This window comes from Cherax quadricarinatus, chromosome 31, assembly GCF_038502225.1.
Source record: "Cherax quadricarinatus isolate ZL_2023a chromosome 31, ASM3850222v1, whole genome shotgun sequence".
In the NCBI taxonomy this organism is placed as follows: Eukaryota; Metazoa; Arthropoda; class Malacostraca; order Decapoda; family Parastacidae; genus Cherax; species Cherax quadricarinatus.
In genome coordinates, this window is record NC_091322.1 from 21,096,289 (window position 1) to 21,166,630 (window position 70,342).

The following is a 70,342-nucleotide window of genomic DNA, read 5'->3' on the forward strand; positions in this document are numbered from 1 at the left end:
TGGCCTTTAGGAAGGTCTGTACAGCCTGGCCTTTAGGAAGGCCTGTACAGCCTGGCCTTTAGGAAGGTCTGTACAGCCTGGCTTGCAGGAAGGTCTGTACAGCCTGGCCTGCAGGAAGGTCTGTACAGCCTGGCCTTTAGGAAGGTCTGTACAGCCTGGCTTGCAGGAAGGTCTGTACAGCCTGGCCTGCAGGAAGGTCTGTACAGCCTGGCCTGCAGGAAGGTCTGCACAGCCTGGCCTGCAGAAAAGCTCATTTTTTTCTATAAAATGCATTAAATTTCAGGTTGAAAATTAGAAATTAAAACAGATATATTTAAATTTTTTAACATTAATTTATTAGCTGAGTAATAATTATACAAAAAAGTTTTCAAACCGAATACAAATTTTGTTAAATTTTGTCAACAAAGTTCAGTCTTAAATTTCCAGTACCTTGTTTCCATGAGTTTGGCCGCTTAATCATTCGTATTTACTAAATTATTTTTGTTAGGCTTTGATATTAGAAGAGTTAACCTGTGAGATATTAGCTAATGGGGTGATTAGTTTTGATTCTACCTGTTATGTACTATCTGCAGTGCCAATTAAGAGGTTAGTTACTGTGCCAGTTACGAGAGATTATTTATGGCACCATCTATGAGGGATTAGTTAAGGCGCCGTCTTCCTAACGTTCTAGTACCACTTATGAAAATATATTCCAATATATATGAGGCCACTTAGTGAAAATCACACATATAGTGACACAGAAAGGAGATTACACTGTAGCTGTAGCAGTCAGATCACTGGTCTGATCACCGACTAGGCAGGATGAGACATGTTAGGGAGGAGGGAAGGGAGTCGATTAGTAGACCCTTGTTCGAGTCAGCAGGTTAACGGTTTTGGCGATAAGCCGGTTGCTGAACTCAGTTGAGGGTGTGGACCATACCCTCAAGGGTGTGGACGTCTGGGTCTGCGGGGGCTGGGTAAGGAGAGTCCATCTGGTCTGTTTGGGAATTCCTAGTTTCTGTGTTTATTTATAAAGGGCCCCCTGTTCCCTTAATGGTAATCATTTAAATTTGGGCAATTTATCTCCGTACATCGGTACGATGGATCGATACGGCGATAACTAACAGTGGCCTCTACAAACCCAAAAAGGAGAAGAAAGCAGGTGCGACCCGGGGGGCAGTAGGGCAAATTTCCGCGCACGCTCACCGAAAAATCGAAAAAATATGGAAATTGAGTTATATATATACTGAAAAATAGCTCAACTCTTTGGCAACACAATGGTACCAGAATGAATGTTCTACGACGTTTCTACAAGAAATTATAGCCATTTATATCAGGTATGGTGACGGCGATGTTGGTAGCGAGTCTGCTCACGGCCCATATATATTTTGGAAATTTTTCCTTGTTTTTTATCGCTTTTTCTCGGTGGCCCGGTGGTCTGGTGGCTAAAGCTCCCGCTTCACACACGGAGGGCCCGGGTTCGATTCCCGGCGGGTGGAAATTCTGACACGTTTCCTTACACCTGTTGTCCTGTTCACCTAGCAGCAAATAGGTACCTGGGTGTTAGTCGACTGTAAGTAAGTTTATTCAGTTATACACAAATACAGTTACATAGAATTATCATACATAGCAGCATATGTGTAGAGAACCTAGGATAACCCAAAAAAGTCAGACAGAGTGACTTATTTCCATTGGGGTCCATTGGTGTGGGTCGCATCCTGGGGGACAAGATTAAGGACCCCAATGGAAATAAGTTAGACAGTCCTCGATGACGCACTGACTTTCTTGGGTTATCCTGGGTGGCTAACCCTCCGGGGTTAAAAATCCGAACAAAATCCTATCTTATCTTATCTTAATATAATAACTGACAACTTGGCATCATAAAACTGAAGGCGGAGCTTATCTCTAGATTTAGCAACAGTCATTAATCATATCATGACGCGCGGAAGGGTTGCCGCGCCAGGAGAAATCACTCATTATTACGCTTATATCAGCTTATATATCAACTCTACAGCTTATTTTTCTATCAGAATTGATCTAATATGATATAATAAACACTATAAATAACATACAAACATGTTATATACTGTAGACTGAATAAAATAGGCCATAATATGACGGAAGATTATCGGGAATATTTCGATAAATATTGAGCTACTCCTCTCCAGGTCGTATTCTTTAGTCTCCGAGTAAGAGAAAACGGTGTTTTGAAGAGGCTAACTGCACTAGAACATCAGTTTACTAAGAAATACACCCAAACAAACGCGATTTTCGCGATTTTTTTTTTTTTTTTTTTTTTTGAGACAGGGGCCGGCCGGCGCTCCCGGCCGATATCTCGGAAGTAACTTATTCACCTAATGGCCAAGCTTCTCGCTTTATTACTGAATTAAATGGAATATAATACTCACAAAAGTTGTAGAATAATGATTTCTCCATTTTTCGGTGACCAAATTTTGGAAATATTCCAAATACTTTGGGAGTTATGTGGGAGTAAAGGGCAGATTTTTTTTGCAATATTCCAGGAACTAACAAACTTTATTTTTTGTGAAATAAAGATAAGTTTATTTAGAGAAAAGGACTCAACGATAATTAGTATAAGCATTGTTCTCTCGGCACCAAGTGTCCAAACAACCTTATGTAGTCCCATATAAGAGAAAGTTTGGCCACAAGGGCATTTTCAATAAATCAGTCATTTCTCAGTTGTTGTTTGAGGTATATTTTTGATAAATATTTTCAAGAATGAGTGAAACTACTTTGTCTTGTGTACCAAAACTGGAGAAAATCGGACGGTAAACAACAGAGTTACAGATTTTGCCCTACTGCCCCCTTCATTGGGTCAGCTAGTGATCAAAAACTTTCATGTGGAAGGTAGCAGTGGTGGTTAGGGACTGGAGAACCCCTCAGGTCGAGTGTGCTTTGATCAGGGGTTCAGGGTTGGTTCACGCTCGGGCTGGTTATCCTCCACTTCGACCTCCAACATACAAAGAGGACTCTTTGCCTCCTGACAGTTCTCGTCACTGATATAGTAGAAATGTTCATAAGTCAGGGCGGAGCACCTGTTGACAAGGTTACATAAGGTCACTGAAACTGTGAAGGCAAGATTGTGTTGATGCAAACTAAATTATATTAATTAGACTGTGCATAAATTTAAACCACAAAACAGTTTGTCTGTAAATTCAAAATGAAAGAAACCAGTCAGTGTATCAGGCTAAACCCAGTTAGTGCATCAGGCTAAACCCAGTTAGTGCATCAGGCTAAACCCAGTTAGTGCATCAGGCTAAACCCAGTTAGTGCATCAGGCTAAACCCAGTTAGTGCATCAGGCTAAAACCAGTCAGTGCATCAGCTTAAATCAGCCAGTGCATCAGGCTAAAACGTAAAACTGTACAATTATATCACATATAAGAGTCACGTGAAGCTGGAATAATGCCCTAGAAAAAGATGTCAGAGTTGATGTCAAAACAGAAAAGGACACTAGTAAAGATAAACATGCTTTACTATATTGGCGAACTGAAAAAAAAAGAAATAGAGAAGGCGCAGCTCAAGAACTGCTAAAATACAAGTAACATACACCACTGAAGATTATAGTAATATATATACAGGATTTTATGAAAGAATAACACTGTTAAGAGGGTAAATATTACATAAAGACATAACAAAAATGTACAAGTAAGAGAGCGGCTCCATCCTGTCACAGCGGTGATGTAAAACTGATAAAAATTTTGTTTTTAATTTACAAATATCATGAAAAAAATTAAATAATGCAATTAAATGAATATTTTAAACTAGAAAACAGACATAGTTTGTCTGACAAGCTAAACTGTAAAAATACATTTTAATTTACTCATTTTTTTAAATATTTATCCAGGTTAAAGAAAAGAGAGTGAGGGAGAAACGTTTAATAGTAAGTTTTAAACTATTGTTACTATTGTACAACTTAAAGAAATTAAATACTTTTTTTGTAAATCTTAGTTCAGAGGGAAAACTTAGAATCATATATGCATACAATCCTCAACTTAAACACATCAAAGGAAGAATAATTCGATAATATAAATGAGTGACCAACTGAGTACATAATTCACTGACAGACTGTGCCAATTTACTGGTATCAGAGAATATCGGCTAATTTTAATGGTATCGGTTACGGTAAGTTGAATGTTGTGTTAGTAAAAATTTTGGTATCTTCCCATCACTAAGTGAGATTCATGGCCCCGAGGCAACATCTTCCACCTCGGTGCAAGTGCAAACACTGAACCTTAGTCCATGTTGTTGTGTTCAACTAGTGGAAAATGTGTACTTATGTGGTAGCCCACTGTTGTGGGTTCCATGCTGGTGAAAACCAACAAAACATCCCACTTAAATAAGACACACTGATGATTTTCTTGGAATATATTTCTTAAACTGTCATCCATCATCTTCCCAGATTCTAGAACACTCATTCACCATCTACAACTCACTCTCACCATCTACAACTCACTCTCACCATCTACAACTCACTCTCACCATCTACAACTCACTCTCACTCTCTACAACTCACTCTCACACTCTATAACTCGCTCTCTACAACTCTCACCGTCTACAACTCTCACACTCTACAACTCACTCTCACACTCAACAGCTCGCTCACCCTCTGTACAACTCACTCTCACTCTCTACCACTCACTCTCCTCACACTCTACAACTCACTCTCGCTCTCTACAACTCATTCTTACACTCTACAACTCACTCTCAGTCTCTACAACTGACTTTCCTCACACTCTACAACTCACTCTCACCCTCTACAACTCTCACTCTCTACAACTTACTCTCACTCTCTACAACTCACTCTCACTCTCTACAACTCACTCTCTCTCTACAACTCTCACCCTCTACAACTCACTCTCACTCTCGACAACCCACTCTCAGTCTCTACAACCCACTCTCACTCTCTACAACCCACTCTCACTCTCTACAATAACTCACTCTCACTCTATACAACTCACTTTCGCTCTTTACAAATAACTCTCACACTCTACAACTCATTCTCACTCTCTATAACCCACTCTCACTCTCTACAACTCACTCTCGCACTCTTCAACTCAATCTCACTCTCTACAACTCATTCTCACACTCTACAACTCACTCTCGTAATCTTCAACTCACTCTCTACAACTCACTCTCGCACTCTTCAACTCACTCTCACTCTCTACAACTCACTCTCCCTCTCTACAACCCACTCTGACTCTCTACAACTCACTCTCAATTTCTACAACCCACTCTCACTCTCTACAACCCACTCTCAGTCTCTACAACCCACTCTCAGTATCTATAACTCACTCTCACTCTCTACAACCCACTCTCACTCTCTACAACTCATTCTCGCACTCTTCAACTCAATCTCACTCTCTACAACTCAGTCTCACACTCTACAACTCACTCTCGTAATCTTCAACTCACTCTCACTCTCTACAACTCACTCTCGCACTCTTCAACTCACTCTCACTCTCTACAACTCACTCTCCCTCTCTACAACCCACTCTGACTCCCTACAACTCACTCTCAATCTCTACAACCCACTCTCACTCTCTACAATCCACTCTCAGTCTCTACAACCCACTCTCAGTATCTATAACTCACTCTCACTCTCTACAACCCACTCTCACTCTCTACAACTCACTCTCGCACTCTTCAACTCAATCTCACTCTCTACAACTCACTCTAGCACTCTTCAACTCACTCTCACTCTCTACAACTCACTCTCCCTCTCTACAACCCACTCTCACTCTCTACAACTCACTCTCAATCTCTACAACCCACTCTCACTCTCTACAACTCATTCTCACTCTCTACAACCCACTCTTGCTCTTACAACTCACTCTCTACAACTCGCTCTCACTCTCTACAACTCACTCTCAATCTTTACAACCCACTATCACTCTCTACAACTCATTCTCACTCTCTACAGCCCATTCTCACTCTCTACAACTCACTCTCACTCTCTACAACCCACTCTCACTCTCGACAACCCACTCTCACTCTCTACAACTCACTCTCAATCTCTACAACCCACTCTCACTCTCTACAACTCACTCTCAATCTCCACAACCCATTCTCACTCTCTGCAACCCACTCTCACTCTCTAAAACTCATTCTCACTCTCTACAACCCATTCTCACTCTCTGCAACCCACTCTCACTCTCTGCAACTCACTCTCACTCTCTACAACCCACTCTCACTCTCTACAATTCACTCTCACCCTCTACAAACCATTCTCAATCTCTACAACTCACTCTCACTCTCTACAACTCTCACTATCTACAACTCACTCTCTACAACTCACTCTCACGCTCTACAACTCACTTTCACTCTCTACAACTCACTTTCCCTCTCTACAACTCACTCTCACTCTCACTCTTTACAACTCACTCTCTACAACTCACTCTCACTCTCTACAACCCACTCTCACTCTCTACAACCCACTCTCACTCTCTACAACTCACTCTCTCTCTGGAACTCTCACTCTCACTCTCTACAACTCACTCTCAATCTCCACAACCCACTCTCACTCTCTAAAACTCATTCTCACTCTCTACAACCCATTCTCACTCTCTACAACCCACTCTTACTCTCTGCAACTCACTCTCACTCTCTACAACCCACTCTCAATCTCTACAATTCACTCTCACTCTCTGCAAACCATTCTCAATCTCTACAACTCACTCTCACTTTCTTCAGCCCACTCTCACTCTCTACAACTCTCACTCTCTTCAACTCACTCTCACTCTCTACAACTCTCACTATCTACAACTCACTCTCTAAAACTCCCTCTCACGCTCTACAACTCACTTTCACTTTCTACAACTCACTTTCCCTCTCTACAACTCACTCTCACTCTCACTCTTTACAACTCACTCTCTACAACTCACTCTCACTCTCTACAACTCACTCTCCCTCTAGAACTCTCACTCTCACCCTCTACGGCTCACTCTCACTCTCTGCAACCCACTCTCACTCTCTACAACTCACTCTCACTCTCTACAACTCACTCTCACTCTCTAAAATTCTCACTCTCTACAACTCACTTCCCCTCTCTACAACTCACTCTCTCTCTGGAACTCTCACTCTCACTCTCTACAACTCACTCTCACTCTCTACAACTCACTTTCCCTCTCTAGAACTCACTCTCACGCTCTACAACTCACTCTCTCTCTTACTCTCTACAACTCACTCTCTCTCTAGAACTCTCACTCTGACTCTCTACAACTCACTCTCAATCTCTACAACCCACTCTCACTCTCTGCAACCCACTCTCACACTCTACAACTCACTCTCACTCTCTACAACTCACTCTCACGCTATACAACTCACTCGCATTCTCACTCTCTACAACTCACTATCACTCTCTACAACCCACTCTCACTCTCTACAACTCACTCTCACTCTCTAAAACTCACTCTCACTCTCACTCTTTACAACTCACTCTCTACAACTCACTCTCACTCTCTACAACTCACTCTCTCTCTAGAACTCTCACTCTCACCCTCTACAACTCACTCTCACTCTCTACAACTCACTCTCACTCTCTACAACTCACTCTCACTCTCTACAACTCACTCTCACTCTCTACAACTCACTCTCACTCTCTACAACTCACTCTCACTCTCTACAACTCTCACTCTCTACAACTCACTTTCCCTCTCTACAACCCACTCTCACGCTCTACAACTCACTCTCACTCTCTAGAACTCACTCTCACGCTCTACAACTCACTCTCTCTCTCACTCTCTACTACTCACTCTTTCTCTAGAACTCTCACTCTGACTCTCTACAACTCACTCTCAATCTCTACAACCCACTCTCACTCTCTGCAACCCACTCTCACTCTCTACAACTCACTCTCACTCTCTACAACTCACTCTCACGCTATACAACTCACTCGCACTCTCACTCTCTACAACCCACTCTCACTCTCTACAACCCACTCTCACTCTCTAAAACTCACTCTCACTATCTACAAGTCAATCTCACGCTCTATAACTCACTCTCACTCTCTACAGCTCACTCTCTGCAACTCACTCTCACGCTCTACAACTCACTCTCGCGCTCTACAACTCACTCTCACTCTCTACAACTCACTCTCTCTCTAAAACTTTCACTGTCACTCTCTACAACCCACTATCACTCTCTAGAACTTACTCTCACTCTCTACAACTCACTCCTACTTTCTACAACTCACTCTCACTCTTTACAACTCACTCTCACACTCTACAACTCTCACTCTCTACAACTCACTCTCACTCTCTACAACTCACTCTCACACTCTACAACTCACTCTCACTCTCTACAACTCACTCTCACACTCTACAACTCACTCTCACACTCTACAACTCACTCTCACACTCTACAATTCACTCTCACACTCTACAACTCTCACCCTCTACAACTTACTCTTACTCTCTACAAGTCACTCTCACTCTCTACAAGTCACTGTCACACTCTACAGCTCTCACTCTCAACAACTCACTCTCACCTTTTACAACTCACTTTCACTCTTTACACCTCACTTTCGCTGTCTACAACTCACTCTCACTCACACACTACAACTCACTCTCACTCACACACTACAACTCACTTTCACTCTTTAGGGTAGTTGATGAGTGGAACAGTCTACCTAGTTGGGTTATTGAGGCTGGGACTTTGGGTAGTTTCAAATTTAGGTTGGATAAGTACATGAGTGGGAGGGGTTGTTGTGTGAACAAAGTGTCTCACAAAAACACAATAAACACTTACAGAGAAGTGTGCTCAGCTTCGTCAGGGGCCCGAGACTGTTCAACTGCCTCCCAGCACACATAAGGGGGATTACCAACAGACCCCTGGCAGTCTTCAAGCTGGCACTGGACAAGCACCTAAAGTCAGTTCCGGATCAGCCGGGCTGTGGCTCGTATGTTGGTTTGCGTGCAGCCAGCAGCAACAGCCTGGTTGATCAGGCTCTGATCCACCAGGAGGCCTGGTCTCAGACCGGGCCGCGGGGGCGTTGACCCCCGGAACTCTCTCCAGGTAAACTCCAGGTAAACAATTATTGATGAACAGTGTGACAATGAGTGTTGCGATCCAACAGAGTGTAGTGCAATATTTTTCAAATAACACTATTCTTCAATCAACTCAACAGATATCCAGGCATAATTACGGGTCAGATACATATACCCAGGTAAGTGTTCTAACTCGTGATGTGCTACTATTGACTGCGCAGTTGAGTATAAAATCGTGAGTTAGTCACTTATCATAAACCCCGGTGATATGCGGACCTTTGAGTCCACACAGGTAAGTTTCTCAACAATCAGTGAATGAAATATGCTGACATAACACCCCCTAGGGGTAATTTATAATCTTACAAATTATAACTCATTTCAGCCCGTTGAGGAATGACTTCGACAGCTTCTCAAGACCTAGTCTGCAGGGGCGGCTGTGCAGGTGATGAGTTGTCTTTCTAAGTTAAGTTTTCCCTATATTTAAACTTAGCTGGTAATCCCATTTCTCAACAGTCCATTTCTTACCTTAGCAGGACAATTAAGGAAAATCCTGCTCCCACATTATTACTATGATAAAGGTAGTGGACATTGTTGCCTATGCTTAAGACAGGAAGAATCAAACATTCTGCTTTGTTTCATGGAGTGAGTTGTAGACAGGTGCTAAATATGACCTAAGGCAATGTGATTGGTTTATCGGTGGTATTGTACAAGATAAGTTGTCACCACAAACCATTGAACGATTAAATATTATGTTCAATAAACGCTATTTCACTTGTGAAGAAATTAGCAATGGTTTACAAACAATAGTTTCATGCATGCAAGCAACGAGACAAGATGAAGAATCCACAAATCCAGTGGATAATAAACCTTCAGATCAGTATAAAAAGAGTATACCTACTCCCACTAAACCACAGAATGGGAAATCCCATATAGGCATTTATCAAGCTGTGAATACAACAGACAGTAAACAAACTGTCACACATAAACGTACTCCAAAATGTGTACTTTGTGATGGAACACGTTGGACACAGTATTGTAGTCAATACATATCAATGGAGACGCGTAAACAACGTGTTCATCAGCTGAAAAGGTGCATCAAGTGTTTAGGTGAACACAAGGGAGGAAAATGCTCACTGAAGAAGTGTTTTAAATGCAAGGGTATGCATCATACAGCATTATGCCCAAATACTTTTGCTGAACAGCAGAAGATTTCCACAGAATCAGGAAGTCAACAAGCAATAGCATTAAATGTGAGAGTTAAGTTTAAAGCAACTGCTCTCCCGATATCTCGAGTTGAGTTATCTAATAAATTACACAAAACCAATGTGCTAACACTATTTGATCAAGGCTCACAAAGGTCCTTCATAAGAAGAATAGTGTTGCAGAAACTGAATAAACAACCCTATGCCAAAATGCAGTTAGATACAGCTGGTTTTTTCCACAATTCTGGTAAACAGACATATGACATAGCCAGAATCACTGTTGGTCTAGGAAACAGGAAAAAGACAGTAGAAGCTGTGGTAGTAGATGATTTGCCTAAATCTGTGCAGATCCAGGGATTAAAAGAAACAGTTGCAGCACTGAAAGCAGCTATGATCAAGTTAGCCTGTCCTGACATACAGACGGACACTATTAGTCCAATTGATTTAATCATTGGAAGTGATTATTATCACTGTTTTGTGCAAAATACAGTAAGTAAACATGGTGTTCACTTGCTGAAAACAGCAGGAGGCCACATGATATGTTGTTCTATTCCCTCTCAAAGTGGGAAAGAAACTGATATTGATTCAGTGGAAAATGTACTAGTTACGAGAATAACCGCTGATCATGTGCCACAGCAAAAATTATCATTACTGGAAGAAATGAATGAACCAGTTGATAAGTTGTGGGATTTAGATGCGATAGGTATTGATGTAAATAAACCAAGCCCACAAGAGTCTCAGACTTATAACCAATATTTGGTCAGTGTCAAATATAAAGATGGACAGTATTGGGATAGGTTACCATGGAAATTAAATTCACCACATCTGCCTAGCAATTATCGCATGGCTTTCGGACAAATGAAAGCACAAATACATGAGCTCAGGAAGAATCCAGAGCTACTGACTGTCTATGATAATATCATACAAGAACAGTTGGACAATAAATTCATTGAGGAAATAGTCGAAGATAAGTTAAAGACAGAAGCTCATTATCTCCCGCACCATGGAGTCAGAAAATATTCTGAAACCACTCCACTACGTGTTGTATATAATTGCAGCGCTCGCGCAAGTGAAGACGTAGCAAGTCTTAATGAGTGTCTGATTACTGGACCCTCACTAACTGAGAAGCTTGGAGACGTGCTTATGAAATTTCGCACAAACCCATATGCCTACACGGCTGATATTTCCAAGGCTTTCTTAAGACTAGGACTACAAGAAATAGATAGAGATTATACTCGATTCTTGTGGCCTGAAAATCCACTTGATCCTCAAAGTCCTGTGAAAACTTATCGTTTCAAATCAGTATTGTTTGGTGAAACATCCTCTCCATTCTTACTAGAAGCTACTCTAAATACACATTTGAAGAAATCTTAAAATCCCTTCAAAGAAATCTTAAAGAAAAGTTTCTATGTGGACAATCTTCAAGGTACTGTGAATAAAGAGGAGGATTTGAAATCCTTATACAGAGAAGCTAACAAGGAGATGAAAGAAGCAAATATGCCTCTAAGGATGTGGAATACAAATTCAATGCAATTAAGGGAACTTATCAAAGAAGATTTCCCTGAAGCTGAAATTCCTGATTGCAACAATATGCTGGGACTTAATTGGAACACACAGGAAGATACTTTGAGTCTCAAAAAGATAAACAATAAATCATGCAGTATACTCACTAAACGTAGTTTACTGTCAGAGGTATCACAATGTTTTGATCCTCTAGGACTCGTCTCACCAATTACCATAAAGGGTAAAATGCTTATACAAGATGCATGGAAGCTCAAAATTGGATGGGATGAGAACTTGCCTCTAGAAATGAGTCAAGCATGGGATGAAATATCCAAGGAGTTTAAACAACTTCATCAAATTAAATTTCCCAGACAAATAGGTCAAGAGGGAAACAATTACACATTACATGTGTTCTGTGATGCGTCAACCAGAGGTTATGGCGCTGTAGCTTACATGAGTAATGCTGAAGGAAGTACACTAATTACTTCAAAGGCCAGGGTAGCACCCTTGAAGGTCAGAACAGTACCACAATTGGAACTGACAGCACTCTATGTAGGTACAAAATTAGCTGTCTATCTCAACAAAGTACTTGATCATCTCACTATTGAAAAAACCGTGATCTGGAGTGATAATGAAGCAGTTCTCCAGTGGTTAAGAAATAATAAGAGTAAGTTGGTCTATGTACAGAACAGAGTAGCGGAAATAAATGAGATGCAGAGAGATTATCTCTTTCTCCACGTCTCTACCCAAGAGAATCCAGCTGACATGTTGTCACGTGGTGTCCCACTCAAGAAATTTGTGGATAATAAATTATGGCTCCACGGACCGAACTGGCTCTCTAATGAAAATAACTGGCCTCAGCAAAAAGCTCACATTATGCCAGAAGAAACAGTCTGCTTGAACACAGCAGAAATAAGTTGTGTAAATACTGCAGACACAACAGAAATAGTCATTGATGGATCTAAATACTCATCTTTGGGTAAACTCTTAAGAGTTACAGCTCTTGTCTTTAAATTCATTAAAGGAATAAAATCTGATTATGAATGTCTTGAACCCATTAAATACTGGGTGAAACTAATACAGAAAGATGTTTTCTCTACAGAATATAGATTTCTGGAAGCACAAGATAAATCCCCAAAGAAACCTGTTATGATTAATTCTTTAGGACTTTATCTCGACTCAGAAAAGATTATAAGATGTCGAGGAAGAATTCATAATTCTTCACTACCTAAGGAAGCCATACATCCAGTATTGATCCCCAAAAATCATTGGCTAACAAAACTGATTGTGCAAAACGCCTACAGTAACGTGTTACATGGTGGGGTAGCTGACACACTTTGTCATATACGACAATCCTACTGGATACCTCAAGGTCGACAAAGTGTGAAAAAACAAATAAAGGACTGTATTACTTGTCGTCACTATGATATGCGAGTATGTCAGTATCCAGGTCCACCTCCATATCCCGCTGAAAGAGTTTGTCATGTCACTCCATTTGAGGTGACAGGTGTAGATTACACTGGACCAATAATTTTAACCAAAACTTTGTTGCTGGTGCTGCTTATATAAGCAAGGTCTTTGATCAACCAAAAGTACAACAGATGCTGAATCAACGCAGTTGTCGTTGGAGATACATTCCTCCTAATTCTCCATGGCACGGCGGATTTTATGAAAGAATGATCGGCATTGTAAAACGTTGTTTAAGGAAGACTCTTCATCGTCAGAGAATAGACTTGGAAGAATTCTGTACAGTTGTAACTGAAATAGAAAATAGAGTCAACAACAGACCTCTAACTTATGTTACCGATGATCTGGACAATTTAGAAGTGTTAAGTCCATCTCATTTACTCCATGGCAGAAGGCTCGAACCTGTTCCTCCCATGAATGATAAAGAAATCATAGAGGATCCTACTTATTTCGAACCTGAGCAACTCAGACGTAAATTCAAACACCTTAATAAAGTGATTGAACGTTGGGAGAAAATTTGGCGAGAAGACTATCTCACCTCATTTAGAGAACACTTCTATGGAGCTGGTGTTCCTAAAAATCATAAGTCCTTAAGACCTGGTGACATAGTGATATCGACAATGATGGTCCGAGGTCCCAATGGCCACTTGGAAAAATTGTGACCATATATCCTGATGCAAATGGAATCATCAGGACAGTTGATGTTTTGAGCAAAGGTTTAGTGAATAAGCGGACAATAAATAAACTAGTGCCGTTAGAATTACACAGTGTTGAAAATAAAATTAGTGATTCTCCAGAAACCACACAGACTAAAGCTGTTCAGAAAAGACAAGCAGCAGTGGTGGCGAGTGAGAAAATCAAATTAATGTTAAGTTAAGTGATGAATAATTCACCTGCAGCGAACCTCCGCCACCCCCCAGTGTGGAGAAATTTTCTCCAGTAGGGGGTATCAGTCCCCTTCAGCCCCTTACAGCCCCTTTCAGCTCTGAGGGGCCCAGCCCTCTCAGAAGTGGCAAGCATCTTGTTTACTGCTACAACGAGAAATTGATCGCAGTTGCAGTATGAGTATGGGACGTGGTCGCTTCGACCGACGCTCCCTGCAAGACTCCAGTGTTGCAAAGTATAATTTAATAAAAGACAGTCCATTTCTTACCTTAGCAGGACAATTAAGGAAGCTACTGCTCCCACTTTATTACCATAGTAAAGATAGTGGACATTGTTGCTTATGCTTAAGACAGCAAGAATCAAACATTCTGCTTTGTTTCATGGAGGAAGTGGCAAGGAAGCAAAAGGTACTAGGTCAGCTTTTCCTTTATGTGAGGGTCAGTGACGGCGTGGGGCGTTGTGATGTCTTCAGATTACTTTTGACTCTACTGAGAGTGACATTGATGCCAGGATAACCAACAAAGAATGATCTGTGCGTTAGTGTGAACAAAGTGTCTCACAAAACACGATAAACACTTACAGAGAAGTGTGATCAACTTCTTAGTGATATTGTGTGAACAATTATTGATGAACAGTGTAACAACGAGTGTTGCGATCCAACAGAGTGTAGTGCGACATTCTTCCAAGAACACTATTCTTCAATCAACTCAACGGATATCCGGGCGTAATTACGGGTCAGATACATATACCCAGGTAAGTGTTCTAACTCGTGATGTACTACTATTGACTGCACAGTTGAGTATAAAGTCGTGAGTTAGTCACTTGTCATAAACCCCGGTGATATGCGGACCTTTGAGTCCACACACGTTAGTTTGTCAGCAATCAGTGAATGAAATATGCTGACATAACACCCCCTAGGGGTAATTTATTGTTTACATAATATGATCTATTCCAGCCCGTTGAGAGATGATCATGACAACAATTCAAGACCTCCTCTGCAGGGGCGGCTGTGTAGACGAGTTGCTGTCTTTTATCAGCTAAGTGTTCCCTATATTTAAAATTATAAATTATATCTTATTTGGTAATACCATTTCTCAACAGGTGGGACTGTGTTGCAGCAGGAGGGTGGGACTGTGTTGCACCAGGAGGGTGGGACTGTGTTGCATCAGGAGGGTGAGACTGTGTTGCATCAAGAGGGTGAGACTGTGTTGCATCAGGAGGGTGGGACTGTGTTGCAGCAGGAGGGTGGGACTGTGTTGCAGCAGGAGGGTGGGACTGTGTTGCAGCAGGAGGGTAGGACTGTGTTGCAGCAGGAGGGTGGGACTGTGTTGCAGCAGGAGGGTGGGAATGTGTTGCAGCAGGAGGGTGGGACTGTGTTGCAGCAGGAGGGTGGGACTGTGTTGCAGCAGGAGGGTGGGAATGTGTTGCAGCAGGAGGGTGGGACTGTGTTGCAGCAGGAGGGTAGGACTATGTTGCAGCAGGAGGGTAGGACTGTGTTGCAGCAGGAGGGTGAGACTGTGTTGCAGCAGGAGGGTGGGACTGTGTTGCAGCAGGAGGGTGAGACTGTGTTGCAGCAGGAAGGTAGGACTGTGTTGCAGCAGGAGGGTGGGAATGTGTGCAGGAGACTGGATAATTGTCGCAGGAGGGTGGGAAAGTGTTGCAGGAGGGTGGGAAAGTGTTGCTGGATGGTGGGAAAGTGTTGCTGGATGGTGGGAAAGTGTTTCAAGACGGTGGGAAAGTCGTGCAGGAGGTGGGAAAGTCGTGCAAGATGTGGGAAATTGTTGCAGGAATTAGGAAAGTGTTGCATGAAGTGGGAAAGTACTCCAGGAAATACAAAAGTGCAGCAGGAGGTGGGAAAGCATTGCAGGTGGGAAGGTGTTGCAAGGCGGTGGGAAAGTGTTGCAGGAGGGTGGGAAAGTGTTCCAGGAGGGTGTGAAAGTATTTCAGGAGGTGGAAAAGTGTTGCAGGACGGTGGTAATGTAATACAGGATCATGTTTCAGTGGTCTGGTAAAGTGTTGCAGTGAGCCTAAAGAGCAATGAAATGTATTGTAGCAGAGTGGAAGAGATAGCTGTGAAAGTGTGTTGCAGAGAGTGAGAGCGAGTTGCAGAGAGTGATAGTGAGAGTGAGTTGTAGAAAGAGAGAGTCGTAGAGAGTGGTAGTGAGTTGTAGAGTGTGAGAGTTAGTTGTAGAGAGTGAAAGTGAGCTGTAGAGAGGGAGAGTGAGTTGTAGAGAGTGAATTGTAGAAAGTGAGAGCGAGCCGTAGAGAGTGAGAATGAGTTGTAGAGAGAGTGAGTTGTAGAGAGTGAAAGTGAGTTGTAGAAATTAAGAGTGAGTTGCAGAAAGTGAGAGTTGTAGGGAGTGAGAGTGAGTCGTAGAGAGTGAGAGTGAGTTGTAGAGTGTGAGAGTTAGTTGTAAAGAGCGAAAGTGAGTTGTAGACAGTGAGAGTGATTTATAGAGAGTAAGAGTTGTAGAAAGTGAAAGTGAGTTGTAGAGAGTGAGAGTGAGAGTGAGTTGTAGGGGATGAGAGTGAGTTGTAAAGAACATAAGAACACAAGAAAGGAGGAACACTGCAGCAGGCCTGTTGGCCCATACTAGGCAGGTCCTTTACAATTCATCCCACTAACAAACATTTGACCAACCCAATTTTCAATACCACCCAAGAAACAAGCTCCGATGTGAAAGTCCCACTCAAATTCAACCCCTCCCACTCATGTACTTATCCAACCTAAATTTGAAACTACCCAAAGTCCCAGCCTCAATAACCCAACTAGGTAGACTGTTCCACTCATCAACTACCCTAAAGAGTGAAAGTGAGTTGTAGTGTGTGTGAGAGTGAGTTGTAGACAGCGAAAGTGAGGTGTAAAGAGTGAAAGTGAGTTGTAAAAGGTGAGAGTGAGTTGTAGAGAGTAAGATCTGTAGAGTGTGAGAGTGACTTGTAGAGAGTGAGAGTAAGTTGTAGAGGGTGAGAGTTGTAGAGTGTGAGAGTGAATTGTAGAGTGTGAAAGTGACTTGTAGAGTGTGAGAGTGAGTTGTAGAGTGTGAGAGTGAGTTGTAGAGAGTGAGAGTGAGTTGTAGAGTGTGAGAGTGAGTTGTAGATAGTGAGAGTGAGTTGTAGAGAGTGAGAGTTGTAGAGTGTGAGAGTGAATTGTAGAGTGTGAAAGTGACTTGTAGAGTGTGAGAGTGAGTTGTAGAGTGTGAGAGTGAGTTGTAGAGAGTGAGAGTGAGTTGTAGAGTGTGAGAGTGAGTTGTAGATAGTGAGAGTGAGTTGTAGAGAGTGAGAGTTGTAGAGTGTGAGAGTGAGTTGTAAAGAGTGAGAGTGAGTTGTAGAAAGTAGGAGTGAGTTGTAGAGAGTGAGAGTAAGTTCTAGAGAGTGATAGTGGGTTGTAGAGAGTGACAGTCAAAGTTTTAGAGAGAGAGTGAGTTGTAGAGAGTGAGAGTGAGTTGTAGAGCGCGAGAGTGAGTTGTAGAGCGTGAGAGTGAGTTGCAGAGAGTGAGCTGTAGAGAGTGAGAGTGAGTTATAGAGCGTGAGAGTGACTTGTAGAGAGTGAGAGTGAGTTTTAGAGAGTGAGAGTGAGTTGTAGAGAGTGAGAGTGGGTTGTAGAGAGTGAGAGTGGGTTGTAGAGAGTGAGAGTGCGAGTGAGTTGTATAGCGTGAGAGTGAGTTGTAGAGAGTGAGAGTGGGTTGTAGAGAGTGAGAGTGAGTTGTAGAGAGTGAGAGTGAGTTGTAGAGGGTGAGAGTGAGAGTTCTAGAGAGAGAGTGAGTTGTAGAGAGTGAGAGTGAGTTGTAGAGAGTGAGTTGTAAAGAGTGAGAGCGAGAGTGAGTTGTAGAGAGTGTGAGTGAGTTTTAGAGAGTGAGAGTGAGTTGTAGAGAGTGAGAGTGGGTTGTAGAGAGTGATAGTGAGTTGTAAAAAGTGAGAATGCGAGTGAGTTGTATAGCGTGAGAGTGAGTTGTAGAGAGTGAGAGTGAGTTGTAGAGTGTGAGAGTGGGTTGCAGAGAGTGAGAGTGGGTTGTAGAGATTGAGAGTGAGTTGTAGAGAGTCAGAGTGAGAGTTCTAGAGAGAGAGTGAGTTGTAGAGAGTGAGAGAGAGAGTGAGTTGTAGAGCGTGAGAGTGAGTTCTAGAGAGTGAGAGTGAGTTGTAGAGCGTGAGAGTGGGTTGTAGAGAGGGAAAGTGAGTTGTAGAGAGTGAGAGTTGTAGAGAGTGAGAGTGAGTTGTAGAGAGTGAGAGTGAGAGTTCCAGAGAGAGAGTGAGTTGTAGAGAGGGGAAGTGAGTTGTAGAGAGTGAGAATTTTAGAGAGTGAGAGTGAGTTGTAGAGAGTGAGAGTGAGTTGTAGAGAGTGAGAGTGGGTTGCAGAGAGTGAGAGTGAGCGGTAGAGGGTGAGAGTGAGAGTTCTAGAGGGAGAGTGAGTTGTAGAGAGTGAGAGTGAGTTGTAGAGAGTGAGTTGTAGAGAGTGAGTTGTAGAGAGTGAGTTGTAAAGAGTGAGAGTGAGAGTGAGTTGTAGAAATCTTCTTTGATAAGTTCCCTTAATTGCATTGAATTAGTATTCCACATACTTAGAGGCATATTTGCTTCCTTCATCTCCTTGTTAGCTTCTCTGTATAAGGATTTCAAATCCTCCTCTTTATTCACAGTACCTTGAAGATTGTCCACATAGAAACTTTTCTTTAAGATTTCTTTGAAGGGACTTTCAGATTTCTTCAAATGTGTATTTAGAGTAGCTTCTAGTAAGAATGGAGAGGATGTTGCACCAAATAATACTGATTTGAAACGATAAGTTTTCACAGGACTTTGAGGATCAAGTGGATTTTCAGGCCACAAGACTCGAGTATAATCTCTATCTATTTCTTGTAGTCCTAGTCTTAAGAAAGCCTTGGAAATATCAGCCGTGTAGGCATATGGGTTTGTGCGAAATTTCATAAGCACGTCTCCAAGCTTCTCAGTTAGTGAGGGTCCAGTAATCAGACAATCATTAAGACTTGCTACATCTTTATTTGCGCGAGCGCTGCAATTATATACAACACGTAGTGGAGTGGTTTCAGAATCTTTTCTGACTCCATGGTGCGGGAGATAATGAGCTTCTGTCTTTAACTTATCTTCGACTATTTCCTCAATGAATTTATTGTCCAACTGTTCTTGTATGATATTATCATAGACAGTCAGTAGCTCTGGATTCTTCCTGAGCTCATGTATTTGTGCTTTCATTTGTCCGAAAGCCATGCGATAATTGCTAGGCAGATGTGGTGAATTTAATTTCCATGGTAACCTATCCCAATACTGTCCATCTTTATATTTGACACTGACCAAATATTGGTTATAAGTCTGAGACTCTTGTGGGCTTGGTTTATTTACATCAATACCTATCGCATCTAAATCCCACAACTTATCAACTGGTTCATTCATTTCTTCCAGTAATGATAATTTTTGCTGTGGTACATGATCAGCGGTTATTCTCGTAACTAGTACATTTTCCACTGAATCAATATCAGTTTCTTTCCCACTTTGAGAGGGAATAGAACAACATATCATGTGGCCTCCTGCTGTTTTCAGCAAGTGAACACCATGTTTACTTACTGTATTTTGCACAAAACTGTGATAATAATCACTTCCAATGATTAAATCAATTGGACTAATAGTGTCCGTCTGTATGTCAGGACAGGCTAACTTGACCATAGCTGCTTTCAGTGCTGCAACTGTTTCTTTTAATCCCTGGATCTGCACAGATTTAGGCAAATCATCTACTACCACAGCTTCTACTGTCTTTTTCCTGTTTCCTAGACCAACAGTGATTCTGGCTATGTCATATGTCTGTTTACCAGAATTGTGGAAAAAACCAGCTGTATCTAACTGCATTTTGGCATAGGGTTGTTTATTCAGTTTCTGCAACACTGATCTTCTTATGAAGGACCTTTGTGAGCCTTGATCAAATAGTGTTAGCACATTGGTTTTGTGTAATTTATTAGATAACTCAACTCGAGATATCGGGAGAGCAGTTGCTTTAAACTTAACTCTCACATTTAATGCTATTGCTTGTTGACTTCCTGATTCTGTGGAAATCTTCTGCTGTTCAGCAAAAGTATTTGGGCATAATGCTGTATGATGCATACCCTTGCATTTAAAACACTTCTTCAGTGAGCATTTTCCTCCCTTGTGTTCACCTAAACACTTGATGCACCTTTTCAGCTGATGAACACGTTGTTTACGTGTCTCCATTGATATGTATTGACTACAATACTGTGTCCAATGTGTTCCATCACAAAGTACACATTTTGGAGTACGTTTATGTGTGACAGTTTGTTTACTGTCTGTTGTATTCACAGCTTGATAAATGCCTATATGGGATTTCCCATTCTGTGGTTTAGTGGGAGTAGGTATACTCTTTTTATACTGATTTGAAGGTTTATTATCCACTGGATTTGTGGATTCTTCATCTTGTCTCGTTGCTTGCATGCATGAAACTATTGTTTGTAAACCATTGCTAATTTCTTCACAAGTGAAATAGCGTTTATTGAACATAATATTTAATCGTTCAATAGTTTGTGGTGACAACTTATCTTGTACAATACCACTGATAAACCAATCACATTGTCTTAGGTCATATTTAGCACCTAGAGATCTGAGACTATTGTCTAATGTGATTCTAAATGCCTGTAAGTCTGAAAAACAATGTTTGGGTGGCTTCAAGCTTGATATAAAGACTGCATGTCTAACTCTATCCTTGTCAGCATCGAAGTAATTGTCTGTTTAGACACGTAAGGCTATTTGACAATTGCCTTTAACCACCGGAAATGACTTAATCAGTTCATAGGGTTCTCCCTTCACAAGACATTTAAGATAATTGAACTTGGCAATCTCATCTATGTCAGTTCGTGAATTTACTATGGATTGAAAACCACTAATGAATTCTTCATAATTATGACCTTGGAAAGTAGGTAATGACAAGGTAGGTAAGCTTGGTAATGGGACACTTGTTGTTGTTACAGGTGTAACAGGCTTTTGACCACTAGTTACAGTAGGTCTCTGTGACAGAGTTTTACAGCAGATAGCCTGTACTCCTGTCCACCTTAATTGTTGATTACTAAATGTATCCAAAACATTTTTAATTTCATCCTCAGATGGATCTGATTCAAGAGAATTCTTTTCAAATGTGTATAGTCTGAATTAATTATTTTCAGACGTTGTGTAAGTAATTCAAATTTGACCTCAAGATCATCAAAATCTATGTTTGTATCTTGAGTTAATCCTATACAGACTGAAATTAGATTTTCTAATTGTGTAATCTTAGTCTGTAAAGACTGAAACTGAGTTTTCAAACAAGCCATTTTAATTGTATATTGAAAATTCTAGCACCACACTTAGAGTTTTTAAAAACACTGTACAGCTATAAACAACTGAGTTTTTGTTATTCTTAAGTCAGCAATAATGGAGTCAGACACTACTGACCCACTAAGCTTAACCTCAGGGTCAATGACCATGAAGGGTACAGAGTACATATGGCTGGTGTTTATGGCTTGAGTTTGCTGTGTCAGCCTGACTATGATGATTAATCGTAAATAACGATGTTATACACTTCATTCACTATACACTATAAATGTTACTGTATAACTGTAAATCACACGTGAATATTACTTACACATATATAAATGTCACTGTTAATATGTATTTGAAGGCTTACACTTTATATATAAGTTCCTTTAATATAACAGGTATATCTACAAGAAACAAACTTTAACACAATATTGTCTCTTAATATCTGTCTATTAACATTATAAACACTATGTGTATATACACTCAAGACAAACTGAACATCAGTTGGGTTGTTGCTGTAGTCAGGGCTTCTCGAGCTTGGAGCAGTGGATGCAGGGTGCCATCCCCCGTTTTCTTGTTGGGTGAGTCACCCAGCTTCCGTTTTCTTTGGGTGAACGCTGGGTGAGCGCCCGTTTTCTTTTGGCTGCCCAGTCCTGTGATCGAGTCTGGAGGGACTCATTTATATTGATTTATATTGTAAAACACTAGTTTTACAGCTTTTTTCGAAGGACCTTGACTCGTAGGTTATTTGTACACTGTAGTAAGACATATATGGACCACAGTGTGGCCTTTATCCAGTTCGAGCACGACCAAAATGTTGAGAAATGGTATTACCAACTAAGGTATAATTTATAATTTTAAATATAGGGAACACTTAGCTGATAAAATACAGCAAATCGTCTACACAGCCGCCCCTGCAGACGAGGTCTTGAATTGTTGTCATGATCATCTCTCAATGGGCTGGAATAGATCATATTATGTAAACAATAAATTACCCCTAGGGGGTGTTATGTCAGCATATTTCATTCACTGATTGCTGAGAAACTTACCTGTGTGGACTCAAAGGTCCGCATATCACCGGGGTTTATGATAAGTGACTAACTCACGAATTTATACTCAACTGTGCAGTCAATATCAGAACATCACGAGTTAGAACACTTACCTGGGTATATGTATCTGACCCATAATTATGCCTGGATATCTGTTGAGTTGATTGAAGAATAGTGTTATTTGAAAAATATTGCACTACACTCTGTTGGATCGCAACACTCATTGTCACACTGTTCATCAATAATTGTTCACACAATATCACTAAGAAGTTGATCACACTTCTCTGTAAGTGTTTATCTTGTTTTGTGAGACACTTTGTTCACACTAACGCACAGATCGTTCTTTGTTGGTTATCATGGCGTCAGTGTCACTCTCAGTGGAGTCAAAAGTAATCTGAAGACGCCACAACGCCCCACGCCGTCACTGCTCCTCACATAAAGGAAAAGCTGACCTAGTACCTTTTGCTTCCTTGCCACTTCCTCCATGAAACAAAGCAGAATGTTTGATTCTTCCTGTCTTAAGCATAGGCAACAATGTCCACTACCTTTATCATAGTAATAATGTGGGAGCAGGATTTTCCTTAATTGTCCTGCTAAGGTAAGAAATGGACTGTTGAGAAATGGGATTACCAGCTAAGTTTAAATATAGGGAAAACTTAACTTAGGAAGACAACTCATCACCTGCACAGCTGCCCCTGCAGACTAGGTCTTGAGAAGCTGTCGAAGTCATTCCTCAACGGGCTGAATTGAGTTATAATTTGTAAGATTATAAATTACCCCTAGGGGGTGTTATGTCAGCATATTTCATTCACTGATTGCTGAGAAACTTACCTGTGTGGACTCAAAGGTCCGCATATCACCAGGGTTTATGATAAGTGACTAACTCACGATTTTATACTCAACTGCGCAGTCAATAGTAGCACATCACGAGTTAGAACACTTACCTGGGTATATGTATCTGACCCGTAATTACGCCCGGATATCCATTGAGTTGATTGAAGAATAGTGTTCTTTGAAGAATGTCGCACTACACTCTGTTGGATCGCAACATTCGTTGTTACACTGTTCATCAATAATTGTTCACACAATATCACTAAGAAGTTGATCACACTTCTCTGTAAGTGTTTATCGTGTTTTGTGAGACACTTTGTTCACACTAACACACAGATCGTTCTTTGTTGGTTATCCTTGCATCAGTGTCACTCTCAGTAAAGTCAAAAGTAATCTGAAGACACCACAACGCCCCACGCCATCACTGCCCCCAGCACAAAGGAAAAGCTGACCTCGTACTTTTGCTTCCTTGCCACTTCCTCGATGAAGCAAAGCAGAATGTTTGATTCTTGCTGTCTTAAGCATAGACAACATTGTCCACTATCTTTACTATGGAAATAAAGTGGGAACAGGATTTTCCTTAATTGTCCTGCTAAGGTAAGAGATGTACTGTCTCTTATTAAAATACACTCTGCAACACTGGACTGCAAGGAGCAGCGGTCGCTTGACCACGTCGCATACTCGTACTGTATCTGCGATCAATTACTCACTGTAGCAGTAAACAAGACGCTTGCCCCTTCTGAGAGGGCTGGGCCCCTTAGGGCTGAAAGGGCTGAAAGGGGCTGAAGGGGGCTGATACCCACCTCCTGGAGAAAATTTATCCACATGGACTGTCTTTTATTAAATTACACTTTGCAACACTGGAGTCTTGCAGGGAGCGTCGGTCGAAGCGACCACGTCCCATACTCGTACTGCATCTGCAATCAATTACTCGTTGTAGGAGTAAACAACATGCTTGCCCCTTCTGAGATGGCTGGGCCCCTCAGGGCTGAAAGGGGCTGTAAGGGGCTGAAGGGGGCTGATATTACCCTCCTGGACAAAATTTCTCCACACCATCCTCCTGCTGCAACACAGTCCTACCCTCCTGATGCAACACAGTCCCACCCACCTGCTGCAACACAGTCTCACCCTCCTGATGCAACACAGTCTCACCCTCCTGCTGCAACACAGTCTCACCCTCCTGCTGCAACACAGTCTCACCCTCCTGCTGCAACACAGTCTCACCCTCCTGCTGCAACACAGTCCCACCCTCCTGCTGCAACACAGTCTCACCCTCCTGATGCAACACAGTCTCACCCTCCTGCTGCAACACAGTCTCACCCTCCTGCTGCAACACAGTCTCACCCTCCTGCTGCAACACAGTCCCACCCTCCTGCTGCAACACAGACCCACCCTCCTGCTGCAACACAGTCTCACCCTCCTGATGCAACACAGTCTCACCCTCCTGCTGCAACACAGTCTCACCCTCCTGCTTCAACACAGTCTCACCCTCCTGCTGCAACACAGTCTCACCCTCCTGCTGCAACACAGTCTCACCCTCCTGATGCAACACAGTCCCACCCTCCTGCTGCAACACAGTCCCACCCTCCTGCTGCAACACAGTCTCACCCTCCTGCTGCAACACAGTCTCACCCTCCTGCTGCAACACAGTCTCACCCTCCTGCTGCAACACAGTCTCACCCTCCTGCTGCAACACAGTCCCACCCTCCTGCTGCAACACAGTCCCACCCTCCTGCTGCAACACAGTCTCACCCTCCTGATGCAACACAGTCTCACCCTCCTGATGCAACACAGTCTCACCCTCCTGCTGCAACACAGTCTCACCCTCCTGCTGCAACACAGTCTCACCCTCCTGCTGCAACACAGTCTCACCCTCCTGATGCAACACAGTCCCACCCTCCTGCTGCAACACAGTCTCACCCTCCTGCTGCAACACAGTCCCACCCTCCTGCTGCAACACAGTCTCACCCTCCTGCTGCAACACAGTCTCACCCTCCTGCTGCAACACAGTCTCACCCTCCTGCTGCAACACAGTCTCACCCTCCTGCTGCAACACAGTCCCACCCTCCTGCTGCAACACAGTCCCACCCTTTTGATGCAACACAGTCCCACCCTCCTGATGCAACACAGTCCCACCCTCCTGCTGCAACACAGTCTCACCCTCCTGCTGCAACACAGTCCCACCCTCCTGCTGCAACACAGTCCCACCCTCCTGCTGCAACACAGTCTCACCCTCCTGCTGCAACACAGTCCCACCCTCCTGCTGCAACACAGTCCCACCCTCCTGCTGCAACACAGTCCCACCCTCCTGCTGCAACACAGTCCCACCCTCCTGCTGCAACACAGTCACACCCTCCTGCTGCAACACAGTCCCACCCTCCTGCTGCAACACAGTCCCACCCTCCTGCTGCAACACAGTCTCACCCTCCTGCTGCAACACAGTCCCACCCTCCTGCTGCAACACAGTCCCACCCTCCTGCTGCAACACAGTCCCACCCTCCTGCTGCAACACAGTCTCACCCTCCTGCGATTTATTAGGTTTCAAAGCCCATTCAGGGAACTTTAAATTTTTGACATTGCTTTTGTCACTAGAAAACTCTTCGTGATCCTTACATATAAAGAGAGCCTTAAGTCCTTGCCAAGGGGCGAGGAGTGAGCCTTAATACCTTACTAAGGGGCGATGAGTGAGCCTTAAGTCCTTGCCAAGGGGCGAGGAGTGAGCCTTAATACCTTACTAAGGGGCGAGGAGTGAGCCTTAACTTCTTGCCAAGGGGCGAGGAGTGAGCCTTAACTCCTTGCCAAGGGGCGAGGAGTGAGCCTTAACTCCTTGCCAAGGGGCGAGGAGTGAGCCTTAACTTCTTGCCAAGGGGCGAGGAGTGAGCCTTAACTTCTTGCCAAGGGGCGAGGAGTGAGCCTTAACTCCTTGCCAAAGGGCGGAAGTGAATCTTAACTCCTTGCCAAGGGGCGAGGAGTGAGCCTTAATACCTTACTAAGGGGCGTGGAGTGAGCGTTAAGTCCTTGCCAAGGGGCGAGGAGTGAGCCTTAAGTCCTTGCCAAGGGGCAAGGAGTGGATCATAACTCCTTGCCAAGGGGCGAGGACTGAGGAGCTGAGCTGTGAAGCAATATACTTCTTGAAATAGTAATGAATGAACTCACTTTCATCCTATGAGTAAAAGTGTCTTAGAGAGGGTCAATACATAATATACTAGAAACATATCTAAATTGTTTCATTATTTCGATGATCGAATGCTAAATTAGGTCTTCATGAGGTCAGGACCTTTAACACTTGAAAGAAAAATCTCCTTTATATGATATTTAATGTTCTATGTAGGTATTATGTATGTATTAAGACAACACGAACTCTACACATTATTGTAAAAGTACCACATCAAATGGAAATTTAGATAAAGAATATGCTAGAATAACTAATGGACACGAAATACCAAGAGTGAAACTCTACTCCTGTAAATAATGAATTAAACATATAAATACAATATAGAAAGAAACACAATATATAAATTAAATGCAACACAAGATCTGTTTGAAGCTTGAGAAGACAGCAACACAATGTTATAAAAAATGCTATAGAAACATAATTTAGTATAAGAAAGCATAAACTAGAAAATTAGTGCATGAACAGCAAAGCTTAAAATTAATAAACAAGAACAATATAGTTCAGTTTTTTTAAGAACACCCCGTTACTTAAGCAACACTTCATGAACATAAGACATAACCAGCATTTCATGATCCATATGTCATGCTCATCTGATATCACAAAAACATCACTTCACCAGCTAGGCAATGACCAGCAGTTGTACAAGTAATAATGTCTCAGTTTTCATGGGCCAGCGCCTCCTATTCTCAACAAGAAATGGTTTTTCCCTATCACGGGGCCTAGAAAAAAATTATTATTTACCCGCATATTAAGGTCTGAAGTCATTACCACAAAGCATATGACGGAAGTATAACCATCATTTGCCTAGATGTGTCAACCAGTTAAGTTTTAGAAAACCCTCTAACTATGTTGGTGTATTCCAGAAACAATACTCAAATTGAATTAGAAACCAACATTGCCCCAGTGAGAATATTAGAGACTACTAAATTGCAAGAGACTTCTCTGGGGCTTGATACATTACCATCCTTCCTGACGGTTCGTAGGTGCCTGTGTATTCCTGTAGCAGGTAGCACCAGGCAGAGCAGCAGGTGGGTTGCTGTAGGGATCAGTGTGGGGAGGAGGACGAGGGGTGCATGAGGTGCTGTGCCTGTAATGACACCCAGCACATCCATGGATTAATTATTATTAATTATTCTTCAAGGAAGTACTAGCAAACGTATACTCTTGACCATGTGTACAGTCACACGTTTCAAATCAAAACACATGAAATTGGAAAAACTAACTTCTCAGCCTTGTACACAGCCCATGGATATTAACCCTTCTGTCCGGTAAAAATAAGACTAGAGGTGTGAGTTGGACTGACTAGCTTGTGCTAGTAAGTCTGATGCCTCAAGTGGATGTGACCTGACCTGGCTAGGTTGGGTCATAGGCTTAAGCCAGTGGGGAGACTTGGACCTGCCTTCCATGAGCCAGTAGGCCTGTTGCAGTGTTCCTTTTTTCTCATGTTCTTATTTTCTTAACCTATAAGTTCAGGAGGGGCGGCCTAGTGGCACTAATCTCTCGGTCTAATAGGGGGATCCCAAGCACTACTCTCTCAGTCCAGTTCAGGGTGTCCAGTAGCACTAATCTCTGCCCAGTTACGAGGGAACAGAGGCATTAACTGCTCAGTCCAGCAAGGTAAGCCCAGGGAAATAATAATTATACCCAGTAAGGAAAGCCTAGGAGCACTAACCTCACAGCCCAGTAGGGAGAGCCCAGGGGCATGGGGGAGTCATCCACGGTCCACGACCAAGCATTAGTATCCAAATCGAAGCGACCTCCGATCCAGTAATCAGTTGTCAGCACTGCAATAAAACATAAAATTTAGTCCTTATGGTATATCCTTATGGTATATAAATATATAAATTTGGATGAATCTTATTGTAGCTACCTGGCACAGTGCCTTACGCGCTGACCTCAAGTTTTAAGACTCACTCACCATAGGTTCTAACCCCACCAGTACGCTGGTATATCTTTCATTTCTACTGGCTGTATGACCCTTACGTTTTTCGGGCTTTCCTATGAATACAATATCGGCAATAATCATTGAAAATATTATTAACACTGTGTTTATTGTGATTCTGAAATAACAGTGAAATGAGTATTGGAAATACTTGGCAAGATTGTGGATTAATAACTTTTTTATGAAGGTTAGAGTTAAACAGAATTTGTTGATCGAAATGATTTTATATTGATGACGTTCGTTTAATTTCATCCAGACATTTTGCCCTCATGATTTCATGTCAACGTGTTTACAGTGTTACTTATCTGTGTAAGTGTTTACAGTGTTACTGGGCTGTGTAAGTGTTTACAGTGTTAGTGGGCTGTGTAAGTGTTTACAGTGTTACTTGGCTGTGTGTTTACATTGTTACTGGGCTGTGTAAATGTTTACAGTGTTACTAGGCTGTGTAAGTGTTTAAAGTGTTAATGGGCTGTGTAAGTGTTTACAGTGTTACTGGGCTGTGTAACTGTTTACAGTGTTACTAGGCTGTGTAAGTGTTTACAGTGTTATTGGGCTGTGTAACTGTTTAAAGTGTTAATGGGCTGTGTAAGTGTTTACAGTGTTACTTGGCTGTGTAAGTGTTTACATTGTTACTGGGCTGTGTAAATGTTTGCAGTGTTACTAGGCTGTGTAAGTGTTTACAGTGTTACTGGGTTGTGTAAGTGTTTACAGTGTTACTGGCCTGTGTGAGTGTTTATAGTGTACTAGGCTGTGTAAGTGTTTACAGTGTTACTAGGTTGTGTAAGTGTTTACAGTGTACTAGGCTGTGTAAGTGTTTACAGTGTTACTAGGCTGTGTAAGTGTTTACAGTGTTACTAGGCTGTGTAAGTGTTTACAGTGTTACTTGGCCATGTAAGTGTTTACATTGTTACTGGGCTGTGTAACTGTTTTCAGTGTTACTAGGCTGTGTAAGTGTTTACAGTGTTACTTGACTATGTAAGTGTTTACAGTGTTACTGGGCTGTGTAAGTGTTTACAGTGTTACTGGGCTGTGTAAGTGTTTACAGTGTTACTGGGCTGTGTAAGTGCTTACAGTGTTACTGGCTGTGTAAGTGTTTACAGTGTTACTGGGCTGTGTAAGTGTTTACACTGTTACTGGGCTGTGTAAGTGTTTACAGTGTTACTGGGCTGTGTAAGTGTTTACAGTGTTACTAGGCTGTCTAAGTGCTTACAGTGTTACTTGCCTGTGTAAGTGTTTACATTGTTACTGGGCTGTGTAAATGTTTACAGTGATACTAGGCTGTGTAAGTGTTTAAAGTGTTAATGGGCTGTGTAAGTGTTTACAGTGTTACTGGGCTGTGTAACTGTTTACAGTGTTACTAGGCTGTGTAAGTGTTTACAGTGTTACTTGGCTGTGTAAGTGTTTACATTGTTACTGGGCTGTGTAAGTGTTTGCAGTGTTACTAGGCTGTGTAAGTGTTTACAGTGTTACTGGGTTGTGTAAGTGTTTACAGTGTTACTGGCCTGTGTGAGTGTTTACAGTGTACTAGGCTGTGTAAGTGTTTACAGTGTTACTAGGTTGTGTAAGTGTTTACAGTGTTACTAGGTTGTGTAAATGTTTACAGTGTTACTAGGCTGTGTAAGTGTTTACAGTGTTACTGGGCTGTGTAAGTGTTTACAGTGTTACTAGGCTGTGTAAGTGTTTACAGTGTTACTAGGCTGTGTAAGTGTTTACAGTGTTACTAGGCTGTGTAAGTGTTTACAGTGTTACTAGGCTGTGTAAGTGTTTACAGTGTTACTTGGCTGCGTAAGTGTTTACATTGTTACTGGGCTGTGTAACTCTTTTCAGTGTTACTGGGCTGTGTAAGTGTTTACAGTGTTACTGGGCTGTGTAAGTGTTTACAGTGTTACTGGGCTGTGTAAGTGTTTACAGTGTTACTGGGCTGTGTAAGTGTTTACAGTGTTACTGGGCTGTGTAAGTGTTTACAGTGTTACTGGGCTGTGTAAGTGTTTACAGTGTTACTGGACTCCGTAACTGTTTACAGTGTTACTGGGCTGTGTAAGTGTTTACAGTGTTACTGGGCTGTGTAAGTGTTTACAGTGTTACTGGGCTGTGTAAGTGCTTACAGTGTTACTGGCTGTGTAAGTGTTTACAGTGTTACTGGGCTGTGTAAGTGTTTACACTGTTACTGGGCTGTGTAAGTGTTTACAGTGTTACTGGCTGTGTAAGTGTTTACAGTGTTACTGGGCTGTGTAAGTGTTTACAGTGTTACTGGCTGTGTAAGTGTTTAAAGTGTTACTGGCTGTGTAAGTGTTTACAGTGTTACTTGGCTGTGTAACTGTTTTCAGTGTTACTAGGCTGTGTAAGTGTTTACAGTGTTACTGGCTGTGTAAGTGTTTACAGTGTTACTGGGCTGTGTAAGTGTTTACAGTGTTACTGGGCTGTGTAAGTGTTTACAGTGTTACTGGCTGTGTAAGTGTTTAAAGTGTTACTGGCTGTGTAAGTGTTTACAGTGTTACTTGGCTGTGTAACTGTTTTCAGTGTTACTAGGCTGTGTAAGTGTTTACAGTGTTACTGGCTGTGTAAGTGTTTACAGTGTTACTGGGCTGTGTAAGTGTTTACAGTGTTACTGGGCTGTGTAAGTGTTTACAGTGTTGCTGGGCTGTGTAAGTGTTTACAGTGTTACTGGGCTGTGTAAGTGTCTACAGTTTTACTGGACTCTGTAACTGTTTACAGTGTTACTGGGCTGTGTAAGTGTTTACAGTGTTACTGGGCTGTGTAAGTGTTTACAGTGTTACTGGACTGTGTAAGTGTTTACAGTGTTACTGGGCTGTGTAAGTGCTTACAATGTTACTGTCTGTGTAAGTGTTTACAGTGTTACTGGGCTGTGTAAGTGTTTACACTGTTACTGGGATATGTAAGTGTTTACAGTGTTACTGGCTGTGTAAGTGTTTACAGTGTTACTGGGCTGTGTAAGTGTTTACAGTGTTACTGGCTGTGTAAGTGTTTAAAGTGTTACTGGCTGTGTAAGTGTTTAAAGTGTTACTGGCTGTGTAAGTGTTTACAGTGTTACTAGGCTGTGTAAGTGTTTACAGTGTTACTGGGCTGTGTAAGTGTTTACAGTGTTACTGGCTGTGTAAGTGTTTAAAGTGTTACTGGCTGTGTAAGTGTTTACAGTGTTACTGGGCTGTGTAAGTGTTTACAGTGTTACTGGGCTGTGTAAGTGTTTACAGTGTTTCTGGGCTGTGTAAGTGTTTACAGTGTTTCTGGGCTGTGTAAGTGTTTACAGTGTTTCTGGGCTGTGTAAGTGTTTACATTTTTACTGGGCTGTGTAAATGACAATGATAATTTTATTAAGTGTACATGGATAGCATTTGTCAGGTATTTATTCAAGAATAACTCTTCTGATTGGCTTCAAACTCTTCCTGTTAATACATTATACTTATGTATAGATAAGGTTTGCTTTTGCCAATTTTAACGACTAAATTGTGATTTTAGTTTATGTACTATAGCTTTTCAGTGTGGGCCTTTAAATTAACGTCAAACTTTTAACACTGGTGTATCTTACCTAATGTTAGACTCGTTGTACTTTGTAGGTGTCAATTTGCCAATTTTATTTAAACAATTTGGTTTACAGTTTATATACTAAACTATGCTTTTTGGTCTATGCATCACAGCCACTATATTTCACTGCCTCATTCACAAGGTGATTGGATGGCTGGAGTGGAGTCCCATTACCACAGTGGTAGTGATTGGTCAAATCTTGGGTGAACATTTAATTAATCTTGAAAATTTAATTACCAGACTGAACTCCATAACTTTTCTAGACCTTACTGTAGACCATGGAAAAATTAGCACCCATAATGGTTAAAGTTCAGTCTATACTCAATTATTCTCTCATGAGGGACTTAAATGACGCTCAGCCAACTCATGACCCCCTATAAACATTATGTATTTTATTATGCTTGCTTTTAAATTATCAATCTTAAAATTACATTTATGAAAGACAAGTAATGAATACAGACTAAATATTATGCAATGTTCCTGATATAGTTCATCTACGGTTTTTTTTTTTTTTGTTTCTTAAATGTTATTAATAAAAATATGCATGTGGTTTAGAATTGTTATTTTTTGTATATATATTCATGATAATGGTCATACAGGGATTTAACAAAAGTAATGCTCACTTGATGCTTTCATATACTGCAGCAGGTGTCCGAAATCCGCGAAGTCATCAAATTTCACGAGGTCGCCATAGATGGACCTACAGAAGACTCTGGCTTCTGGCCACGACACCTGGCGGAGACAACATTATGATGTACAACTGTGATGGTAGTGGTGGTGCTATTTTGTCAGGATAAATAAAAAACTTTATAATTAACCAGGTGTTAGTCATATAATGACCCACTTAACCGAGTTTTTGGTCACTTAACATAGGTTTTCCTCTGGCTTGGCAATCTACCTCTTAAAATTATTGAAGATCTCAGTAGATGTGTTGACGGTTCTTTAATTTGAGAAAATGGAAAACATACCTACACATGCAGCACAATTCACGGAACTTTGTATTCATAAAAAAAAGTTCCAGATACCACAGTTGTGTTTAGTCTGGGTATGTTGAAGAAAAGGTATCAACCCAAACAAGGCTGGATCAACCATTAAGCAAAATAAGCACGTCCTTACGGCATCAAGGGAAGGGGTACATCACAGAAATTTTACATTGCCGGATTTACCATGGAATATATGGTGTAAAAATACAAATGGTGCAGCTGAACCAAGTTCCACAAAAAAGGCTGCCACAATACCTGGAGTTTACCTGGAGAGGGTTCCCGGGGTCAATGTCCCTGCTGCCCGGTCTGTGACCAGGCCTCATGGTGGATCAGGGCTTGATCAACCAGGCTGTTACTGTTGGTCTCACGCAACCAGACATACGAACCACAGCCCAGATGGTCAGATACTGACTTTAGGTGCCTGTCCAGTGCCTTCTTGAAGACCGTCAGGGGTCCATTGGTAATCCCCCTTAATAATAATAATAATAATAATAATAATAATAATAATAATAATAATAATAATAATAATAATAATAATAATAATAATAATAATAATAATAATATCTTTATTCTTCAAGTACATGTACAAGGTATACAGGCCATAGCCGACATCAATGACTTACTACTATATAGAAACCTTGTTGTTATGCAGAACATCTCGGGCAAATTAGGTCAGTTTTTTTCCCAGGATGCGACCCACACCAGTTGATTAACACCCAGGTACCCATTTTACTGATGGGAAACAGACATCCTGTGTAAGGAAACACCCCTTCGCCGGGCATCGAACCCGGACACTCACCGTCTGAAGCGAGACCTCTTTCCAGCAGGCCACGGGGCCTGAGAGGCAGCTGAACAGCCTTGGGCCCCTCACACTTATTGTGTTGTCTCTTATCGTGCTAGTGGCGCCCCTGCATATAATTCGGGGAATGTTGCATCGTCTGCTGAGTCTTTTGCTTTCATAGGGAGTGATTTTCGTGTGCAAGTTTGGTACTAATCCCTCTAGGATTTTGCAAGTGTATATTATCATGAATATATATATATATATATATATATATATATATATATATATATATATATATATATATATATATATATATATATATATATATATATATATAGGGAAGTACCACCTCTATAGCTGGAATGGGGACCCTCATCCTCAGAGAAGACAATAAACGTACCTCAGGAAAAACTCAAGGTTCTCCCCGGAACTGTTTGAATATTTTCTTCTCCTACCACCCCCAATATATTTTATATTCTAAGTGAACATTTATTAATAAACAGAATACATTTACAGAATACATTTACAGAAAAAAACATAAACATGAATACAATGGCACAATGTATCAAAGATCATGAATTTCCTCCAGCTCCTCCGAGGCTGGACGCGAGCCAAGTATGCAGCAAGCATTTCCCCTCTGGATGGCTACGCTGAGGCGCTGGAACATGAAAGTGGCTGCCCTTGGGTCCCTGGTGGTGTCGATGAGTATGGAACCCAATTCTTTAAGGAAACGTGTGGCATTTTTTCCCCATGATCCCAAGGTCTCTGATCCCACTGGGACAAATTGATACTGTTGGCTAATGTCCCTGTACTTGCTGATCTTGTACTCCTCCCTGTGGTCAGCAGCTCCTCCCTGTCGCCCCACACTGTGATGGATATAGGTGTCAGCCAGTGTGGACACACAGGTATAGTCCCATGCTAAGAGCTTGCCATTCTTCCAAGGATAGATGGTGATCCCGTCAGGGCGGTTTGCTGGGTTGTGGGTATTGTTGGCTGCTAGTGATCGGGGCTCCCTCTCGGCTGGGCATCCAGCTGTAGCAAGGGTTCTCTTAATGATGTCGTTGACCTCATTGTGTCTTGCATGCCAGCCCTTGGTTTTGGAACAGTTAAGACCATGTAGACCGTATTGGTCTGCTTGCACTTCGCCGCAAATACACGTATATTCTGTGTGAATTGGGGCAGCAAGGCGCAGAGCCATATATTTATTATTTTTTATTATCACACCGGCCGATTCCCACCAAGGCAGGGTGGCCCGAAAAAGAAAAACTTTCACCATCATTCACTCCATCACTGTCTTGCCAGAAGGGTGCTTTACACTACAGTTTTTAAACTGCAACATTAACACCCCTCCTTCAGAGTGCAGGCACTGTACTTCCCATCTCCAGGACTCAAGTCCGGCCTGCCGGTTTCCCTGAATCCCTTCATAAATGTTACTTTGCTCACACTCCAACAGCACGTCAAGTATTAAAAACCATTTGTCTCCATTCACTCCTATCAAACACGCTCACGCATGCCTGCTGGAAGTCCAAGCCCCTCGCACACAAAACCTCCTTTACCCCCTCCCTCCAACCCTTCCTAGGCCGACCCCTACCCCGCCTTCCTTCCACTACAGACTGATATACTCTTGAAGTCATTCTGTTTCGCTCCATTCTCTCTACATGTCCGAACCACCTCAACAACCCTTCCTCAGCCCTCTGGACAACAGTTTTGGTAATCCCGCACCTCCTCCTAACTTCCAAACTACGAATTCTCTGCATTATATTCACACCACACATTGCTCTCAGACATGACATCTCCACTGCCTCCAGCCTTCTCCTCGCTGCAACATTCATCACCCACGCTTCACACCCATATAAGAGCGTTGGTAAAACTATACTCTCATACATTCCCCTCTTTGCCTCCAAGGACAAAGTTCTTTGTCTCCACAGACTCCTAAGTGCACCACTCACTCTTTTTCCCTCATCAATTCTATGATTCACCTCATCTTTCATAGACCCATCCGCTGACACGTCCACTCCCAAATATCTGAATACGTTCACCTCCTCCATACTCTCTCCCTCCAATCTGATATTCAATCTTTCATCACCTAATCTTTTTGTTATCCTCATAACCTTACTCTTTCCTGTATTCACCTTTAATTTTCTTCTTTTGCACACCCTACCAAATTCATCCACCAATCTCTGCAACTTCTCTTCAGAATCTCCCAAGAGCACAGTGTCATCAGCAAAGAGCAGCTGTGACAACTCCCACTTTGTGTGTGATTCTTTATCTTTTAACTCCACGCCTCTTGCCAAGACCCTCGCATTTACTTCTCTTACAACCCCATCTATAAATATATTAAACAACCACGGTGACATCACACATCCTTGTCTAAGGCCTACTTTTACTGGGAAAAAATTTCCCTCTTTCCTACATACTCTAACTTGAGCCTCACTATCCTCGTAAAAACTCTTCACTGCTTTCAGTAACCTACCTCCTACACCATACACTTGCAACATCTGCCACATTGCCCCCCTATCCACCCTGTCATACGCCTTTTCCAAATCCATAAATGCCACAAAGACCTCTTTAGCCTTATCTAAATACTGTTCACTTATATGTTTCACTGTAAACACCTGGTCCACACACCCCCTACCTTTCCTAAAGCCTCCTTGTTCATCTGCTATCCTATTCTCCGTCTTACTCTTAATTCTTTCAATTATAACTCTACCATACACTTTACCAGGTACACTCAACAGACTTATCCCCCTATAATTTTTGCACTCTCTTTTATCCCCTTTGCCTTTATACAAAGGAACTATGCATGCTCTCTGCCAATCCCTAGGTACCTTACCCTCTTCCATACATTTATTAAATAATTGCACCAACCACTCCAAAACTATATCCCCACCTGCTTTTAACATTTCTATCTTTATCCCATCAATCCCGGCTGCCTTACCCCCTTTCATTTTACCTACTGCCTCACGAACTTCCCCCACACTCACAACTGGCTCTTCCTCACTCCTACAAGATGTTATTCCTCCTTGCCCTATACACGAAATCACAGCTTCCCTATCTTCATCAACATTTAACAATTCCTCAAAATATTCCTTCCATCTTCCCAATACCTCTAACTCTCCATTTAATAACTCTCCTCTCCTATTTTTAACTGACAAATCCATTTGTTCTCTAGGCTTTCTTAACTTGTTAATCTCACTCCAAAACTTTTTCTTATTTTCAACAAAATTTGTTGATAACATCTCACCCACTCTCTCATTTGCTCTCTTTTTACATTGCTTCACCACTCTCTTAACTTCTCTCTTTTTCTCCATATACTCTTCCCTCCTTGCATCACTTCTACTTTGTAAAAACTTCTCATATGCTAACTTTTTCTCCCTTACTACTCTCTTTACATCATCATTCCACCAATCGCTCCTCTTCCCTCCTGCACCCACTTTCCTGTAACCACAAACTTCTGCTGAACACTCTAACACTACATTTTTAAACCTACCCCATACCTCTTCGACCCCATTGCCTATGCTCTCATTAGCCCATCTATCCTCCAATAGCTGTTTATATCTTACCCTAACTGCCTCCTCTTTTAGTTTATAAACCTTCACCTCTCTCTTCCCTGATGCTTCTATTCTCCTTGTATCCCATCTACCTTTTACTCTCAGTGTAGCTACAACTAGAAAGTGATCTGATATATCTGTGGCCCCTCTATAAACATGTACATCCTGAAGTCTACTCAACAGTCTTTTATCTACCAATACATAATCCAACAAACTACTGTCATTTCGCCCTACATCATATCGTGTATACTTATTTATCCTCTTTTTCTTAAAATATGTATTACCTATAACTAAACCCCTTTCTATACAAAGTTCAATCAAAGGGCTCCCATTATCATTTACACCTGGCACCCCAAACTTACCTACCACACCCTCTCTAAAAGTTTCTCCTACTTTAGCATTCAAGTCCCCTACCACAATTACTCTCTCACTTGGTTCAAAGGCTCCTATACATTCACTTAACATCTCCCAAAATCTCTCTCTCTCCTCTGCATTCCTCTCTTCTCCAGGTGCATACACGCTTATTATGACCCACTTCTCGCATCCAACCTTTACTTTAATCCACATAATTCTTGAATTTACACATTCATATTCTCTTTTCTCCTTCCATAACTGATCATTTAACATTACTGCTACCCCTTCCTTTGCTCTAACTCTCTCAGATACTCCAGATTTAATCCCATTTATTTCCCCCCATATATATATATATATATATATATATATATATATATATATATATATATATATATATTTTTTTTTTTTATTATTATCACACTGGCCGATTCCCACCAAGGCAGGGTGGCCCGAAAAAGAAAAACTTTCACCATCATTCACTCCATCACTGTCTTGCCAGAAGGGTGCTTTACACTACAGTTTTTAAACTGCAACATTAACACCCCTCCTTCAGAGTGCAGGCACTGTACTTCCCATCTCCAGGACTCAAGTCCGGCCTGCCGGTTTCCCTGAATCCCTTCATAAATGTTACTTTGCTCACACTCCAACAGCACGTCAAGTATTAAAAACCATTTGTCTCCATTCACTCCTATCAAACACGCTCACGCATGCCTGCTGGAAGTCCAAGCCCCTCGCACACAAAACCTCCTTTACCCCCTCCCTCCAACCCTTCCTAGGCCGACCCCTACCCCGCCTTCCTTCCACTACAGACTGATACACTCTTGAAGTTATTCTGTTTCGCTCCATTCTCTCTACATGTCCGAACCACCTCAACAACCCTTCCTCAGCCCTCTGGACAACAGTTTTGGTAATCCCGCACCTCCTCCTAACTTCCAAACTACGAATTCTCTGCATTATATTCACACCACACATTGCCCTCAGACATGACATCTCCACCGCCTCCAGCCTTCTCCTCGCTGCAACATTCATCACCCATGCTTCACACCCATATAAGAGCGTTGGTAAAACTATACTCTCATACATTCCCCTCTTTGCCTCCAAGGACAAAGTTCTTTGTCTCCACAGACTCCTAAGTGCACCACTCACTCTTTTTCCCTCATCAATTCTATGATTCACCTCATCTTTCATAGACCCATCCGCTGACACGTCCACTCCCAAATATCTGAATACGTTCACCTCCTCCATACTCTCTCCCTCCAATCTGATATTCAATCTTTCATCACCTAATCTTTTTGTTATCCTCATAACCTTACTCTTTCCTGTATTCACCTTTAATTTTCTTCTTTTGCACACCCTACCAAATTCATCCACCAATCTCTGCAGCTTCTCTTCAGAATCTCCCAAGAGCACAGTGTCATCAGCAAAGAGCAGCTGTGACAACTCCCACTTTGTGTGTGATTCTTTATCTTTTAACTCCACGCCTCTTGCCAAGACCCTCGCATTTACTTCTCTTACAACCCCATCTATAAATATATTAAACAACCACGGTGACATCACACATCCTTGTCTAAGGCCTACTTTTACTGGGAAAAAATTTCCCTCTATTCTACATACTCTAACTTGAGCCTCACTATCCTCGTAAAAACTCTTCACTGCTTTCAGTAACCTACCTCCTATACCATACACTTGCAACATCTGCCACATTGCCCCCCTATCCACCCTGTCATACGCCTTTTCCAAATCCATAAATGCCACAAAGACCTCTTTAGCCTTATCTAAATACTGTTCACTTATATGTTTCACTGTAAACACCTGGTCCACACACCCCCTACCTTTCCTAAAGCCTCCTTGTTCATCTGCTATCCTATTCTCCGTCTTACTCTTAATTCTTTCAATTATAACTCTACCATACACTTTACCAGGTACACTCAACAGACTTATCCCCCTATAATTTTTTCACTCTCTTTTATCCCCTTTGCCTTTATACAAAGGAACTATGCATGCTCTCTGCCAATCCCTAGGTACCTTACCCTCTTCCATACATTTATTAAATAATTGCACCAACCACTCCAAAACTATATCCCCACCTGCTTTTAACATTTCTATCTTTATCCCATCAATCCCGGCTGCCTTACCCCCTTTCATTTTACCTACTGCCTCACGAACTTCCCCCACACTCACAACTGGCTCTTCCTCACTCCTACAAGATGTTATTCCTCCTTGCCCTATACACGAAATCACAGCTTCCCTATCTTCATCAACATTTAACAATTCCTCAAAATATTCCCTCCATCTTCCCAATACCTCTAACTCTCCATTTAATAACTCTCCTCTCCTATTTTTAACTGACAAATCCATTTGTTCTCTAGGCTTCCTTAACTTGTTAATCTCACTCCAAAACTTTTTCTTATTTTCAACAAAATTTGTTGATAACATCTCACCCACTCTCTCATTTGCTCTCTTTTTACATTGCTTCACCACTCTCTTAACCTCTCTCTTTTTCTCCATATACTCTTCCCTCCTTGCATCACTTCTACTTTGTAAAAACTTCTCATATGCTAACTTTTTCTCCCTTACTACTCTCTTTACATCATCATTCCACCAATCGCTCCTCTTCCCTCCTGCACCCACTTTCCTGTAACCACAAACTTCTGCTGAACACTCTAACACTACATTTTTAAACCTACCCCATTCCTCTTCGACCCCATTGCCTATGCTCTCATTAGCCCATCTATCCTCCAATAGCTGTTTATATCTTACCCTAACTGCCTCCTCTTTTAGTTTATAAACCTTCACCTCTCTCTTCCCTGATGCTTCTATTCTCCTTGTATCCCATCTACCTTTTATTCTCAGTGTAGCTACAACTAGAAAGTGATCTGATATATCTGTGGCCCCTCTATAAACATGTACATCCTGAAGTCTACTCAACAGTCTTTTATCTACCAATACATAATCCAACAAACTACTGTCATTTCGCCCTACATCATATCGTGTATACTTATTTATCCTCTTTTTCTTAAAATATGTATTACCTATAACTAAACCCCTTTCTATACAAAGTTCAATCAATGGGCTCCCATTATCATTTACACCTGGCACCCCAAACTTACCTACCACACCCTCTCTAAAAGTTTCTCCTACTTTAGCATTCAGGTCCCCTACCACAATTACTCTCTCACTTGGTTCAAAGGCTCCTATACATTCACTTAACATCTCCCAAAATCTCTCTCTCTCCTCTGCATTCCTCTCTTCTCCAGGTGCATACACGCTTATTATGACCCACTTCTCGCATCCAACCTTTACTTTAATCCACATAATTCTCGAATTTACACATTCATATTCTCTTTTCTCCTTCCATAACTGATCATTTAACATTACTGCTACCCCTTCCTTTGCTCTAACTCTCTCAGATACTCCAGATTTAATCCCATTTATTTCCCCCCACTGAAACTCTCCTACCCCCTTCAGCTTTGTTTCGCTTAGAGCCAGGACATCCAACTTCTTTTCATTCATAACATCAGCAATCATCTGTTTCTTGTCATCCGCACTACATCCACGCACATTTAAACAACCCAGTTTTATAAAGTTTTTCTTCTTCTCTTTTTTAGTAAATGTATACAGGAGAAGGGGTTACTAGCCCATTGCTCCCGGCATTTTAGTCGCCTCATACGACACGCATAGCTTACGGAGGAAAGATTCTTTTCCACTTCCCCATGGACAATAGAAGAAATAAAAAAGAACAAGAGCTATTTAGAATAAGGAGAAAAACCTAGATGTATGTATATATATATATGCATGTGCGTGTCTGTGAAGTGTGACCAAAGTGTAAGTAGGAGTAGCAAGATATCCCTGTTATCTAGCGTGTTTATGAGACAGAAAAAGAAAACCAGCAATCCTACCATCATGCAAAACAGTTACAGGTTTCTGTTTCACAGTCATCTGGCAGGACGGTAGTACTTCCCTGGGTGGTTGCTGTCTACCAACCTACTACCTATATATATATATATATATATATATATATATATATATATATATATATATATATATATATATATATATAGAGAGAGAGAGAGAGAGAGAGAGAGAGATAACAGGGATATCTTGCTACTCCTACTTACACTTTGATCACACTTCACAGACACGCACATGCATATATATATATATATATATATATATATATATATATATATATATATATATATATATATATATATATATATATATATATATATATATATATATATATATATATATATATATATATATATATATATATATATACATATATATATATATATATATATATATATATATATATATATATATACATCTAGGTTTTTCTCCTTTTTCTAAATAGCTCTTGTTCTTCTTTATTTCTTCTGTTGTCCATGGGGAAGTGGAGAAGAATCTTTCCTCCGTAAGCCATGCGTGTCGTATGAGGCGACTAAAATGCCAGGAGCAATGGGCTAGTAATCCCTTCTCCTGTAGACATTTACTAAAAAAAGAGAAGAAGAAAAACTTTATAAAACTGGGATGCTTAAATGTGCGTGGATGTAGTGCTGATGACAAGAAACAGATGATTGCTGATGTTATGAATGAAAAGAAGTTGGATGTCCTGGCCCTAAGCGAAACAAAGCTGAAGGGGGTAGGGGAGTTTCAGTGGGGGGAAATAAATGGGATTAAAACTGGAGTATCTGAGAGAGTCAGAGCAAAGGAAGGGGTAGCAGTAATGTTGAATGATCAGTTATGGAAGGAGAAAAGAGAATATGAATGCGTAAATTCAAGAATTATGTGGATTAAAGTAAAGGTTGGATGCGAGAAGTGGGTCATAATAAGCGTGTATGCACCTGGAGAAGAGAGGAATGCAGAGGAGAGAGAGAGATTTTGGGAGATGTTAAGTGAATGTATAGGAGCCTTTGAACCAAGTGAGAGAGTAATTGTGGTAGGGGACCTGAATGCTAAAGTAGGAGAAACTTTTAGAGAGGGTGTGGTAGGTAAGTTTGGGGTGCCAGGTGTAAATGATAATGGGAGCCCTTTGATTGAACTTTGTATAGAAAGGGGTTTAGTTATAGGTAATACATATTTTACGAAAAAGAGGATAAATAAGTATACAAGATATGATGTAGGGCGAAATGACAGTAGTTTGTTGGATTATGTATTGGTAGATAAAAGACTGTTGAGTAGACTTCAGGATGTACATGTTTATAGAGGGGCCACAGATATATCAGATCACTTTCTAGTTGTAGCTACACTGAGAATAAAAGGTAGATGGGATACAAGGAGAATAGAAGCATCAGGGAAGAGAGAGGTGAAGGTTTATAAACTAAAAGAGGAGGCAGTTAGGGTAAGATATAAACAGCTATTGGAGGATAGATGGGCTAATGAGAGCATAGGCAATGGGGTCGAAGAGGTATGGGGTAGGTTTAAAAATGTAGTGTTAGAGTGTTCAGCAGAAGTTTGTGGTTACAGGAAAGTGGGTGCGGGAGGGAAGAGGAGCGATTGGTGGAATGATGATGTAAAGAGAGTAGTAAGGGAGAAAAAGTTAGCATATGAGAAGTTTTTACAAAGTAGAAGTGATGCAAGGAGGGAAGAGTATATGGAGAAAAAGAGAGAGGTTAAGAGAGTGGTGAAGCAATGTAAAAAGAGAGCAAATGAGAGAGTGGGTGAGATGTTATCAACAAATTTTGTTGAAAATAAGAAAAAGTTTTGGAGTGAGATTAACAAGTTAAGAAAGCCTAGAGAACAAATGGATTTGTCAGTTAAAAATAGGAGAGGAGAGTTATTAAATGGAGAGTTAGAGGTATTGGGAAGATGGAGGGAATATTTTGAGGAATTGTTAAATGTTGATGAAGATAGGGAAGCTTTGATTTCGTGTATAGGACAAGGAGGAATAACATCTTGTAGGAGTGAGGAAGAGCCAGTTGTGAGTGTGGGGGAAGTTCGTGAGGCAGTAGGTAAAATGAAAGGGGGTAAGGCAGCAGGGATTGATGGGATAAAGATAGAAATGTTAAAAGCAGGTGGGGATATAGTTTTGGAGTGGTTGGTGCAATTATTTAATAAATGTATGGAAGAGGGTAAGGTACCTAGTGATTGGCAGAGAGCATGCATAGTTCCTTTGTATAAAGGCAAAGGGGATAAAAGAGAGTGCAAAAATTATAGGGGGATAAGTCTGTTGAGTGTACCTGGTAAAGTGTATGGTAGAGTTATAATTGAAATAATTAAGAGTAAGACGGAGAATAGGATAGCAGATGAACAAGGAGGCTTTAGGAAAGGTAGGGGGTGTGTGGACCAGGTGTTTACAGTGAAACATATAAGTGAACAGTATTTAGATAAGGCTAAAGAGGTCTTTGTGGCATTTATGGATTTGGAAAAGGCGTATGACAGGGTGGATAGGGGGGCAATGTGGCAGATGTTGCAAGTGTATGGTGTAGGAGGTAGGTTACTGAAAGCAGTGAAGAGTTTTTACGAGGATAGTGAGGCTCAAGTTAGAGTATGTAGGAAAGAGGGAAATTTTTTCCCAGTAAAAGTAGGCCTTAGACAAGGATGTGTGATGTCACCGTGGTTGTTTAATATATTTATAGATGGGGTTGTAAGAGAAGTAAATGCGAGGGTCTTGGCAAGAGGCGTGGAGTTAAAAGATAAAGAATCACACACAAAGTGGGAGTTGTCACAGCTGCTCTTTGCTGATGACACTGTGCTTTTGGGAGATTCTGAAGAGAAGCTGCAGAGATTGGTGGATGAATTTGGTAGGGTGTGCAAAAGAAGAAAATTAAAGGTGAATACAGGAAAGAGTAAGGTTATGAGGATAACAAAAAGATTAGGTGATGAAAGATTGAATATCAGATTGGAGGGAGAGAGTATGGAGGAGGTGAACGTATTCAGATATTTGGGAGTGGACGTGTCAGCGGATGGGTCTATGAAAGATGAGGTGAATCATAGAATTGATAAGGGAAAAAGAGTGAGTGGTGCACTTAGGAGTCTGTGGAGACAAAGAACTTTGTCCTTAGAGGCAAAGAGGGGAATGTATGAGAGTATAGTTTTACCAACGCTCTTATATGGGTGTGAAGCGTGGGTGATGAATGTTGCAGCGAGGAGAAGGCTGGAGGCAGTGGAGACGTCATGTCTGAGGGCAATGTGTGGTGTGAATATAATGCAGAGAATTCGTAGTTTGGAAGTTAGGAGGAGGTGCGGGATTACCAAAACTGTTATCCAGAGGGCTGAGGAAGGGTTGTTGAGGTGGTTCGGACATGTAGAGAGAATGGAGCGAAACAGAATGACTTCAAGAGTGTATCAGTCTGTAGTGGAAGGAAGGCGGGGTAGGGGTCGGCCTAGGAAGGGTTGGAGGGAGGGGGTAAAGGAGGTTTTGTGTGCGAGGGGCTTGGACTTCCAGCAGGCATGCGTGAGCGTGTTTGATAGGAGTGAATGGAGACAAATGGTTTTTAATACTTGACGTGCTGTTGGAGTGTGACCAAAGTAACATTTATGAAGGGATTCAGGGAAACCGGCAGGCCGGACTTGAGTCCTGGAGATGGGAAGTACAGTGCCTGCACTCTGAAGGAGGGGTGTTAATGTTGCAGTTTAAAAACTGTAGTGTAAAGCACCCTTCTGGCAAGACAGTGATGGAGTGAATGATGGTGAAAGTTTTTCTTTTTCGGGCCACCCTGCCTTGGTGGGAATCGGCCAGTGTGATAATAATAAATAAATAAATAAATAAATAAATATATATATATATATATATATATATATATATATATATATAAATATATATATATAAATATATATAAATATATATATAAATATATATATAAATATATTTAAGGTAGTAGGTTGGTAGACAGCAACCACCCAGGGAGGTACTACCGTCCTGCCAAGTGAGTGTAAAACGAAAGCCTGTAATTGTTTTACATGATGGTAGGATTGCTGGTGTCTTTTGTCTGTCTCATAAATATGCAAGATTACAGGTACGTCTTGCTAATTCTACTTACACTTAGGTCACACTACACATACATGTACACGTTTATTTATACACACTCATCTGAGTTTTCTTTGATTTTATCTTAATAGTTCTTGGTCTTATTACTTTTCCTTTTATATCCATGGGGAAGTGGAATAAGAATCTTTCCTCCGTAAGCCATGCGTGTTGTAAAAGTCAACTAAAATGCCGGGAACAATGGGCTAGTAACCCCTTTTCCTGTAAAGATTACTAAAAAGAATAAGAAGAAGAAAATTGTCAAAGTGGGAAGTCTGAATGTGCGTGGATGTTGTGCAAATGATAAGAAAGAGATGATTGTGGATGTTATGAATGAGAAGAAACTGGATGTCCTGGCTTTAAGTGAAACAAAGCTGAAGGGGGTGGGAGAGTTTCAATGGAGAGGAATAAATGGGATTAGGTCAGGGGTTTCAAATAGAGTTAGAGCTAAAGAAGGAGTAGCAATAATGTTGAAGGATAAGCTATGGCAGGAAAAGAGGGACTACAAATGTATAAATTCAAGGATTATGTGGAGTAAAATAAAGATTGGATGTGAAAAGTGGGTTATAGTAAGCGTGTATGCACCTGGAGAAGAGAGAAGTGTAGAGGAGAGAGAGAGATTCTGGGAAATGTTGAGTGAATGCGTGGGGAGTTTTGTATCAAGTGTGAGAGTAATGGTGGTTGGGGATTTCAATGCTAAAGTGGGTAAAAATGTTATGGAGGGAGTAGTAGGTAATTTTGGGGTGCCAGGGGTAAATGTAAATGGGGAGCCTTTAATTGAGCTATGTGTAGAAAGAAATTTGGTAATAAGTAATACATATTTTATGAAAAAGAGGATAAATAAATATACAAGGTATGATGTAGCACGTAATGAAAGTAGTTTGTTAGATTATGTATTGGTGGATAAAAGGTTGATGGGTAGGCTCCAGGATGTACATGTTTATAGAGGGGCAACTGATATATCGGATCATTATTTAGTTGTAGCTACAGTTAGAGTAAGAGGTAGATGGGAAAAGAGGAAGGTGGCAACAACAAGTAAGAGGGAGGTGAAAGTGTATAAACTAAGGGAGGAGGAAGTTCGGGCGAGATATAAGCGACTATTGGCAGAAAGGTGGGCTAGTGCAAAGATGAGTAGTGGGGGGGTTGAAGAGGGTTGAAATAGTTTTAAAAATGCAGTATTAGAATGGGGGGCAGAAGTTTGTGGTTATAGGAGGGTGGGGGCAGGAGGAAAGAGGAGTGATTGGTGGAATGATGAAGTAAAGGGTGTGATAAAAGAGAAAAAGGTAGCTTACGAGAGGTTTTTACAAAGCAGAAGTGTTATAAGAAGAGCAGAGTATATAGAGAGTAAAAGAAAGGTGAAGAGAGTGGTGAGAGAGTGCAAAAGGAGAGCAGATGAAAGAGTGGGAGAGGCACTGTCAAGAAATTTTAATGAAAATAAGAAAAAATTTTGGAGTGAGTTAAACAAGTTAAGAAAGCCTAGGGAAAGTATGGATTTGTCAGTTAAAAACAGAGTAGGGGAGTTAGTAGATGGGGAGAGGGAGGTATTAGGTAGATGGCGAGAATATTTTGAGGAACTTTTAAATGTTAAGGAAGAAAGGGAGGCGGTAATTTCATGCACTGGCCAGGGAGGTATACCATCTTTTAGGAGTGAAGAAGAGCAGACTGTAAGTGTGGTGGAGGTACGTGAGGCATTACGTAGAATGAAAGGGGGTAAAGCAGCTGGAACTGATGGGATCATGACAGAAATGTTAAAAGCAGGGGGGGATATAGTGTTGGAGTGGTTGGTACTTTTGTTTAATAAATGTATGAAAGAGGGGAAGGTACCTAGGGATTGGCGGAGAGCATGTATAGTCCCTTTATATAAAGGGAAAGGGGACAAAAGAGATTGTAAAAATTATAGAGGAATAAGTTTACTGAGTATACCAGGAAAAGTATACGGTAGGGTTATAATTGAAAGAATTAGAGGTAAGACAGAATGTAGAATTGCGGACGAACAAGGAGGTTTCAGAGTGGGTAGGGGATGTGTAGATCAAGTGTTTACATTGAAGCATATATGTGAACAGTATTTAGATAAAGGTAGGGAAGTTTTTATTGCATTTATGGATTTAGAAAAGGCATATGATAGAGTGGATAGAGGAGCAATGTGGCAGATGTTGCAAGTTTATGGAATAGGTGGTAAGTTACTAAATGCTGTAAAGAGCTTTTATGAGGATAGTGAGGCTCAGGTTAGGGTGTGTAGAAGAGAGGGAGAATACTTCCCGGTAAAAGTAGGTCTTAGACAGGGATGTGTAATGTCACCATGGTTGTTTAATATATTTATAGATGGGGTTGTAAAAGAAGTAAATGCTAGGGTGTTCGGGAGAGGGGTGGGATTAAATTATGGGGAATCAAATTCAAAATGGGAATTGACACAGTTACTTTTTGCTGATGATACTGTGCTTATGGGAGATTCTAAAGAAAAATTGCAAAGGTTAGTGGATGAGTTTGAGAATGTGTGTAAAGGTAGAAAGTTGAAAGTGAACATAGAAAAGAGTAAGGTGATGAGGGTATCAAATGATTTAGATAAAGAAAAATTGGATATCAAATTGGGGAGGAGGAGTATGGAAGAAGTGAATGTTTTCAGATACTTGGGAGTTGACGTGTCAGCGGATGGATTTATGAAGGATGAGGTGAATCATAGAATTGATGAGGGAAAAAAGGTGAGTGGTGCGTTGAGGTATATGTGGAGTCAAAAAACGTTATCTATGGAGGCAAAGAAGGGAATGTATGAAAGTATAGTAGTACCAACACTCTTATATGGATGTGAAGCTTGGGTGGTAAATGCAGCAGCGAGGAGACGGTTGGAGGCAGTGGAGATGTCCTGTCTAAGGGCAATGTGTGGTGTAAATATTATGCAGAAAATTTGGAGTGTGGAAATTAGGAGAAGGTGTGGAGTTAATAAAAGCATTAGTCAGAGGGCAGAAGAGGGGTTGTTGAGGTGGTTTGGTCATTTAGAGAGAATGGATCAAAGTAGAATGACATTACCTGGAGTTTACCTGGAGAGAGTTCCGGGGGTCAACGCCCCAGCGGCCCGGTCTGAGACCAGGCCTCCTGGTGGATCACAGCCTGATCAACCAGGCTGTTGCTGCTGGCTGCACGCAAACCAACATACGAGCTACAGCCCGGCTGATCCGGAACTGACTTTAGGTGCTTGTCCAGTGCCAGCTTGAAGACTGCCAGGGGTCTGTTGGTAATCCCCCTTATGTGTGCTGGGAGGCAGTTGAACAGTCTCGGGCCCCTGACACTTATTGTATGGTCTCTTAACGTGCTAGTGACACCCCTGCTTTTCATTGGGGGGATGGTGCATCGTCTGCCAAGTCTTTTGCTTTCGTAATGAGTGATTTTCGTGTGCAAGTTCGGTACTAGTCCCTCTAGGATTTTCCAGGTGTATATAATCATGTATCTCTCCCTCCTGCGTTCCAGGGAATACAGGTTTAGGAACCTCAAGCACTCCCAATAATTGAGGTGTTTTATCTCCGTTATGCGCGCCGTGAAAGTTCTCTGTACATTTTCTAGGTCGGCAATTTCACCTGCCTTGAAAGGTGCTGTTAGTGTGCAGCAATATTCCAGCCTAGATAGAACAAGATAGAACAAGTGACCTGAAGAGTGTCATCATGGGCTTGGCCTCCCTAGTTTTGAAGGTTCTCATTATCCATCCTGTCATTTTTCTAGCAGATGCGATTGATACAATGTTATGGTCCTTGAAGGTGAGATCCTCCGACATGATCACTCCCAGGTCTTTGACGTTGGTGTTTCGCTCTATTTTGTGGCCCGAATTTGTTTTGTACTCTGATGACGATTTAATTTCCTCATGTTTACCATATCTGAGTAATTGAAATTTCTCATCGTTGAACTTCATATTGTTTTCTGCAGCCCACTGAAAGATTTGGTTGATGTCTGCCTGGAGCTTTGCAGTGTCTGCAATGGAAGACACTGTCATGCAGATTCGGGTGTCATCTGCAAAGGAAGAGACGGTGCTGTGGCTGACATCCTTGTCTATGTCGGATATAAGGATGAGGAACAAGCATATAAATCTATAGGGGAAGGAAAGAGGGGTAGGGGTCGTCCTCGAAAGGGTTGGAAAGAGGGGGTAAAGGAGGTTTTGTGGGTGAGGGGCTTGGACTTCCAGCAAGCGTGCATGAGCGTGTTAGATAGGAGTGAATGGAGACGAATGATACTTGGGACCTGACGATCTGTTGGAGTGTGAGCAGGGTAATATTTAGTGAAGGGATTCAGGGAAACCGGTTATTTTCATATAGTCGGACTTGAGTCCTGGAAATGGGAAGTACAATGCCTGCACTTTAAAGGAGGGGTTTGGGATATTGGCAGTTTGGAGGGATATGTTGTGTATCTCTATACGTATATGCTTCTAAACTGTTATATTCTGAGCACCTCTGCAAAAGCAGTGATAATGTGTGAGTGTGGTGAAAGTGTTGAATGATGGTGAAAGTATTTTCTTTTTGGGGATTTTCTTTCTTTTTTGTGGGTCACCCTGCCTCGGTGGGAGACGACCGACTTGTTGAAAAAAAAAAAAAAAAAAAAAAATATATATATATATATATATATATATATTATATATATATATTTTTTTTTATAGGGAAGTACCACCTCTATAGCTGGAATGGGGACCCTCATCCTCAGAGAAGACAATAAACGTACCTCAGGGAAAACTCAAGGTTCTCCCCGGAGCTGTTTGAATATTTTCTTCTCCTACCACCCCCTATATTTATATTCTATGTGAACATTTATTAATAAACAAAATACATTTATATATATATATATATATATATATATATATATATATATATATATATATATATATATATATATATATATATATATATTTATATATATATATATATATAAATATATATATATATATATATATATATATATATATATATATATATATATATATATATATATATATATATATATATATATATATATATATATATATATATATATATATGTATGTATGTATGTATGTAATAATAATAACAAATTAATAATAATAGAAGTTAATGATTACAATGAATCTTGGGAATACAAAATTAGAATGTGGTAACTGGTAAACTGCTACTTGGTCCACCGAGGCTCACACGATCGTTCTTGTCATGACTGTCCCGTTCAGTGGTCCACTGAGAGTGAGTGTAACGGTGCTCAGTACAGTGTTGCGGGATGGGACTTTTTCTCCAAATTTGGAGGTTCTTAAAGGCCTTGGCGAGAATTTTGGAGATACCTTTTCTTGTGCAGGAAATCACAAGATTCAGCTACAAGGTAGTAATTAAATTCTTGTTATTGTGGTTGTGCCTGTGATTTGTGTAAATGTGTTGACTGCCACATAATATACGAACAATATATTCCTTTTATTTCTGCATTTTACAGACCCCAAGAATCAAGATAAAACGTTTTAAGTTAAGTGATGCAAGAAAAAAAAAAGAGAATTGTCAATAAAGAAACAAGAGAAGACTTTGGATTTAGTATCCACGATTGCAGAACTGACTGATTTCTTAACACAAGTTCCGCATCATCATATAGGTCTTCGTCCAAAGGTTGGATATATATTGAAGAATTCCTTGTATCAAGTTCCCATGATGTTGTAGTATCTGACAGATGAATAAGTGGTTTGAAAACTGTCTGACATCTTTCAGACGCTGCAACATATGTCAGACACTGCAACATCATGGGATCTTGATGCAAAGGTTGGACAATACTTGTCCAACCTTTGGACGAAGACCTACTTACACTAGTGGATGGTTCCACTGTAATCCCGCCTCCTCCTGCTTCCACTCACCTGACTATAGACTCTTCTCAGGCCCTGTGCTGTACTTTCTACAAGAGTGATGGACTGAACACATCGATTCCAGGTTGAGGGACTGATTACCTTAAACTCTTCCTCTCCAAACCCCTCACTGTTTTGTATTGGACTGAAGAAGCCACTGTTTGGCGAAACGTTTCTTTAATAAAGATTCCCATATGTTGCATGTCTCAGTCTTCAACTTGTCGGTTTTCAAACCATTTATCACAGCCCATTCACTAAATCTGGTGGACCGAAGTGGTGTTGACTACTGTCAAGAGGTGGTTAATTTCTTCTCTACAGTGCAGCTGCTCTATACCAGTGGTATAGAGCAACTGCACTATTGTATTGGAAATTAAAGTGTCATAAAATTCCTCTCTGATACCAGATGGGAGGAACATGCTATGGCAACATCAGCAATTTTGAAATCTTTTCTTAAAATTTTAGCATTAGAATGTATAGCTGAAGACCAATCACAAAAGGTACTAGAAGAAAAGTAAATAATATTGCAAATAAGATGCAAGAGCAAGAATTCGTTTTTATGTTGGTTTTTGGGGATGAGATTTCGCAAAATTTTGAGAGAGTAAGCCAAGTTCTACAGAATGAGAATCATTTTTTTTATTATCACACTGGCCGATTCCCACCAAGGCAGGGTGGCCCGAAAAAGAAAAACTTTCACCATCATTCACTCCATCACTGTCTTGCCAGAAGGGTGCTTTACACTACAGTTTTTAAACTGCAATAGGTAGTAGGTTGGTAGACAGCAACCACCCAGGGAAGTACTACCGTCCTGCCAGATGACTGTGAAACAAAAACCTGTAACTGTTTTGCATGATGGTAGGATTGCTGGTTTCTTTTTCTGTCTCATAAACACGCTAGATAACAGGGATATCTTGCTACTCCAACTTACACTTTGGTCACACTTCACAGACACGCACATGCATATATATATATACATACATCTAGGTTTTTCTCCTTTTTCTAAATAGCTCTTATTCCTCTTTATTTCTTCTATTGTCCATGGGGAAGTGGAAAAGAATCTTTCCTCCGTAAGCCATGCGTGTCGTATGAGGCGACTAAAATGCCGGGAGCAATGGGCTAGTAACCCCTTCTCCTGTAGACATTTACTAAAAAAGAGAAGAAGAATGAGAATGTGAACTTAAAAAACATGTGCAGATCTGTGAGGATCATTAGCTGACCAACCGTGCACTTCACGAGATGAATTTGAGACATGAAGCAGCTACAAAGGAAATGCTACGAGATGTTGATTACAAGGCAACTCAAACTAGCAAATGTATCAGAAAGAAGTTACCCAATGATGGAGATGCACCAGAAGTATTTCTGAATACCAGAGATAAATTTCGTATCACCAACTTTAACACAACTGTTGACAAACTTGTAACTGAGATGGGAAAAGGAGAGATGTACAAATAAATAGCAGAGTGTTGTCACAAGTTGGTTGATGCTGACCCAGAGGACTTGAACACTAATTTCTCAGCTAAGCTTCAGTAGTTTCACTCATATGTGTGTTATAAGTTCAGTGCAACAAAACATGTAAAAACAAGATTCAATCTTGTTGAACTTTATAAAATATCTGTAGAAGACAATATTAAGTGCGTCTTTGTAAATATAGATGTCGTGCAGAATAGGTAAAACTTGCGATTTTGGCTTATATAGCATCGATCTTCTTGCCGTATAAGGCAAGTGATAATTTGTGTATGGAATAATTTCGCATGTAGAGAGGATGGAACGAAATAGAATGACTTCAAGAGTGTATAAATCTGTAGTGGAGAGAAGGCGGGGTAGGGATCGGCCTAGGAAAGATTGGAAGGAGGGGGTAAAGGAGGCTTTGTGTGCCGGGGGCTTGGACTTCCAGCAAGCATACATGAGCGTGTTAGATAGGAGCAAATGGAGGTAAATGGTTTTTAGGACTTGAAGTGCTGATAAATTAGACACATGTGCAACTCTTGGGTAACTTTATTGAGGAAACGTTTTGGGATCTTAATACTTGGGAATTCTTCGCTTGCCTAACCCTTGGGCACGACCTACTTCCACATTGAACAAATGTGCCTCTGGTAAGACAGTGATAGAATGAATGATGAAAGTTTTTTTTTTCCGGCCCACCCTGCCTTGGTGGGAAATGGCCAATTGTGTGTGTCTGCGTCCGTGTCTGTGTGTGCATGTGCTTGTGTATGTGTGCAGAACAACCACTGTGAAAAAATAGAATTCCAAGCTCTTTCGTGATTTCTCGCATTGTCAAGGAACTGTAAAAATAAAAAAAAATCAGCAGGAAGACATATAAGGAACGAGACTCCACCTCACAGTTGCTTTACAAAATCTTTCCCAGTAGAGTTAAGTGGTATAGATATGTTGATCATATTTTGTCTTATGTCTGAGAATAGAGATATGAACTATTTCCTTGTTAAATTAAATAATCTAGCTCAGCTCAGTTCATAAAATTTACTGCTAAATTTTATCAAAAATAACTCACTGCATTTTCTAATTCTTAAGGGAAATCATGATTTAAATTTTAAAATTTACAGAAAAACTAGCAAGTTGCTGTTCCTATGTTCACTATTATTCTTCACATCAAGATAAAGTTAAACTGTCTGTATTCTCATCAATGTTTTTGAGAACTTTGCGTATTTGCAGTCCACAATTTATAAATGAAGAAATCTCGAAAATTTATAAAGTAGCTAATGATCCATAATTCCCAAGAAAGTTAAGTGGTAAATCTTTAACAATTGCTAGACATACTTTCCAGAGTTCAAAAAGGGACAACCTTCTTCTTCTGATGATGATGATGACCAGAGCTTTGGTTAGATGGGTAAGGAAGAAGGATGGGTAAGGATGGAAATATTGGAAAAGGGTGGGAGGGGGGGGGGAGAGGTATGATATAAAAGGTAAGTGGCCCAACCACTTTGGTGCAATTTAAAAAGTGTATGTGAATTGATAAGATATTCTTAAAGGGGTGTAATACTAACCCATCAGAGTCACATAGATATAATAGGTATATAAGTACATGACTCTGAATTGGTAGTAATTATACAAGTTGCAATTGCTTTTTTTTTTTTTTTTTTTTTTTTTTTTTTTTTTTTTTTTTTTTTTTTTTTTCCGCGATTGCACAACAGATATTTATACGACAAGAAAGGCAATAATTTTCTGGCCAGTTTATAAGTTCGTGACAATAGCTTCTTAATGGTGGTGTCCAACAATAGTCAATAGCATAATTTTACATTAGAAAGTTATTTAAGATGTCTCCCTAGTTGGGGGCGATGATTTTCTCAGTATACATAGAAGGGTTCTGGTGGTATCCAATCTTCTTCATCAGGTAAGTTGCTCAAAATCATGGGTCGAGGGTAATTCTTATTCAACTAAAAACACGTTGGTTCTCCCTTACCATCAAAACTTGCTTGATATGCCTTGTCTACTTTAGAATTTTAATATCAAAGTTGTATTTAAAAATCTTGATAGCTTTAAAAAACTTTTTATAAAAAAAATTCCCCCCAAATAATGACGGATGTGTCTGTAAGATTCCGTGTAAAATATGTGATAAAGTTTATTACGGTCAAACTGGTAAAAGTCTTGAACTACGATTAAAACAACATAAATATAGCATTAGAACTGGTCAAGATTCTAATGCTTTATTTATTCATGTGAGAGATTTTAACCATCCAATTGATTTTCAAAAAGTTGAGAAAGTTGTATTAAGCAAGTCCATGGTCGACAGAAATATAACTAAATCATATTTCATAAAAATTACTTTTGAAAATAATATATATATATTGCTTTTGGGTTATACAAATTGGATTCATTTATAGATAATAAAATCTGAGAAGAATTTTAGGATACATTAAACAAGTAAGATTCTTAATACTTGGGTAGAATATAAACTGTTTCATTTACATTATCATAAAAAGTCAGGTGTTGTAAGGTAACTGTGAGATGTAGTTTCCTTCCTTATATGTCTCCCTGTTGATTTTTAATTTTTACAGTTCCTTGATAATGTGAGAAATCACGAAAGCGCTTGGAATTCTACTTTTTTTTTCCACAGTGGTTGTTCTGTATACTGTGATATCACATGTTTATGTGTGTGTGTAGGTGTGTGTGTGTACGTGTACTCACCTAGTATCATGTGGGAGTTCGATACGTGGATAGGGTAAAGTAATACTCACGTAGGCTGGTAGTACGTATAATTACAGATAATGTGGGGAGCGCCCAAACAGCCTGCCTATCTCTCTTGCTCACTCTCGTATCACTGACTGCCCACCCACAGTACCCATATGTGAGGGGGTCTTTGAATACTGCTGTGGTCAGCACAATATGAATACAGCCAGTGACTCAGGCAGAGACGGTTGGTAGTGAGTCATCTACTGGTACACTGGTTACTGGTAACTGGTTACTACTACTGAGAGCTCGGCGACGCTAACGTATGTCGTCCCGACATACAACTAATACAAACTAGAGATGGCAGGTATACGGCTTGGGCTGATTCTATACAATGTCAAAGTACACAACAATTAAACATTATAACATACATAAGTAGAACATTGGAATGGAAGCTACAAGGTATAACTCATGAACATCGAATGAAACTCAACAATCGAATGTGAACATCGAATTACTCACAAATGAACATCGAATGAAACTCAACGTTGAGATTACAAGTGATAAAAAAAATTTGATCGATCGATCTGTATTCATGTGATCTACGGATTCTGAGGAAGGAATATATACAAAGAATGTTTAACAGAAAGGCAGATTTGGTGCACTCAAATCTAGACTGTTAACTCTCAGAATGCGGAGAGAACATGAACACAAAAAAAAAATTCTTGAATACTGATAAGTTGATACTGTAATTATTCATCTATACAGGTTATTTACATTTAACCCCAACTCTGCTAGGGTAAGATTGACATATGCAGAATGAGTGTCATCTCTGGGAGGATCAAACTCTGTAGCATTGGCTAACTCATGCTGTATTTGAGGCAAATCTGAATTGGATGTTACAAATGATACTTGAGGATTTCTCAATACCTGTCGTGTACGTAGGGAATAACGACATTCAGGTTGATCGTCTGACTGAGTATCAGAGGAAGAGAGTACAGGATCAGGAGGATTGTCAGAGTCTGTCACATTAGTCTGGGTTGGAACATCATTATCATCACATACTAACTTCATATGATCTAAATGCGATTCTTTATACTGACCAGTACTAATCTCTCTAACCTTATACTTATTACCAGTGATATGTTCAACTACTCGATAAGGACCAACAAACTTTTGATCAAGCTTTGGCATTGCAGACGTTTTGTTAAAGTTAATCAGCATAACTCTCGAACCTACTTTGATTTTGGATGGCTTTGCTCGAGTGTTTGCGACTCTTGTAAATTCTGCTGTTGATTTATGAAGTGTTTCACGGATTCTTCTAAAAACACTTTGAGCTAAGCTGGTACGAGTTGCTATGAAATCATCAGGGTTGTAATTTGGTTTCGGATTAGAATATAACAACTCATAAGGCAAACGTTTATCTACACCATACAATGCATAATGTGGAGTGTCACCTATAGAAACATTGTAAGCAGAATTTATAGCACACTGCACATCAGGTATAACTTCATCCCAAGTTTCACTGTTGGGATTGATAGTGGCTCTCAAGACATCAAGTACTTTCTTATTGGTTCGTTCCGCTAACCCATTGCTGGCAGGATGATGAGGAACAATGGTGGATTTAGAGATCTTGTACAAGGTACACAAATTTTCAAGAATCTCATTACAGAATTCACCTCCATTATCTGTTACTAGGGACTTAGGGGTGGTATGCCTGCAGATAATGCGTTCTTTAAACGCTTTAGCTACTGTCTCGGCAGTCTTATCTGCAATAGGAACTAACTCACAATATCTGGTGAAATGGTCTACCATAACACACAGATGTTTGTTGCCTTGGAGGGAACATTGGAAATTAGTTAACAAATCTAGCGCAACTCTTTCCCACGGTTCGCTAGTAGTTGGATATACTTGGATTGGATTAGGACCATTAGCATTACCTTTATGTTGCATGCAGACACTACATTTCTTAACATACTCAGAAATATCAGTTGCCATACGAGGCCAAAAGTATTTCAATCTGGCTTGTTTTACTGAACGATCCATACCAGGGTGTGCAACACCTGGTACATCGTGAACTAGCTGTAAGGCTACATTCACTAGTGACTGTGGAATTACTAACTGGTATACTCTTCTGCTAGGAGTACCCAACTCGGCTGTTCGATACAGTAATTCTTGGTTCATGACAAAGTCACTGATGGGTGCTGGTGGCTTCACAGTCAGAATAAGATCTTCCTGGAGCAGGAATCGAATCACACCAGACCACATGGGATCTGTTCGTTGAGCATTCTTTACATCTTCAGCACTAAATGGAGGGTCTGCAGTTACTATACTAACATGTCGCGATAAGGCATCTGCGACTACATTTGACTTGCCAGGTAAGTGTTCAAAGGTGGGATTGAACTCTTGGATAGTCAAGGTCCATCTGGCTAACCTTCCAGTAGGTTGTTTGTTCTGGAATAAAGGTATCAGTGGAGCATGGTCTGTCAAGACATGAACAGAGTACTGATAAATAATGTCTCGGAAGTGCTTTAAAGACCATACTATTGCTAAAGCTTCTTGCTCAGTTACTGTATAATTACGTTCAGCCTTTGTAAGGACTCGGCTAGCAAATGCAACTGCGTTGTACTTGCCATCGGTCTTCTGAGCTAGTACGGCACCTATGCCAATTGAACTAGCATCAGTTGTCAGATAGAAGGGCTTAGAAAAATCTGGAAATTTCAAAATTGGAGCAGATGTTAGCTTTTCTTTTAGAGTTTGGAATGCTCTTTCTTGACGGAAGGTCCAAACAAAAGGAGCATCTTTCTTAAGCAACTCAGTTAGAGGAGCAGCTATGGAAGAAAAATTGGCAATGAAAGATCTATAAAAACCTGCTAAGCCCACAAAGGATCTTACGGCATCAGCAGTTTTGGGTGTTGGAAAATTTAGTACTGCAGTTACTTTACTTTGGTCAGTCGTAACCCCTCTAGGAGTGACTACGTGACCAAGAAACTTAATTTCTGATCTGAAAAATTGACATTTAGACAGTTTGATCTTTAAATTGGCTTCTTCAAGCTTACCAAGTACTACATCAAGTCTTTTCAAGTGTGTATCCACGTCTTTAGACATGACGATTACGTCATCTAAGTACACCATAAGTGCATTACCTATGAGACCTCTAAAGATATTAGTCATGAGCCTTGAGAACGTGATAGGGGAAGATCGTAATCCAAACGCCATATGGAGGAAGTGATAATGACCTGTAGGAGTGGAGAATGCAGTTAGCTCTTGGCTGTCCTCGTGAAGAGGGACTTGCCAAAACCCTTGTAACAAATCCAGGGTTGAAAAGACTTTGTTATCTCCGATGTTACGTAAAAGATCACCCAGTACAGGAAGTGGGAAGCGATCTGGAATGGTTTTCGCATTTAACTTCCTAAAGTCAATCACTGGGCGCCAAGTACCATCCTTCTTAGGTACTAGTATCAAGGGTGCATTCCAAGGTGAATTGCTAGGTGCAATAACTCCATCATCGAGCATTTGATTGATCAATTCTTCTGCGACAGCAACTTGTGAATGAGGCATTCTGTACGCAGGTATGTAGATAGGTCTAGTACCAGGTTCAAGTGGAATACGATGGGACAATAAGTTCGTTATACCCATCTTCTCACCTGGTAAGGCAATGGCTTTACGACGTTTGTTCAACAGAGTCAACAAACGCTTGACTTCATCTGGGAAGTCAGTGGGAGCTAAGTCTTTCTCCTCAACTGGTGGAACAGATTGATCCAGTGAAGTGGATGAGGTCTCCCCGGCAGAAATAGCACCGACCCACTGGTCAGGTGACAACTCATCCTCTACCTGAACAGGGTAAGGATAGTGAACAAGGTCAACAAGATTGGTATTTGCTCTGAGGCGAACACTGTGACCAGAAGTGTTGGCTAGGAAGAAATGGATCTTACTATCTCTTACAACATGTAAGGATGGTTCAACAAATAGGCCTTTTACTTTGCAAGAATCACTGTCAACTAGGACGTTATCACCATCTGGAACACTAGGAACAACTACAGACACTCTAGTGAGGGCACTAGCTGCGACAGAAACGTCTTTCTGCAGACGGCATGTGACATCAACAAGAGATGGCATTACTAGTTGCAAGTAATTGTTTTCCGACAAGGCGTCCCCTGTGGAGAAACTACTACTTGAACTAGCAGACATTGCAGGGATAGGCTCAGCACTCAAGGTAGTCAGAGCGTCCTCGGACACTTGAGGTAACTGGACACTATCTTGCAAGTCTGAAGTTGCAGGAACACAGACAGAAGTGACAGGATCATCAGTGCCTGACCGCTTGGGTACGCTACTGGAAAATGCACTGGCCTGTAAGGACTTAATTCGAGTGTCATACTCTGCGGCAGTATGGCAGATCTCGGATCCAAGCTGGTAACCCCAGAATGGAACGATCAAGTCGTCAATTTGGGCATGCCATCGATAAGGGTCGAGCACAATGCGTAAGTCTCGCATGGAAGCAAAGCCCAGCAGAAGGTCACCAGGGAAAGTAATCTGGTCGACAACAAGGAAGGAAGCAGTGAAGTCTCTACCTTGGATAGAAAAGGTTAGGGAAGTCCGACCTCGGACACGCAGGTGAGAACCAGCTACTCCACTAAGGGAGGACACATGAGTCGGTTCTACGAGAAGGACATGTCGTAACTGCTTATCCTTAAACAAACTAGACCTAATAATATTGACTTGCGCACCAGAGTCCATGAACAAATGAACGGGCGCATTATGAACAGATGCTTGCACTATAGGGCCTATGGTTGCATTGGAAGTTATGTGCAAACAAAAAGGTGGATTGTCATCAGAAAAGACTTGTTCTACTTCATCCCCAAAATCATCTATGTCAGAGACATGTGAAGCAACATCATCAGCAGGATTGTCATTCTCGAGACTGCTTAAGGCTTCAAAGGAATTGTGAACGGGGATGGTGTACTCATTATCACCTACTGTCACCATGGGACGGTTTGACTGGGGCGCTCGAATTCCCCCGAATTGGAAGAATGAGCCTGGTTCTGGTTAGTTTGAGAATTGGAAGAATAAGCCTGGTTCTGGTTATTTTGAGAACCACGATATCTGTTTCCTCTACGGGTTCTGCGGTTGGAACGGCCACGGAAAGACCTAGAGTACTGAAGGTTATAGAGAGCATTGCACTCAGATGTGTCATGTCCATGTATTCTATGATAAGTACAGTAGGGAAGATCTGGTACTCATCATCAGTACGACGTCTCTTAGGGTAACTATCAGGACAATTAATTGCAATATGGCCACGGAAACCACAGTTGTAACAAGTCCGCCGACTATGGTTACTGAATGTACTATGAATACTACGAGGTTTATAACGACTCTGTACACTGGTTCTTGGTGATCTCTGAGATGGTTGACGACCACGATTTGTCTCTGTGGCGCAAACAAGAGGTGGTGCAGACTGAGGCATAGGTGTGAAATTACTTTTAATACATGGGAAAGTACCCTGGGGGCACAAGGAACGTACATGATTTAAGGCTGTAAGTGGTTCCATCGTCACAGTTGGAGGATGAGCCTCATAAGCACACACAGAAGCAGGCGGCATTAGTTCTTTGATTGCTCCAAAAGCTGCTATTTTAGCAAGCGATTCTGTAAATGGTTTAGCCTCTTCAGGGAGAAAAGCTGATGACTGGACAGCATTGATAAATGATGATAAAAGTTTGTCTAATCTAACAGCAAATGCACTCAACGATTCATTACTCATGGGTGTAGCATTCACTAGTTCCCTAAGAACGACATATGGATCAGCTGTTTTTACTGGGACAAGGAAAGAACGAATCAGTTCCTCATATTGTGACCACTTAGTAAGATTCCTGAAGTCACGCATATCAAGGAGATCAACAACGTGAACAGCAGCAGGGGATCGATGAAGAGCTTCTTTAGCAAGTCTGATAAGACTTTCCTCTGAAGGAGGACCTTCAACTAGAGCACCAGCACGAGAACGAATGGCCGCAAACCATGCTTCAAGACTATGTACATGGCCATTGAATAAAGGTAACGCATCAAGGGAATCACGAGTATAACTATAGTATCTCGGTGTCTGGGTCGGTCTGTCAGTCGCTAAGGAACTGTGAGGACTGATGACAGGAGCAGCAGTAGCCTGAGAGGTCTGAGTGTCGACATTCACTAAAGTATCACTTGACGGTATGTGAGACATAATGGCAAAGTTGCACGAGAACAAATAAGGCAAAAATAATGAACAATAAAAATGATACAAAATGCTAGAATTGAAATAAAAGAGATGCAACTAATTCTGCAGAAGTAATAAAAAATGTCTAAGATACACTGCAAGAGGAAGGACAACTCAATGTAAAGGACTATTGGCCAAGAAAAAAAAATTACATTGAAATATACAAGTAAAAATATTACTGGAGACTGAATTAAATGCAAAATGAGCTGTCTTTACTCTTGCTAATAAAGAAATTAATTAATAAAATTTTAAATCAATGTAAAAAGTATAAAATAAAATTACTAAATTGTTAACTGGGAAATTTAAGTATTTTCTAAGAATGCATAAACAAAATTAAAATATAATTCATGCAGAACAAAAAATAATCACTGCATAACAAGTGCAACAAAATAATTCACTGCAGAACAAGTGCAACAAAATAAGGTGTAGAAATAATCACTGTAGTAATAAAGTGTCACTGGGAAAACTCAGGTTAAATAATGAAATAAAAATATGAAGAAAAAACTGATTGAACACTTTAACTCTTAATTGTAAATTAGACAAAACAATTTACTCAAACAGAGTAAAGAAAACACTTTACGTTAAAAGTAATTGAAATTGCATCAAGAGTGAATTTGTTCAAAGAAATATAAAAATATGAATAAAAATAAAACAAAGGAACAAAACAAAAGTGTAACACTTACAAGTGGCAGGGCACACAACACTTAATCACGTATTCATTATTTTAGTATATTCTTACAACAAAATCTTGCTGTGACTGATACGACAAAAATTTGCTGGCAAAAATAATGGTACACAGTCTGCGAAAAAATTAGAGGAATGAGACACTGCTGGCATACGAAAAAAAAGACACACATAGAAATAAATGGATAATTTGGTATACTGGGGTGAATATCACTGCATGAAATACAATGACAATTACTGGAGAATACAATGCTGAAAGAATACAATAAAAAAAATGAATCACTTCACACAGAGTGACTGACTGGTACACTACACAATAATACTTACTACAGACAGGAGTAGCATAAAAAAAAAAAAACACAGATAAAAAAAAATATAAGATGAGCGAAAACGCTGAAAAATATTGCAAAAATAAAAATGAGTCAAAGAAACACTGAGTCTACACTGAAAACACAAGGTTTAGAGTACACAAGAAATTTACTATAAATGTCTCACACACGCAAATGTCTTTAAATGCAAGAAAAATGTCTCTAAACAGAAAATTATCACTGAAGTCTGTAGTAGTCGACGGTGATGACTGGTGATGAGGAAGGTTGTCCTGCGCGGTGATGACGCCGACACTCACACTGTCGTCGTGAAGAAATGCGCTTTCTGGGTGAACTTGCATAATTGGCTTTATCGTCGGCGCTCAGCTACATCTCTTGACCAATTATGTGAGCCAAAACAGTATTAGGACCCGGTACAAGGGTGCAAACAACCACAGGTAGATGGGTGGGTGACTGGTGGTGGGTTGTTAGTGGTGGGTGGGTTGAGGGAGAGTAGCGGTGAGTGAGATGACTCTCGCTGGCGCTCTGGCGTGCACTCCACTCACTACCCACGAAGGTGGCTTGATAAGCCACTATGCCACAGGGATGGTGAAGACCACTCTTAGCATCCAACAGGGAGCACAAAGCGATACATGAGACGATACGTCAGAGGCTCTGAACTTGCATGGCTTACTTCTCTCTCTCAGCTGGGTTAGAAGCTGGGTTGGCTGACTGGCTTAACTCACGAGAATGGCTGACTGGAAGATTTGTAATGATGCACACAGCACGAAGGAGCAGGTGGATGACAGGAGACAGGCTGGATGATAGGCTGACTGGCGTTCACTTCCACAGTCTGGCTTACTGACTGGCTTAATTGCAAAATCCGGGTCAACCCCTCGGAGATTGAAGCAATTAGCACACGAACTAAGCCAGGAAGCTTGAAACGGCTGCAACAGGCTTGCAGGCTGGAGGTGGTGAGTGAGGGGAGCGAGTAGCTGGAGTGGGTGAGACGGTTCACCTTTGACCCTGCCGGCTACTCACAAACAGTCTTCTAACGTCTTGAATTACCTGTAAAAACTTAAATCCACGCTCCACACCGGTGCCACCATTTATCATGTGGGAGTTCGAACACGTGGATAGGGTAAAGTAATACTCACGTAGGCTGGTAGTATGTATAATTACGGATAATGTGGGGAGCGCCCAAACAGCTGTACCTATCTCTCTGCTCTCTCTCGTATAACTGACTGGCCGCCCACAGTACCCATATGTGAGGGGGTCTTTGAATACTGCTGTGGTCAGCACAATATGAATACAGACAGTGACTCAGGCAGAGACGGTTGGTAGTGAGTCATCTACTGGTACACTGGTTACTGGTAACTGGTTACTACTACTGAGACTAGTATCTCTCCTGTATCCCAGTGTCTTTAAGTCGATTTCCCTTAGCCTCTCCTCGTAGAACATGCCCCTTAGCTCCGGGACTAGTCTTGTTGCAAACCTTTGCACTTTCTCTAGTTTCCTCACATACTTGGCTAGGTGAGGGTTCCAAATTGACATTGCCTACTCCAATATGGGCCTAACATACACAGTGTACAGGGTTCTGAATGACTCCTTATTTAGATGTCGGAATGCTGCTCTTAGGTTTGCCAGGCGCCCATATGCTGCAGCAGTTATTTGGTTGAGTGGTGCCTCAGGAGATGTGCCTGGTGTTATACTCACCCTAAGATCCTTCCCCTTGAGTGAGGTTTATAGGCTCTGGCCCCTTAGATTGCACTCATTCTGTGGTCTTCTTTGCCCTTCCCCAATCTTCATGACTTTGCACTTGGTGGGATTGAACTCCAGGAGCCAATTGCTGGACCAGGTCTGCAGCCTGTCCAGATCCCTTTGTAGTTCTGCCTGGTCTTCGATCGAGTGAATTCTTCTCATCAACTTCACGTCATCTGCAAACAGGGACACCTCAGAGTCTATTCCTTCCGTTATGTCGTTCACAAATACCAGAAACAGCACTGGTCCTAGGACTGACCCCTGTGGGACCCCGCTGGTCACAGGTGCCCACTCTGACACCTCGCCACGTACCATGACTCGCTGCTGTCTTCCTGACAAGTATTCCCTGATCCATTGTAGTGCCTTCCCTGTTATCCCTGCTTGGTCCTCCAGTTTTTGCACCAATCTCTTGTGTGGAACTGTGTCAAACGCCTTCTTGCAGTCCAAGAAAATGCAATCCACCCACCCCTCTGTCTCTTGTCTTACTGCTGTCACCATGAAATAGAACTCCAGTAGGTTTGTGACACAGGATTTCCCATCCCTGAAACCATGTTGGCTGCTGTTGACGAGATCATTCCTTTCTAGGTGTTCCACCACTCTTCTCCTGATAATCTTCTCCATGATTTTGCATACTATACATGTCAGTGACACTGGTCTGTAGTTTAATGCTTCATGTCTGTCTCCTTTTTTAAAGATTGGGACTACATTTGCTGTCTTTCATGCCTCAGGCAATCTCCCTGTTTCGATAGATGTATTGAATATTGTTGTTAGGGGTACACATAGCGCCTCTGCTCCCTCTCTCAATACCCATGGGGAGATGTTATCTGGCCCTATTGCCTTTGAGGTATCTAGCTCACTCAGAAGCCTCTTCACTTCTTCCTCGGTTGTGTGCACTGTGTCCAGCACATGGTGGTGTGCCCCACCTCTCCGTCTTTCTGGAGCTCCTTCTGTCTCCTCTGTGAACACTTTGAATCTCTTGTTGAGTTCTTTACATACTTCACGGTCATTTCTTGTTGTCTCTCCTCCTTCCTTCCTTAGCCTGATTACCTGGTCCTTGACTGTTGTTTTCCTCCTGATGTGGCTGTACAACAGTTTCGGGTCAGATTTGGCTTTCGCTGCTATGTCATTTTCATATTGTCTTTGGGCCTCCCTTCTTATCTGTGTATATTCGTTTCTGGCTCAACGACTGTTCTCCTTATTCTCCTGGGTCATTTGCCTTCTATATTTCTTCCATTCCCTAGCACACTTGGTTTTTGCCTCCCTGCACCTTTGGGTAAACCATGGGCTCATCCTGGCTTTTTCATTATTCCTGTTACCCTTGGGTACAAACCTCTCCTCAGCCTCCTTGCATTCTGTTGCTACATATTCCATCATCTCATTAACTGGCTTCCCTGCCAGTTCTCTGTCCCACTGAACCCCGTTCAGGTAGTTCCTCATTCCTGTGTAGTCCCCTTTCTTGTAGTTTGGCTTCATTCGTCCTGGCCTTCCTGCTTCTCCCTCCACTTGTAGCTCTACTGTGTATTCGAAGCTTAAAACCACATGGTCACTGGCCCCAAGGGGTCTTTCATATGTGATGTCCTCGATATCTGCACTACTCAAGGTGAATACTAAGTCCAGCCTTGCTGGTTCATCCTCTCCTCTCTCTCTTGTAGTGTCCCTTACGTGTTGGCACATGAAGTTTTCCAGTACCACCTCCATCATCTTAGCCCTCCATGTATCTTGGCCCCATGTGGGTCCAAGTTCTCCCAATCGATCTCCTTGTGGTTAAAGTCACCCATGATCAGGAGCTTTCTCCTGCATGCATGAGCTCTTCTGGCCACTCTAGCCAGTGTGTCAATCATCGCTCTATTGCTCTCGTCTGCTGTTCTGTGGTGGGTTATACATCACTGCTATTACCACCTTGGGACCTCCAGAGTGAAGCGTTCCCACTATGTAATCACTTTGTTCTCCGCTGTCTCCTCTCTCCAGCTCATCAAAATTCCAGCGATTTTTGATCAGCAACGCCACTCCTCCACCCCCCCTCTTCCCTCTGTCTTTCCTCAGGATTTGGTATCCCGTTGGAAAGATGGCATCTGTTATCATACCTGTTTGCTTGGTTTCTGTGAGAGCTATGATGTCTGGTGATGCTTCTTTGACTCTTTCATGCCACTCCTCCCACTTATTTGTTATTCCATCAGTGTTTGTGTACCATACCTTCAGTTTCCTTTCCAACACTGTGGTTTGGGGGGCCTGTGAGGGTGGGAGACCTGGTGGCATACTGTGGGATTCTATAGCTCGGTGTTGGGTGGAGGCTGTGGGTATGGATTGTAGTGTGTGTTGGGATGGTGTGATAGGTTGTATGGTTCTGAGAATAGATAAGGTAAGATAAGATAAGATTTCGTTCGGATTTTTAACCCCGGAGGGTTAGCCACCCAGGATAACCCAAGAAAGTCAGTGCGTCATCGAAGACTGTGTGTGTGTGCATGCCCTTACTGTTCTGTTCTGCTCTGACTGACCTCTGCTGGTTCCATCCTTGTCTCTTTTCCTACCTCCTTTCGCTTTTTTTGTCCTCTCCCTCAGCTGCTGTCGTTCTGATTTTGTTCTGTCTCTGTCTAGGAACACCCTTTTGTACTCTTCCGAGTATTTCAATCGTGGTTTCTCTTGGAGGATCCTGTTCCGCACTGTTTCCGTCCTGAGAATCAGCTTGATTGGTTGGTTTCTCCCCTTCGAGTACCCACCTATTCTCTGAAAATTTACAATCTCGTCCATCTCTTCACCTATTTCCGTGATGATTTTCTCAATCTCCTTTCTTTCTTCCTGCTGCCTTTCAGTGTGTGTCCTTTCCTCTCTCTCCTGAAGCCCATGGATAAACACTGATTTTGCCCTTTCTTCCTCCCATTGCCTCACCCTCTGTGACTCTGGATCCTGCCTGTATGTGGTCAGTTTCTCCCTTGATTTTTCCAGAGGCTCTTGATAGCCTGGTTGTGCCTCAGCATTCGACCTATCACCCTCTCCATCTGCAACCAGCTGTTCTTCCCTTTCACTCCTTGGTCCTCCTTGGCAGGCTGATATGACCTTAGCATAATTCATAATTCCTTCCTTCCTGTTCAGCCTTGCAGCTTCATATGCTGAGTCTTCTCTGGTCACTGCCCCTGTAACTCGCTTCAGCCTATTTATCTCAACTTCTAGGACCCTTATCTTGGCTACTGCAGTTTCGACTTGTGCCTCCCAATTCTTTGTCTCCTTCTCCAACCTCTTTTCCAATTTCACAGAGAGCTCTTTCTCCATTTTTTCAGAAAGCTCTCTTAATTTTCTCTCCCACTCTTGTTCCATCCTATTCCACTGCTCCTCCATCCACTCCTCCCTACCAGAACCATTCTCATCTGATCCTTGGTTCCTGCGAGTCCCCACCATTTTTTTTTTTTTTTGTGAGAGAAGAGAGAAGGGAAAGGTAGAAGGAGAGAGAGAGGGGAAGAGTGAGAAGGGAAAGGGGGAGAGAGAGTGTGAGAGGGGGAAAGAGAGAGAAGGGAAGGGAAGGAGAGGGGGAGAGTGAGAAGGGAAAAATGGAGAAGATATGGAGAGAGAGAGAGAGAGAGAGAGAGAGAGAGAGAGAGAGAGAGAGAGAGAGAGAGAGAGAGAGAGAAGGAAAGGTAGAGAGATGGGGATAGTGAGAAGGAAAAAGGGGAAGAGAGTGAGAGTGAGAGAGAGAGGGAGAGAGAGAGTGAGGGGAAGGGTAGGAGAGGGGGAGAGTTAGAAGGGAAAATGGGGAAGAGAGAGAGCAAGAGAGAGAGAGAGAGAGAAAGGCAGAGAGGGAGAGAGAGAGAGGAGGGAAAGGGGAGAGAGAGGGAGGAGGGAGGAGAGTGAGAGAGAGAGGGGGAGAGAGAGTGAAGGGAAGGGTGAAAGAGGGGGAGAGTTAGAAGGGAAAATGGGGAAGAGAGAGAGCAAGAGAGAGAGAGAGAGAGAGAGAGAGAGAGAGAGAGAGAGAGAGAGAGAGAGGGAGAGAGGGAGAGAGGGAGAGAGGGAGAGAGAAAGAGGAGGCAAAGAGAGGGGGAGAGAGAGGGAGGGGGAGGGAGGGGAGAGAGGAGAGAGAAGGCAAAGAGAGGGGGAGAGAGGGGGGGAGAAGAGGGGGAAAGAGGGGGGAGATGGAAGAGTGAGAGGGGAGAGAGAGGCTAGGGGGAGAGGGAGGGGAGGAGGGGAGAGAGATGGGGAAAGGGAGAGGGGGAGAGATAATGGGAGGGGAGAGATGTTAGAGGGGGAGAGATGTTAGAGGCGGGGGGAGGTGTTAGAGGTAAGAGATGTTAGAGGGGAGAGATGGGAGAGGGAAGAGAGAGAGAGAGATAGGTAGAGAGTGATAGGTAGAGAGAGAGACAAGGTAAAGAGTGAGAAAGTTAGAGATAGGTCTCTTCACAGATGGTCAGTTCACAGGACGGTGTAAAATCCTGTGTATGTGTGTGTTTGCATGTGTACTACAGCTTACAAGTGCTTGTTCCTGTGTGTGTGTGTGTGTGTGTGTGTGTGTGTGTGTGTGTGTGTGTGTGTGTGTGTGTGTGTGTGTGTGTGTGTGTGTGTATGTGTGTGTGTATGTGTGTGTGTGTGTGTGTGTGTGTGTGTGTGTGTGTATGTGTGTGTATGTGTGTGTGTGTGTGTGTGTGTGTGTGCGTGTGTATGTGTGTGTGTATGTATGTGTGTGTGTGTATGTGTGTGTGTGTATGTGTGTGTGTATGTGTGTGTGTGTGTGTGTGTGTGTGTGTGTGTGTGTGTGTGTGTGTATGTGTGTGTGTATGTGTGTGTGTGTGTGTATGTGTGTGTGTGTGTGTGTGTGTGTGTGTGTGTGTGTGTGTGTGTGTGTGTCTGTGTGTGTGTGTGTGTGTATGTGTGTGGTATCCCCCCACTTCTAAGTATTCATACTGCTAATAAATACCAGGTAGATACCAGTAATTCTAAGCTTACCAATACTTGTAACACTTATCGATTCTACTTCTAAAATTCAGAAAGTAGCTAGGTTGTAAAATTTAGCTTGTCTCAGTTTAAGTGTCTGACGTTATCCCTCACTACCGCTTTACTCCTTGCACTCTCGTCTATGCTATTTCTACTCTAATTCTGGTAATGGCTTGCAGGAGTGAGTGACCAGTATCTAACAGTGATGCAGGACCAGAACTCAACCTTGCAAAATGCAACCTCAACAGGTGAGCAATACTTGCGCTGACAGTGGTGTGATGACAAGTTGCCAGAAGCTGATGACGTAGTCGTCGTACATAGGCCTTCTATCACTATTTTGTAACTCCTTCACCCGTGATGTTTATAACCATATATGCTCATGCATCCCGCGTTCCTCAAGTGATTTCACTTTTCACTTATTACAGAATACACTTCACATTCGGTGTTACACTTTATATGTATAATGGCATACAAACTGTTGTGACGTCACTGCTTTAGCAGGCCTACTGCCACCTTCCCTTGTTGTATATTTTGTTTTTTCTTTCTCCTTTTGCCTATTAACTTTTTCACTCTCACATTACGGTCCCCCACATTTCACTTGTTAACCAAACGCTGGTAATTCTTGATCACCCGTTTCCACACTCACTTTGATCTTTTTATGTTTGTATCTGTGTGGCAACAGTGCCTAGTAGATCCACAACGGTTTGGCACTTTAAAAAAAAATACTGAATTTAGGTTTCCCCTCGAACTTTTTCAACTAATAACTATAGTTATCACTCGCAGGTTTGTTCACTGACTTTGTCACTACCACTGATTACTGCTAGCAGTTATTGCACGCCTCAAAAACACGAAGGTTCTCGGAGCCTTGTGCACCCACGTCTGCACCCACCATGTGTGTGTGTGTGTGTGTGTGTGTGTGTGTGTGTGTGTGTGTGTGTGTGTGTGTGTGTGTGTGTGTA

General features: G+C 41.5%; 1 protein-coding gene across 1 annotated transcript; it reads right to left on the reverse strand.

The window, feature by feature from the left end:
- Positions 1-312: 312 nt before the first annotated feature.
- On the reverse strand, positions 313-32,643 carry LOC128699102 (uncharacterized). The gene is made up of 4 exons (XM_053791622.2): positions 32,512-32,643; positions 28,076-28,187; positions 27,365-27,490; positions 313-3,035 (listed from the first exon to the last, which is right to left on the reverse strand). The coding sequence occupies exons 1-4, from the start codon at positions 32,522-32,524 to the stop codon at positions 2,900-2,902; spliced, it is 387 nt and encodes a 128-aa protein (XP_053647597.2). The 5' UTR covers positions 32,525-32,643; the 3' UTR covers positions 313-2,899.
- Between the last annotated feature and the right edge of the window lie 37,699 nt (positions 32,644-70,342).

What these genes read in the sequence shown, in the direction of transcription:
- LOC128699102 (XM_053791622.2), bottom strand. An exon ending in TCTCCCTACTGGGCTGTGAG is followed by an intron (nt 27,491 to 28,075) that starts GTTAGTGCTCCT and finishes GTGTCATTACAG; the next exon opens with GCACAGCACCTCATGCACCC. An exon ending in ACGAACCGTCAGGAAGGATG is followed by an intron (nt 3,036 to 27,364) that starts GTAATGTATCAA and finishes CCTTGTCAACAG; the next exon opens with GTGCTCCGCCCTGACTTATG.